At 49.4% G+C, this 52,153-nt stretch overlaps 2 protein-coding genes across 5 annotated transcripts in view; one reads left to right on the top strand and one right to left on the bottom strand.

Annotated features, from left to right (window-relative positions):
- Window positions 1–10,034, top strand: part of FAM167A (family with sequence similarity 167 member A) — a 38,093-nt gene extending 28,059 nt beyond the window's left edge. Inside the window, exon 4 of the mRNA XM_027908957.1 lies at window positions 10,017–10,034. The gene's annotated coding sequence lies outside the window, so the exon portion shown is untranslated. The remainder of the gene's footprint in view (window positions 1–10,016) is intronic.
- A 25,461-nt stretch (window positions 10,035–35,495) lies between these two features.
- On the bottom strand, window positions 35,496–46,407 carry LOC114071205 (L-threonine 3-dehydrogenase, mitochondrial-like). Of its 4 annotated transcripts, XM_027908951.1 has the most exons (10): window positions 46,241–46,407; window positions 43,047–43,158; window positions 40,568–40,769; window positions 40,203–40,245; window positions 39,103–39,173; window positions 38,411–38,560; window positions 37,913–38,085; window positions 36,819–36,909; window positions 36,082–36,351; window positions 35,496–35,859 (listed from the first exon to the last, which is right to left on the bottom strand). In XM_027908951.1, exons 3-10 carry the CDS (start codon window positions 40,749–40,751, stop codon window positions 35,720–35,722), a joined length of 1,122 nt encoding a protein of 373 aa, XP_027764752.1. In that variant the 5' UTR covers window positions 40,752–40,769; window positions 43,047–43,158; window positions 46,241–46,407; the 3' UTR covers window positions 35,496–35,719. The 4 variants fall into 4 exon arrangements, with proteins under 4 accessions (XP_027764752.1, XP_027764751.1, XP_027764753.1 ...); XM_027908950.1 differs by lacking the exon at window positions 46,241–46,407 and having other exon boundaries at window positions 43,047–43,183; XM_027908952.1 differs by lacking the exon at window positions 46,241–46,407 and having other exon boundaries at window positions 40,568–40,766; window positions 43,047–43,183.
- Between the last annotated feature and the right edge of the window lie 5,746 nt (window positions 46,408–52,153).

Raw genomic sequence — 52,153 nt, 5'->3', positions numbered from 1 at the left:
ATTGAGATGGTATTTAAGGTCCCTTCCAACTCAAACTATCCTATAATCCTGTGAAGATGCTCAGGGCTTCACCCCTGCTCCTTCCACAACACCCCCTTTTTCCCCGGTGGCTCTTTCAGCTCCCCCCGACCCACCCAGAGGAGGAGAAAGGGGAGAAGGGGGAGGAGGGGGGTTATTACACAATGTTTTTGTTCCACTGACAAGTTCCCTCTGCCAGCTGGAACAGGCTGCTCATAAATTGCAGCTTTCTGGAGGGGTTTCAGGAGTTTTGCATTCTTAGATCATTGTCTCTCCTTCCTGGGAACAATGAGGGGGTAGGAAGGAGCTGCTCCAAAAATGCCATGTGCTACAAGGGGATTTCTTTGGGGTAGGGATTGCTCAGGGAGGCAGAGGGAGTTGTCCCCAACTGTTTTAGCCCTCAGCCCGGGTAGCCAAGGAGGCAACTCAGTGGGAAGCAGGAATGCTGCTAACAGTGCTCCGTGGAGACCTGCAAAGGTCAGCTCCTTCCTACCACCCCAGAAAGGATAATTAGAATGATTATCCTGTGATTATAAGGTGGAAAATGAGATTTGGGACGCCCATGTTGTGGGTGCTCAGTCTGAGGACCTACTGGGCTCTCAAGCGTGAACACCTTGGCGAGCTCAGCGTGTCCTTCACCACCCTGGAAGCTGCTGGGAGTGGGATTTCAGACAAAATCTTGTCCTGCAGGTGAATTACTATTGAAATCCTGCTGCAAAGCTTCGAACCAGATCAGAAGGATCAAGTTCCTAATGCCCTTAAACGCATCCTGTGGAACCAGCAGCTTGTTTGAGTGCCCTGTCCCAATTCCTGCATTGTCAACTGCAGCTAAGGCGTTGGTGGTTTTGGAATGTGGCTTTGGCCAAGGGTGAGCTCTGCCTATTCCACTGTCCATGTGGTTCCTGGCATGGTGTTGGTCCAGTCCAACCAGAACTGCCTCAAAAAACCCAAGAGCTATGGCTCAGGAGTCGGTGTAAGACACGGGCCACCCCAAATAAGCAATCTGGGTGCTGCTGCTTCTGTTGGAGGATGAGGGATTAACCACATGAGCTGGGCTCGACCAGATGGTCTCCTGGACACAGGAGGGACCCTGGTGCTGTTCAGTTCACCCACAGAGTTGCAACAACTGCTTGAAGAAGCACAGCCAGGCCAGTGTGCAATCAGCCTTTCTTACAAAGCAGCAGCCACTAATGGCTCATAAATCCTGGGAAGGGACAATTCCCCAGAGCACTTTTAAGCCAAGGCTGTAGAGACAAAGTTTTCTTGGCTCGTGACACACAAGCCTCTCACCCAGTGGTAGGATCACTCCTTTGGAGAGGAACGGCCAGAGCTGTTGCCAGAGCAACCAGGGCCCATTCTCTGACCTAAGGCCAAGTGACCAATCTAATCAAGCCCATATTATTAATTGCAAAACACCAATCACACCCAAACTGCGTCTTAGGAATGATTCCTGACCCGTGAACGCTCCCAAACTCTTCCTGGGGGTTTGTTTTCCTGTGCCTAAGCCGTGCCAGGGGCTCTGTGACCATTGAACAGTTGAAATCCATGCCCTGGAAATGCCCCTCAGCCTTTTGGTTTGCTCCTAGGCACAAATATAACCACAGCACAAACACCAGCAACGTCCTGAAGAAGTTGTGCTACATTTCTTGGGCCTCTTCCAACAGGCAGAGGGCCCCAGCCCCCCTCAGACTCCCATGGGGAGGGTTGGCCAGCTTGCTTAGAAAGGTGACTATAAAATTTTAATTATCTTCATTAGCTGCCGGTCTGCTCTGAAGTTACAGTCCCAGGGATGCCAGGATGCTTCCTAACAGCATGTAATCAGGAAAAAAAAAATAGAGGGAATTATTTATCAGACAGTTCTTTGCCATGTGGGAGGAGAGGATGGTGGAGGAAGCTCCAGGGGCTCAACAGGGAGGAGCAGCTGTCTCCATCACCTCTCTGAAGGGGGGCATGTTGTGGTGTTCCTGGAAAACCATCCATCAAAAGTTCTCCCACTGCATCCCCTGGGTGGGATGAATCACGATGCCAAGCTGAACCCCTGCCCTGGGCAAAGGGGAAAGCTCCCAGCAAGGCTATATGGGTCTATATTCCCAGCCCTATTGCCTGGGAAAAGCCCTTCTTTGGGTTTTTACCATTTTCTTTTCCCAGCTTTGGGATGAAGAAGAGCAGGGACTGATCTTGGTGCAGGCAAGCCTGGGGATCTGCCACGTACCAGAGTGTGAGGTGAAATTTGCCCCACTGTTTGTGATTTCTTCCCACTTCTGGCAGAGAAGGAAAGGATTTAGTACCAGGATTTCAGTACTAAGGAGTTTCTTCATACCCCAAAATGCCATCCCTTTTCCTGGCCCAAATTTAAAGTTATTGCCACTGAAGAAGAAAAGCAGATTCCTTTCTGTGCTTTCTCTCGCTCTCTCAAAATTGTTCCTGAAGAGCACCTTGTACGCCAACCTCCACAGAAAGATTTGGAGTCCCTGGCTCCTTGTCTTCTTGCCCTTCATATATCCAGAAATTAATTCCCAGAGGTCATACTCCAGGACCTTTCTAGGGCCCAAGGTGAGGGTGACCTCTGTAGCTCTCCACAACCTCCCTTTCTTAGGACGTGTATAATTCTTGGAGATACCTGATGGGTGGGCAGAGCCCAGACACCCTGAGGTTTCTTTAGATGGCAACCCTATCAGAGCACTGAGGTGGCTCTCATCCAGTCTCATGGATGGAAATACATTTAATTCCACTAAATAGTCCCTTACCTTTTCCTTGCCCCACTGTTCTCCTCCCCAAATGCTGTTCTATGCAGAAGCTTGGAGCGAGTCTGACCTATAGAAACTGAGGCAGGAAAGGCATTCATCCTTTTCCATAATCACCCATTATCAGGCTCTGCCCCCCTCCAACAATTAACCCACACTTTCCCCGAAGTGTGCTGGCAAAACACTTGCAACCCCCCTTTTTTTGTTACCCTCAGCAACCCGGCCAATCTTTGCTCCAGCTGGTCCTCGGCCCTTCAGCTTTCATCCCTAAGTACCCCAGCCATGAATTTGCACTCTTCTTTCATTTCCCCTCCTTATTTCCATTTCTTCTATGCTCCCTTTTAGCAGCTCAGCTCACTAAGAAGTGTCTTAATTAGCCAAGGAGGCTTTGTGCTGAAATTCCTGATTTTCATGTGCAAAGGCAGGGTTTGTTCCCAAGCTCTGAATAAGTTTTCTTTAAAAATAAATCAGCCAGCTGTCTTGGACAACTTCTCCCCTCATAGCAACCTCCCAGTTCCCCCAAAAGAAGCTGAATTCAGCTCTCCTGAGGTCCAGAGTCATTAGTCCGCAGCTTGGCTTCTCAAGCTTCTCTCCAGATGCATCTCAAGACTAGTCATTTCAGACCCCTCTGACACTCCTGATCCCAATTGTCTTCTGCTCTTCCACCTTTGTGAGCAGCAGGTCAAGCCCACTGATGGATGTGGACATGCACTGACAAAGGATTCCTTATGGACTCTGACCTTGTGAGATCCCACCTCGAGTGCTGCATCCAGGTCTGGAGTCCTCAGCATATGGATATGGACCTGTTAGAGCAGGTCCAGAGAAGGACATGAGAATGCTCTGAGGGCTGGAGCTGCTCTGCTCTGGAGGCAGTCTGGGAGAGCTGGGGGTGTTCACTCTGGAGAAGAGAAGGCTCCTGGGAGATGTTAGAGCCCCTTCCAGTGCCTAAAGGGTGCTAGTAAAAAAGAAGGAGAACAACATTTTACATGGGCAGATAGTGATAGGACAAGGGGAACAGTTTTAAACTAAAAGAGGAGAGATTTAGATCAGATATGAGGAAGGAATTCTTGGCTGTGAGGGTGGGGAGGACCTGGCACAGGTTTTCCAGAGAAGCTGTGGCTGCCCCATCCCTGGAAGTGTTCCAGGCCAGGTTGAAGCAACCTGGGACAGTGGAAGGTGTCCCTGCCCATGGCAGGGAGTTATAAGAAGATTTTTAAGGTCCCTTCCAACCCAAACCATTCTAATATTCTATGGTTCTGGATATATCCTTCCCTGGAGATACTCAAAAGCTGTCTGGACACAACCCTTAGTAACATGCTCCACAGGACCCTGCTTGAGCAGGGAAGTTGGACCAGATGACCTCCTGTGGTCCCTTCCAACCTTATCCATTCCATGATTCCACGATTCTGTGGACCTGAATCCAAGGTCTTGCACTTGCCCAAAGTTCAGCTGCAATTCTTCAGCCAGTGCTTGTGGCAAGTGGGATTTGCAGATGCCCCCTGCCCACTCACCAGACCAGCCTGTGTTCCCTCAGCTTGGCCACACATCCAGCCCAGCCTACCCATGGATTTAAGCCCTGTAAGGAGCACAGGGCCATGCTTTCCCCCTGATACAACACTGTCTCCCTCTCCTCTTGCTCTCCCTGGTGGGTTCGGTATCATCCCAAGCCTGGCTCTCGGCCGCACATCCCAGGGGAAACACGGCTTTTGATGAGCTCAAGCCTGGCAGCAGCTTTTGATGAGTTCAAGCCTGGCAGACCCGAGAGGTGCCAGCGTGGCTCAGCCTCCCACCCCTCCGAGCTTAGCTCGCCTTTCTTTCCCATCGGATCCCCGTGGAGTGTTTACTCCGCTTCCCGGCTCCCCCCCTGCGCCTCTTTGTTCCCCTCTCGCTGCTCGGCGGCCGCGGGGGTTTGATCACCTGCGGCTCGTTAATTGCGATGTTCAGCTCCCTCCGTCCCCGGCCAAGAAAGGTCCCCTTTGAGCTTCTCCCCGGGAACCCGTTTTGTCTCCGGGCCTCCAGTATCCTCTGCCCCATCCCCTTGTTCATCCCGCTCGCACAAAGCCCTCTTTGTGCCGGGGTTGGGCTCCGGCCAGCCCGGGCTGCAGGCGCAGCTTATCTTTAGGCAGAGGCGGCGTTGCAGGCTTTAGCAAGACCGCTGGCACGCCCGAGACAACGAGTGGATCGTGCCAGGCAGCTGAGATCCTCCTGCAGCACTCAAAAAAATTCCCACACTGCCAAGGATCGCCCCTTTTCCCGTGTTTTCACGTGAACAGGAAGCCTCCAGGAGAGGCAATGCAAGAAAGAGGGGGTTGATGCTCCCTCTGCCGCGGTTGTTTGCCATCACTTACTGGCACCATCCAGAGGGATGCTGGGATGCCTGGCCAGGATTTGGGAAGCTCTTGCCAGCGCAGGATTCCTCGGGGGCTCACCCCAGTCTCCCAGGGTGATTGCCGAGGGGACCAGGGGGAACGGCAGGAGGCTCTGCCAGCACTCCCGCCCCCGGGATGCAAAGATTCCATTCATCGTGTCCAGGTACCTGGAGGGTTTCATACATTGCAGAGGCTTTTTCCCTGGAAGAAGCTTTCCCTGGGAGATGAGTGGACTCAAGGGCTGCTCTTGAAATGGTTTTCATGTCTGGAGTGGGCTCAGTGAGAGGGATCAGAGTGGGGTTTTGGGAATTCCCTCTGGCCTGTTTTCACTTGGAAAGGAAAATTCCCTTCTTCCTGTTGGTTTGTCCTCAGCAGGATGCATTTGCAGACCTCTACAGGACACAGGCTTCAGGCTGGATTCAGCAGGGATGCTCACAAGAAGGGAGCCAAGTGTGGGCTCACTCTGCTCCCCGCTGTGAGTCCCAGAGGGAAAACACAGTTTACTGCTTTGGGAGTGCCCTTAACCTCAAAGGAGACCACACCCAACTGTTATTGTAGGGTCTTTTTTCCTCTTATTGTAGGGTGTTTTCCTTATTTCAGTGTCTTTTCTAAGGGGAACACCCCTGATTTGTAATTGCCAGGTGGTGGTTGAGAAGACTTTTGCAGTCACAGCCTGTTCGGGTTCTTTTTTCCACTGTGCTGTTTGCAGGTGGAAATCATCTCCTTGCGGGTGGCAGTCCAGGGTATTTCCCACCTCCTGAGCAAGCCTGAATCCCGATGGCATGTCCCTTGCCTGGCTTCTTACACAGAGGTTCCCCAGTAGTGGGAAAAGGAGTCAAGGTGTCCCTGACAGGTAAGAAGGAAACCTGTACCTTCTGCCCTCAGCCAGCACTGCCTGGAGGTGATGAGAAGAGCGAAGCTGCTCCCTCTGAAATCCAGGATGAGGGCAAAAAGTGAGGGACGTGCCACGGCAGACAAAGCATTCCGAGCAGGGGAGGGAGCGAGGAGCCGGCTCCGAGGCTGCTGGCCGGGTTGCCATGGATTTTGTGCTAATCAGCCCCTTCCTTGGCTGGAAGCAGGGGGAAAAGGGAGGGCTTTGAGCACGGAGGAGCTGCCTTCCTACCTGGGCTGTGTCCTGCCACCATCTGTCCGGTGGCTGTGCCAGTTCTAAAGGCCAAAATTCGCTGGTGTAGGATATTTTGGGAAATGAAATGGTGTCCTTGTGCCAGGGACGCCTGTTCCATGGCAAGCTGCTGCAGTTTGGACCTGTCCATGCTCTCCTGCAGGGTTGCCCATGTGCTCTGGATTGTGCCACATTTGGGATGTGGGTGATGGGAAGGGGAAATTTACAGGAGTTGATGGCAGGGACAGGATTTTGAGTGCCTGTGTGAGCTGTGGGACAACTCCAAACCCCAGATAAACCTCCAAAGCCTGCCTGCTACCCTGAAAAGCAGAGATTAACACTTCTCCTTGCGTGAAAACGTCCCTGCTAGGACTTCTCCAAGTCCCAGGACGTATGTCCAGGAGCACATTTCTTGCCTTTGCATTTCCAGGATGCTATTGTTTACCTGGACCAGGGAGGATGGGATAACATCTGTGATAAACCTCCTTTCCTCTGAGCGACTGGGTTTTGTTAAACCCTGAATTTGAGAGCATCAGCATCAGGAAAGCCATCCTGAAAAGCCAAATGTGATCCAGCTGCCATGAGAGCACAACTGCCTTTATCAGCCCAGCTGAGGATGCTCGCAGAGAAGTTCAAGGAATCAGAGCTGACTTCAGGAATTCAGGAAGGCAAAGGCATGTCAAAGAGCCTGGGGGGTTTGAGGGCTCTGTGCACTGCTATGGAGGGAATATAATTTATTAATCTGACTGCCAAAACCCATTAATTGGCCTCAGACATGTAATGAGATCTCTGGCTGGGGATCAGCTTCCAGGAGTGTGCTGAGCATGAGTGTGTGTGTGTGTGTACAGGTTACATGTTCTAAACATGGAATCAAAGAATGGTGAAAATAAAGCTGATCTCATTCCACACCCTCCAACCTTCCACTATCCCAGGTTGCTCCAAGCCCTGTCCAACCTGACCTTGGACACTTCCAGGGATGGGGCAGCCACAGCTTCTCTGGGCAACCTGTGCCAGGGCCTCTCCACCCTCACAGCCAACAATTCCTTCCCAATATCTAACCTAAACCTGCCCTCTGGCAGTGGAAAGCCATTCCCCCTTGTCCTGTCCCTCCAGACCCTTGTCCAAAATCCCTCTCCAGCTTTCCTGGAGCCCCTTTAGGCACTGGAAGGGGCTCCAAGGTCTCCCTGGAGCCTTCTCTTCTCCAGGTGAACACTCTGAGTTCTCCCAGCTTTTCATTCTAAATAAATAAATGGTATAATTGCAGAGCACAGAGAAGCACAGCCACGTTCTGGAGCTGAACATGCACCAGGGGAGGTTTAGATGGGATATTAAGAACAATTTATTCATGGAAAGGGTTGTCCAGCCCTGGCACAGCTGCCCAGGGCAATGATGGAATCACCACCCCCAGAGGGGTTTAAATGATTTGTAGATGTGGCACTTGGAGACGTTGCTTACTCCTGGGCTTGGCAGTGCTGGAGGAATGGTTTAAGCAGATGATTTTAAAGGTCTTTTCCAACCTAAATTATTCTAAGATACTATGATGCTCTACAGTGGGGTTGCAAACCAGCCCTGGGAACATGTCCTGCGTGGGCTGTCAGGTGAGCCAAGCATGTCTGTGACCTCCAGCCACCTTGTCCCTACACCTGTGTGGTGCTTCTGTGACCTCAGCAGGTGCACAGGGGCAGGGTCCTGGTGGTCCTTCCCAGCACAGGCAGGTTGGAGGGTGGAGAAGAGCTGTGCTGGCTGTCCTTGGGGACAGCAGGTGAAGTGCACCTCTTTGACACCAAAGCAACACCCCTGTCAGAAATCAGATCCTCACACATTTCATTGTCAAACCCCTCTTTCCTCCCTTTCACAGCAGTGTTTCAAGCCCACTCCTTGCATTGTTGTTTCCCAGCTCCTCTCCCTTCCAACACCTTTTTAACTCTGAAACACCCTCAGCTGTAGGACTGAGACAAGGGCACGCTCTTGAAAAGGATGCAGATGTCCTTCATCCAGTCTTGCCTTCCAGCTGGCTGCCAGAACCTCCCACTCCAGCCCCTCTGATGGGGGATTGTGTCAGTGCCACAGAAAGCCCTGCTTGAGTCAGGAGCTCTTTGCTGGCTCACGTTTCCATTTCTCTTTTTCCCCGCATCCCAAACAATCAAATATTTGCCTTTCCCTGCAGCACCTCTTTGTACAAATAAGGAGGAGGGGGAGAAGAAAACGCTCTCAGCTCCCCCAGCCCATCTGTCCTCTGTATCAGTGCAGATCTCATTAAAAGAGAGGACATAATGAAAGAAGAAATAAAGAATAGCTGTGCTGGGCCTGCTCTACTGTTTAGTCACGTTCCCAGATATTTCTCTGCTCTGGTTAGTGCTTATCCTGCACTGACTGCATCCCAGGGGATCCCTCCTCTTGGAGCACTGTGTACATGGAAACTTGCAGCCTGCAGCAGGCAGGAGGTGATCTTTGCACTGCAGGGGTGCTGAGGGATGGAGACCCAGCTGCCCAAAGCTTTTCTGGGCACCACATTCTTTTTGCCTGAATTTTTCAAGATGGCTCTTGAGATACTCATCCAACTCCACTACCGAAAAATCCAGAGCTGCTAAGGAGGCAGGCTGAGCTTAAAAACTACAAACCTGGGCTTAAAGGGCCTCTGAGCTTTTTTTTTTTTTTTTAAGCCACAATAAAAGCTCCCAGCACTGTCACTTCTGTGGGCAGCTGTTTTATACTCCAAGGTTGTGCTGCTCAGGTACCAAAGCTCTTAAACCAGAGATGTAGCTGGTTTGGATCAGCAAAATCATCCTGCACAAAGCCATGGCTCCCCATTCGGGTGCTGAAGGATGGGTGTCATCATCCCAAGAGCCTTTGCTGGCCCATGAGTTGGGCCAATCCTTATCCTTCCTTATTGGGAAGGACCAAATGAGCACAGGATTTCAGTGGGAAAGGATGAAACCAACCTGTTCTCTTCAGGCTCTCATTTTGATTGTTCATCTTCACCCTGGACCCCCCTTTTTCAGCTTCTGACATCGGTGTAAGGTTTTCCTGAGTGAGGTTTCGTTCAGTTGCTATGGATAGACCAAGCTGCCTGAATTTCTCTTATCCTCTCCTTGAATTTCCAGAACCCCAGAGGAGGATGCAGTAGTCCAGGAGTCAGGAGGTTGTTAAGGGCTCCCAAAGGTTTAGGCTCAAATCTGGGCTGAAAGCTGTCTCTGGTGCACGTGCTTGGGCCAGTGCTCAGCCACCACGGCCAGGAACAGCCATTCCCCCACTCCACCATCGTGGTTTCATCCCTGGGATGAGGTTCATCTCACTCTCAGTCCTTCCCAAAAGATGTCTGAGTTGGGGGGGATGAGATGGGGAGCAACAGAGCTGCCCTGATTTTTGAAACTGCAGGAACATTTCCAAAGCAAGCAGCTTCCAACTCAAGGGAAAAATAACCCCTGGTGAATCCCCTCCCCTCCTTCTTCTGCCTCCTTTTACCCCAGCAAGGCGATTTTGCTCTGGGGAGTGAAGTGGGGGAGGGAAGGGGGTTGCAGCTCAAGACAAAAGTGGGTTAATTCAGCGTGGAAAGGGTTTTTTGTCTCCCTGTTGTTCCCCTGTCAAGGGAAGAATGTTCTCCTTCCCCTCTCCATTCGTATTCCGAGCTCATTTGCTGCAGTGGGAGCTGTGCCGGGCTGGGAAGCACATCTGCATCATGATGTACTCAGAAACCCGGGTCTCCAAATCAATTACTGACCTTCTGCTGCTCCAGAAATCGCTCAGGATGGATTTGCATGTTGGGTGTGGGGAGGGGAGAGGGGCTCGGCCCGGTTTTCTCCTTCTCTGCTTCTGCTGCTTCCTCAGAGGCAGAGCTGTGATTTATTTGGTGCATCTGATTATTTGCGCCTTGGAAAATTTCCCCACTCGTCCTGATTTTCCTTCTCCCGGTATCAGTTGTGGTTGTTGATGCACAAGCTGCTTCTGGAATGTTTGTTTTATTCCTATGATACTTATAAATGACACTGGTTGTGTATCCCAGTCATCCACCCCCCTTTCTCTCCAAACAACTTTGGAACCCCCTCATGCAGATTGGACAGAGCAGTGAACCTCAGAGATGTCACATTCCCACAAATGTTTCTCAAGTGCTTTTCCATCAGTGTATTTATCCAGAGGAAATTGAGAGGGTTGAGGTTGTTCAGCCTGGAGAAGAGAAGGCTCCAGGGACATCTTAGAGCCCCTTCCAGTGCCTAAAGGGGCTCCAGGAGAGCTGGAGAGGGACTCTGGACAAGGGCTGGAGGGACAGGACAAGGGGGAATGACTTCCCATGGAGAGATGGGATGCTGGGAAGGAATTCCTGGCTGTGTTGGTGGTGAGGTCCTGGCACAGGTTGCCCAGAGAAGCTGTGGCTGCCCCTGAATCCCTGGAAGTGTCCAAGGACAGGTTGGATGGGGCTTGGAACAACTTGGGATAGTGGAAGGTGTCCACAGCAGGGGGTGTGGAAGGGTATGAGGTATAAAGTCCCTTCCAACCCAAATTATTCCATATCTTTAGGATTCTAACTCATGCTGGAGACTGACTACATCCACCCCTGTGAACTAACCAGTGCCTGGATTTGTCTTCTGTCCCAACACACCCCCGGCTTCATCAGGTGGCCCTGAAGGAGGTGGGTATGGTAACTTCAGACTTGTCTTTCCACAAACCCTGGGGAGCAAGGGATGAAACCATCAGGAGATCAGTGTAAAACTGATAACACGAATTAGCTCTTGGCACAAGTGGGCATTAGGAAGTACAGGGATGCTGGGAAAAGAGAGAGGAATAGCAGCAAGGCCAGAAATGGGTGTTGAAGAGTAGGCTGGGGTGTTCTCCCTGACTCCAGGGGTGAGGATGCTGAGGGAGCACTCAAGAGGTGCTGCATTCACAAGTTCTCCCTAAAACACCTCTCTTTGGGCAGGGCGGGTGCAAGGGACCTTGCTGTGACCCCTGGAGAGATTCCCACTCCTCCTTGTGCCACCCGGATCCTTGAAGTTCCTCCAGAGACTGATGCCCCTCCTCCCAAAGAGCTGTGGAAACACATCCCGAGGGAGCCCACTGGACAGCTGGGAAGCGGAGTGGGAGGTGGGGGAAGGCAGAGACGTGCGTCACAGTGCCCAGAAATCCTGCAGGGATAGGGACCTTGGAAAACAGAGGAAGCTGCAGTCTCAGGGGGAGACAGTTCCCCCCTGGGAGCAGCATTCCATCTCCGTCTGCATCACGTGCAGAGCCGGGAGCTCTAGGAGAGGAGAATTGGAGTTTGCTGAGCCGTGAACAGACAGAGCCTGGTGTCGTTTGTCTCAATGAGCTGGTTATTAATTCCTGCAGCCAGAAAGGGATGATTTTGCATTTCCTTGGCAGTATCATCTGCTGACAGGAAGGGAAAAGGCAGAAATGTTGGCTCTTCCCTCATTTACAGAGGACATGGACACCCAGGCAGAGCCAGGATCTGCTCAACCAGCCACAGAGACACCGAGGAAGCACCTGGGGGGTGTGTGGGCACTGCCAACACTCAGATCCACCTAAATCAGAGGGGTGAAGTCTGGTCTTTTCAGGGAAAAAAACAAGCAGCCTGCGAAGAAATCCAAACCTGTGCTCCTTCAGAAATCCCTGGACACACAAACAGACAAGCCCACGCACACAGTGCTGAATAAATAAGTAAATACAGGAAGGATTCTTTAGTCCTCTGAGGGTTTTACCCTCCACTTGCCGCTGGAGATCAGAGATATTCCCTGGATAGGGTCAGTAGTTGGCTCACAGTCCTGACGGGCATTGAGGGCACTTGGGAGCTGCTCCCTTCCTCAGATGAAAGATCAGCTTAGGGAAAGGACTTTGGGCTTTGATAATTTCAGTTTCTGTTAAATCTCCTGGTTTTCCCAGTTGACTGGGGCTTACAGGAGAGGAAGGGTGGTGGGAATTTGCCCTCAGATGAATGCCTGTGGGGGGAAGCTGCAGGGTGGATTTGGAAGAGAAGGGAAAATACTACAGGAACCAAAGCACAAAAGGATCCCTGAAGCTTCATGATGGTCCCATCCTCGTCCCTGTCTGCTTGGGAATCCTGGGTCTCACCAGTATTGCTGCACTCAGAGCTCCACTGGGAATTGGGAGAGCTGAAAAGCTCCACTGAGGTTATTCAGATCCTCCCCTGCATTGAGATATTCCCCCTTCAACTGTTCCTCCAAGGAATTTCGTAGAATCATAGGACGGTTTGGGTTGGAAGGAACCTTAGAGCTCATCTCATTCCAACCCCCTGACATAGGCAGGAACACCTTCCACTATCCCAGGTTGCTCCAAGCCCCGTCCAACCTGACCTTGGACACTTCCAGGGGTGGGGCAGCCACAGCTTCTCTGGCCAACCTGCACCAGGGCCTCACCACCCTCACAGCCAAGAATTCCTTCCCAAAATCCCATCTAACCCTGCTCTCTGACAGTGGGAAGCCATTCCCCCTTTTCCTGTCCCTCCATCCCTTGTCCCAAGTCCCTCTCCAGCTCCCTTGTACCTCTGAGGTACTGGAAGGGTCTCCCCAGAGCCTTCTCCTCTCCAGGCTGAACAACCCCCAGCTTGAGGTACCAGGGCACTCCCGACTGTCTGAACCAGCTCAAGCAACTGCTGAGCCCCAGGGAGACAAGAAAAAAACAGAGAAGGCCAGTGCCAAAAGTAGACTGAGGAGGAGGAACCTTCCTGGCTTTGCACAGAAAATTTTCAAGGATCACAATTTCCACCAGCACCTTTGAAGAAGGGGGCAGGACATCCATTCCCTGGGAAAGATCTGATAAGGCCTCTCTGCCTGCAGAGATGAAGGAGGGCAGGGGATTCACTAAATGGGTTTCTGCCTCCCCAGCAACCTTTGAAACATGGCCTTTGATCAGGAAAAAAAGGCAAAGAAGCTCCGTGCAATGGGTGAACCTTTGCAGAGCTCACATTTGTATCCCAGGGCTCCAAGGCTGCTTTACCCCTTTACACAAGACTCCCACATAATCCCATAATTCCTTTTTTTTTTCTTTTCCTCCTTCTTAAGTCCCTTTTATCTCCCAGGTGTAATTTTTCACTGCCTTCTCTCCTCCATCCCCCTGTCTCCTGTCCATCCTTGCTCTCCTGGCTGTGGAGACACCATGTCTTGGCCTTGTTTGGAGCAATGCAGGGGCTGAGCAAGAGGGCAGAGATGCTGCCCAGCTGGTCTGGCTGAGCTCTGGGGGATATGAACAATCTGAGGCACTGCCACCCCTGCCCTTCCTTCAGTGCCAACAGGGAGGCATCTCCAGCCAGCACCCAGTTTTACTCAAAATCTTCAAAACCCAACTGTCTTTGAGACCTGCACCCCTAAATCACATTTGTCACCTATTTCAAGGTGACTAAACTTGCAGACAAGAAGTGAAACAAGTCTGCAGGTGGTGTAAGCCCCTTTCTTTAGAAACCTCCCCCCAAACCCAGCATTTCAGAGCCCTGAGCTGGCTGTTGGCTCTGGTGTGGTTTCATTTCCTCCCAATGTTTCTATGTAAACACTAATCAGTCCAAATTATTCAAATCACAACTGTCGAGCGTGGAAGTGCCATTAACGAGGGAAAACAGGGAACAGACTGGTGGAGCAGAACGTGTCCTTTGGCTGGGGGTTGGTGGCTCCCATCCAACACATGCAACTCACACCCCTTCCTCTGCCATAGCCCTTGGAAATCTCTCGTGCTAGAAGAGAGTTCTAGGACAGGTTGTCCGTCCCCAGGGTTCCTGGCTGGCTAAACACTAGAGGATGTTTTCCATGAAGGATCTGAGCATCTTGGGGGCTGACTTCAACATGAGACGTCCCAAAGACTAGAAAAGCTCTGGCCTGCTCCGCTGTCAAGTTTCCAGCCAGTGCAGGACCACCTTGGGGGGCTAGTGCAAAACCAGGATGGGTGTGAGCACAAAGCTGGGTTTTATTCTTCCAGGAGCCCTGTTCAGACTCAGGATTCCTTTAACTTAATTCAGTAAAGATTTAAGGCTCTCTTAACAGCTATGGATCCAGCCATGGCCATGATGGTTCCTGGAGGAACCATCAGGTAGGTCATAGAATCACAGAATCATGGAATCACAGTAGGTCACAGAATGACAGAATCATGGAATGGTGTGCAGACCATGGCAAAGACCATTTCCCTACCAAATTCAGGAGTACCGTGGCTGCAGGGCTGCACCATCCATCACTCCCCCTTGCCTGTCTCCACAGAGCTGTGTTAGACCATGGAGACTGTGCCAGACCTTGGAAACAGGCTCTCATCCTTCCCCAAAACCTTACACAGCATGGCCAGGCCCCTCTTGGCCTCCTTCATCCTTGGAGCTGTTTAAGACACAGCTGGACATGGCCCTCAGTGACCTGATTTCATTAGACCTCCTCTGATTAGGACATGAAGTGAGATGAGCTCCATGAGTCCTTTCCAACCCGAATTATTCCATGATTTTAAATTGCTGCTGTGGTTTGTGTTAATAAAGTCACTGCCACCACTCACCAAAGGCCAAGAACAAATTTCATCCCTTGGGGGCTACATCTGGTGGTTATTTTGTTGTTTGGGTTTTTTTTTTTTTTTTAATAAACTTTTCCAGATAGCTTTTGAGAATCAGTGACACCAATCCCTGGAATAGATGGGAACCAGTCATCATCCAGAAAGGTCAGGGCAGAAGTCTTGCAGGAGGCTCTTCAAAGGTCCAGATTCAGCATATTGGAGCCATTTTCAAAAAGCAAAGCAGGTGTTACGTGTGGAAAGAGTAAACCAGACTCTGAGGGGGGAACAAATTCCTGTTGTCCCATGAAAACCTGTTGTTCTGTGGGGAAAACCAGCCCAGAAATCACCTGCATCCATCCCTGCATCCAACTGCAGGGTACCCCACAGCAGGAAACCATCAAGTCAGCCCTTGAAGCCTGGTGTTTAAACTATCTGGAAAATATCCCAGACATGAAACAACTTTGAGCTTTAGAATAAGGTCAGAATAAAAGAAATTACACTCGGGAAAGGAAGCAATGAGGCCATCCATCTTCAGCCTCAGGAAGAGCAATTTTAAAACCTTCAGAGGGAAGAATTTCAAATCTGGCTGGAGCACCATGAAACACTGCACCCAGGGTGTTTGGGTTTCCCTCTTTACTCTGCTGGCAGTCCTGTTTTCCACCTGTCTGGCCCAATACCATGGAAAATCGGGGTGTTTTGCATTGTGGCCCTGCTCCCTTCTCCTCTGAGGTATGAAAGGATCTGTTGTCCCCATCTTTGCTTTGGAGGCAGCAGCGATTTCAAGGGACAGAATCCAAAGCCTGTGCCCAGGACCTGGATGAGGTGTTGGTATTTCCCAGAGACTGACTCTTACCCTGTTTTCCACCCAGTTCAATTGGGAAAGTGCTTAAAAATGGATTAGTTTCACAGAACTGTGGAACTCCTTGGTGCAAGGAGCTGTTCCTGCCAGAAGGTGATAGGAAATCAGTGGGACACCAGATTATTTTGTGACAGTGGAATTCGGTGTTGGTAAAGGAGTAGATGGAAACAACAGACAAATTCAGGAAGGCTTTGAGGCACAGTTCAGGAATACTTTGAGCTGGATTTGAAAGAACACCTTGGGGAAGGATGTTTAAGGTTTGCCTTGTCCTTTTATGATAGAACAAGGGGTGATGGCTTCAAACTGAAAGAGGGTAGATTTAAGTTAGATATTAGGAAGAAATTCTTGACTGTGAGAGTGGTGAGGCCCTGGCACAGGTTTCCCAGAGAGGTGGTGGGTGACCCATCCCTGGAAACGTTCAAGGTCAGGTTGGACAGGGCTTGGAGCAAACCTGGGATAGTTGCCGATGTCCCTGCTCATTGCCGGGGGACAAGATCACCTTTAAATCCCTTCAAATCCAAACTATTCCATGATTCTCTGCAATCCGGACTCCAGTTCTTCGTGCCTTATCTGTTTTGTTCTTATTATTATGGTTTGTCTTTATAGGGATAACTTCTCCCAAACAAGGCATCTGAATGGTCTCAGCCTAGCTTGGCTCCAACTTTCTCCTCAGAGTGGTGAGATCAGTGCAAGCAACTCCAGAGACTCCCACGTCAACTCCTGGTTTTCCACCACAAAGGAAACCAGCCCCATCCTGCCTCCATACACCTGATTCCCATATGTCTGTCTTCTGCTCTAAGTAAGTGTTTGGAGCTTAACTGGGGTTGGGTTACATTTGCAATCCCAAAATGTCCTCTGTTGCTGGCTAAATAAATCCCTGTGGATAATAAGCATGTCCTCTGCACTCAGGCAGGTGCAGGCTCCTCTCCTCCAGTCAGACCCTGCAGCCAAATCAGTGAGGTGGGTCAGGGCTGTCTCTCAGCCTCCAGCACCCAAAATCAACCCCAGGCCCCCCTTTCAGATGCAGACACCCAAAAATCCTTGGATCAAGTGTTTTCTACAGGCTTTCGGGGGTCTTTGGCACTGGAATCATGGGGGGTTAGGTGGAAATTAAACTGTTTGTGCCCGGCTCCTGCATCCTAATTACTACACAGCAAGCTGGCTTTCAGTCCATCACTGATGCTGTGGATGGGAGCAAAGGCAGATTTATTACCTAACCCCCAGTTCACTTTGCCTGGAGACAGTTTTGGGGTGACAGAATTAGCCTGGGTGAGAAGGGGAGAAGGGAAGAAGGAGAAGGAGGAAGGAAAAAGGCCTGTGGGCTTTGCAGCATGAGCCACTCAGGCATTTCACAAGGAGAGGAGGAGCAGCAGGGAGAGCTGAACCCCATCATCACACAGACCTGCAAAACCCTTGGGGCGCACCCTGGCTTGGGGATCTTCCTTTGGTAAATTAGTTGGCAGCACCTTCCCCTCCTCTCAGAGAATGATTTACCCCTAATTTATCCTGCTTTGCTGGGTGTCCACTCAGCTCTTTGTAGGATGCCCCTGCAGATGGGGGATCCTAAAAACTACCCCCATGCCAGCAGCTGTCCTGAACCCTGGGTGAGGGCCCAGGGGCTCTTCACAGCACCCATCACCCAATTCCAGGGGACCTCTGACTGGCCTCAAGGACCTGGAGTCCTCAAGGATGTGCTTGAAAGCTCCCTCTCGGGAGCCATGGGGTGGTGTTGAGGTCAGTAAAGGTCATTAACTTCCAGTGGGACTGATTTTGTGAGGGAGTTTGTCCCATTGTTATCACTCTGATGCGAGTCTGGCACGAAGCAGATCCTTTTCTGCTCAAGGACACACCTTCCCCACACAGCAAAGGTGATCTCAAGCTTGACTTTATCCCAGTTAGATGGTATAGAAAGCAAAGAGCAAATGTTCTCCATCACAAAATGTGTCCTCAGTCAGGTCCTGATTTAGTCAAAGATGTCCCTGCTCATGGAGAGGGGGTTGCACAAGATGATCTTCAAGGTCCCTTCCAACCCAAACCATCCTGTGATTCCATGAGGTCCTCCCTGGTAGAAGGGCCTCCATCTCTCAGACATCACACAGACCAAGAGTGGGGAAGGATTCCTGATTCCCCGTCTCTCCACCATCCTACCACTTTTCCCTTCCAGATCTGAGGTAAAAAAAAACCCTTCATTTCATACAGAATGGGCCAAAACCTTGTGAGAAAATATGACAGCCCAGTGGAGATGTCCATGGTCCAATGAGTGGGTCCCTCTCCCAGCCTTCAGGGACCCTCTTTGCTGGCACAAACACACCTAATGAAACCCACCTCAACCTGCATCCATTTGCACAAAGATTTACATGGGACTTCACCTCATATCCAGCCCATGTTCTTTCAGGAAAGCAAAGCAGGGACCCAGAGCTCCTCAGAGGCCAGGACACAGCTCACTAGTGTGGGAATTACAGGACCAATTGCAACAGGAAAGCTGAAAGAAACCGAAACAGAAAGGCCAGGCCCAGCCCCAAGCTACTCAGTTATATCCAGGCCCTTGCACAGTGCACACGAGATGAGAAGGGAAGTCTGGTGGCTCCAGGCAGGGTAATTAGCTTGCAGTGATGAGTGGGAGACTGGGAACAATATTAGTGCAGCATATATCATCTTCTAAACAAGCCTTGTTTATTTATTATGGGCTCCCATGACCCGTGTCCTGACCTTAAACCTCCCCCCTCTGCTCCCTTATCCACTCAGCTCTGGGTTTTTGCATCACTGGATGAGAGGGAAGGTCAGTCTGTGGGTTAACAGGCTCGCTTGGCACTTCGGAAATGCAGATTAATAGGTCTGGAAAGTGCCTTGAGAGGTTGTTCAGATCGTTTCCCTGCCCTGAGGGAGCAGAAACAACACACAAACCAGTGCTGGCAGCAACTATCTGATGGTCTCTCAAGTACCACACCTACATCATGCACTTCACCTTCTGCCCCATCTGTCCTGGGTTTCCTCTGCCACAGAATGAGTGATGAACTTTGTCCCTGCTTGGTCCCAGGGCTGCACTTATCCCAGTGACCCCCTCCATCCCTCAGCTTTGTGTTGATGCTCATAGTGTAGAGAGGATCAAAGAATGGTTTGGGTCAGAAAGGACCTTAAAGATCAACCATTTCCACCCCTGCTATGGGCAGGGACACCTTCCACTAGCCCAGGTTGCTCCAAGCCCTGTCCAGCTTGGCTTTGGAGACTTCCAGGGGTGGAGCATCCACAGGCTGTAGCAGGGTCCTTCATCTCCATCCAAACCCTTTTGGTGCCTTCAGGGAAATCCTCCTTTTCCCCATTTTTTTAGTCCAACCCCCCTCCACATGCACATGTACGTGTTTGTGCCAGTGGGACTCATCCTGGCCAAACCAGCACAGCTCCAGCCCTGCCTGCAGCCCTTCCCACTCAGCTGGAACTAAGTCAACTCTCTAATTATGCCAGGTTTCTAAAAAAAAAAAAAAAAAAAAAAAAAAAAAGGACAATTTTTAGGGAATGTACTTAAATATATATATTTAATGCACATCCTGAAGCAAGAACTTACACAGTGAGACCTCCCAGCACCGAGTGAGGGGTCTCCAAGGGAATGGGCCCAGGGCATGTTGAGCCCTCGATGGGAGATCTGCCCCTTGATCATCCTGCCCCCAGTGGGATACAAGGGTCAGCCATGGGCCAGCCCTGCCTTAAATGATGCAAATGCTCTGTAAATAGATGCAATTCCCTGCTGGAGGCTGGGGGATGATGGTGTTTGAAGTGTCTGAGGCAGATCTTGATGCAGAGTCCCCATGAAGGCCAGGGGAGTGGAGGATGTGCTGTAGCAAACAGGAGTGGTCCTTGGAATGATGTTGTCCTGGCTGAACCCAGGACCAGCTCTTCTCCATGGGAGAGCCCCTATCACCACACCCAAGACTTTTTGGGATTGAAGACAACTCCTTCTTGTTGATGAGCAAGTTCCTTGCCATTCCTCCCTTCCACCTGCTGCATCTCCCTGGAAGAAGGGTCCTGTTGGAAGGCCAAGTGCCTTGCAGCAGAATTAGAGGTTAGGAAAGGGTTTCTCACCAGAAGTCTCATTCAGGAAGGGAAATTCCTTATTCTCCAGACATTTTTTAAAGTAGCGCAGAGGAATATGTGCCAGGTTTAGTTGGCTTGGACCAACCTGGTGGATTGGAAGGTGTCCCTGCCATGGCAGGGGATTGGAACTCGGTGGTCTTTAAGGTCTTTTCCAACCCAAACTGTTCAATGATTCTATCTTGGAGCAAAGATGTGGGAATGGGAGCTCTCCTGCCAGGCCTTTGATCATCCCCACACCCAAACTGGCAGCAGTGGCCCAAATCTTACTGTGAGTTGTTGTGCCATGCTCAGATGTGGTGGCCAAAGTCTCTGGGGCTTGGAAGGGAGATTATTGTCCTCAGGTTCAATCTCACAATTCATCTTGCAAACAAAAATATCCTGCCCTTGTTTACCTGCCAGTCTTTCCCCCTGGCACTGTGGAGTGGGATTTCCAGCAGCTGAAGAAGGGAGACCTCAGGGTTGAGAGGACTTTTGGTCTCAAACAGTCCCTGGCCAAGCCTCTCTTAGAATCACAGAATGGTTTGTGTTGGAAGGGACCTTAAAGATCATGTCATTCCAACCCCTGCCATGGGCAGGGACACCTTCACCTATCCCAGATTGCTGCAACCCTGTCCAACCTGGCCTTGAATGCTTCAAGAGAAGTGTTGTAAGTATAGAAGCAAAACATCTCCAGCCGAACTACAGAGCCCCTGAATTAGGGTTGTGGGAGCCAGGGCAGCCTGCAGGTACCACTGTTTGCTGCAGCTCAAACTGCTTCTTCTTCAGAAAGGAATTTCTAGAGTTAAACCTGAGGGCTGGTTTTGCCTCTGAGCTCAGGACCCCAGGGAATTTGTGCTCCTGTTTTGATTGGGACTTAGAGTTTCAAGGAATGAGTGCTAATGCACCCAGAGCTTGTAGAAATCACTGAAGCCATTTTTAGGCTCTGAATGGCTCTTAATCCAGAGCTCTAAGGTACTGAACTGCACCTCTGCTGCCCATCTGTGTCTCTAACCCACCATTTTCTACACCCAAACACACACAAACACAGCCCTTCACTCCTTGAGATGAAGTCTGTTTTTCTCTTAGCAGCCAGGGCTCAGGGTTTTTCTCCCCCTGACCTGTAAATCCCCCAGCACTGAGGCTGAGAGTCCCCAGGATGTGACATGAAGACCCTTTGCCTTCTCCTGGCTCCTGGCATGAACTCCACCCTGCACAAGATGGTTTTAAGACCCCTCAGACAGCCCAGGCTCTCCCAGATCCCTTTCTGTGAGGGACTATAATGAAGGTGGCCACTGTTAAACCACCCCCTGCATTCAAAGTCATCCTGGTCCTCCCCTGATGTTCCCCAAGCTCCCTGGCCATGCTCTCCTCCCTCCTCAATCTGCTCAAGTCAGAGCAAAACCACTGAAAGAAAAAGAGTGTTCCCAGCTCCAGCTCACAGGGAAAAGGTCTGGGGAGCTAATTATAGGCTCCTGCATCAGAGCCATCAATAATTCAGGAAGCTCTGAAATGGAGCTGGAGGCAGAGGCAGGGCAGTGCCTGCCTGAAGCACTTGGGGTCAGGATGGCCAAACCCCGGTGAATGTGTGGGATTGCAGCACTTTCACCTCTGCATTTCCAGGGCCAGACACCAAATTCAACCTCGCCATCCTTCCTCCTGCCACAAATAAAGGTGGTGGGATCCTGCTCCTCTCCAGGCTTCAGGCCACCAGGCTCCAGCTTTCCCTCCCAAGGAAGACACGAGTCTGATTTATCACCTCTTCCCACACTCAGCTCCGTGCTTTTCTCTGCCCCGAGTGAGGTTTTGAGCTTTTATTAATGAGGTTAAGGTGTCCACACAGCTAGAAATGATTCTGTCTTCTCATCCTTGACATGCTGAGATGGGGCTCTAACATCTTTCTGAGCATTCCTTTAAACTCGGAGAGAAGGAAAACTGGAAGGTAAAAGCCTGAAGCTGAAGTTAACACAGCAGCAGAGAGGATGTGTTTTGCTAAATCGGGAATTCAACCCACCCTTGGATGCATTTCTTATCAGCTGAGCTTCAGGAAGGACACAGCAAAACAGGGGGATTGTGTTTTCTGAGGCAGATGGAAATGTGTGGCTGGATGCAGCAGGACCAGGAGACATCCCACCCAAAGCACCGACAGCTCTCAGTGCAGTCAAAATTCAAGGGAAAACTCACACTGGGCTTCAAACTGCTGTCCCACCGCTGCTGATGCCCCAGGATGTGTCTCCATCCCGATTTAACCGCCCACACAGCACTTTCCCAGCTCCCAGGAAGAGAATTAACTCTATCCCAGCCAAAACAGTTGAACTCGATGATCTTAGAGGCCTTTTCCAGCCTGAACGATTCCATGATTCTATGAAACTAGCCCAGCCTCTGAAAATTAGCGCCCTGACAGATGTGACTTGGCCTGGGCATCCTCAAAAGGCTGCTGGGACCGACTCCAAAGGGGTGGTTGTGTCATTTGGGGTGCCCCTGTGTCGGTTTTGAGCAGCCCTTCCCGGCGGCTCTCGCTGCTCTCAGCTGAGGCTCTGGCTCCCTCTCCTGACACCTTTTACTGGTCCAACCATCCTCCAAAAAGCTCATGGAGAAGGCACAGGGGTTGCTTTTTTTGCCCCTCAGGTCTGGGCCACGGGCACAAACAAAACCTCTGAGTGGCTCAGGGCGTCCCCAAAATCCAGGCGTGGTGCTGGTTCACCCACGGAAGCCTCTGAAGGAATAATGGGGTGCAGTGTGATTCCAAACTTCTTCCAGGAAACCCTGTGAACCGTGTTGGACCCAATTAAAGCACCACCAGCACCGTGCCAAGCATGGCCTGGCATGTTTGGGACACATCCCCCCAGTGAGGATCCTTCATGTCCGTCTCTTCCCAGCGCATCCCTGTTTGCACGTGGGAGAGGTCCTCTTGTTTCTCTAAGACCTGATGTCCACAGATTTCTCCTGGGATGGGTTTCACAGCCCCTTAACTCCATCAGAACCCATGCCAGGCCACCTGCAGCTCATCCCTGGGATCTCTGTGTTGAGGAAGGTGAAACCAGGAGAGCAGCAGAAGTGACAAACCAGAGAAGGGAACATCCCTGGGGGCCCAAAGGGAAGGTATCCTTGAGGAGTTTAGGAGAGGGATGATCCACCACAAGGATGAACATGCTTAAGCAGGAATTAGAAGGCCCAGGAGCAAGGAAAGCCTTCTGGAAAGCAAGGAATTGCCTTGCAAGGCTGGGCTTGGTCCCCTCCTGACCAGGCTGGTCCCACTTAGGGGGTTCCAGCAGCAGCACAGGGCTCAGTCCTCCCTTTCTCCTTCTCCTGAATGTCCTCTGTCCCTAGTCCTGCTCCTCGGAGACGATCCACCAGTAGAGGGCAAGACGAGCCCACATTTTGGGGTGAAAGTATCCATGAGTCCCAGGGAGAGACCTGGGAGCCACCTGTGCCAGGGTGGGGCTTCTCTTGTGTCTAATGTGGGGTTCAACTCTCCCCATGGCATCTCTCTCTACTCTTTCCAGCTGCTCCTGCCTCAGATTTTCTACAGACTTGGCACTTTTTGTCTCTCCAGCTCTTGGTGCCACACGGCTGAAATCAGTCATGGGATGCTGGGGAAGGGCTGGTGGGCAAAGGGAATACCACTCAGGCATAAAAACACTTCACTTCCTTGGGAAGAAGGCTATGAAATGCCTGTGGCACAGAAGATTGGGGAAGAGCAAGGCTGGAATGGCTGGCTTTCAAAACCTTTAGAAAATAACTGAACATGCAGTGCTGGCCCCCTACCTGAATTTGACCTCCTCAGGAGAGACTTTGTTCCCACGCCCCCATTTCCCATGGGGATTTATTTCAAGGAGCATTTTTCTCTCTCTCCGTAGGCCTACCATCCTGGCCTCTTACTTATTCTATGATTCTGTGATTCTATGATTCTATCAAAGTAGTGATGCAGCTGGGGAGGGAAGAGCTGGTTTTACATAAAAATTTGTATCTCGATTGTGCATGACCATTATTTTCTCTTGAAAATACATAAAAATCCAAAAACTTCCCAAAATCCAATATTTTGGAAGTTGTGAATCATCAGTCCCTGCTGATGTCATCGTGCAAAAAGTCTCATGCACAAGAGGAGGGAGGATGTGCTAAGGCAAAGCAGCCTTGGGGTTCATGTGTGAGAATGGAGAATCCTCCACCTTCCCACTCTTCCAAAATCATTGTTAGAGCCTCTTCTCGGGGTCACAGAAGAAACCTGGGCCAGATGTTCCTCTGACACCAACCTTGGCCATGGAAAAAAACCTTTTATAGAATCCCAGAATGGTTTGGGTTGGAAGGGATCTTTAAGATCATCCAATTCCAGCACTGTGCCATGGGCAGGGACACCTTCCACTATCCCAGGTTGCTCCAAGTCCCATCCAACCTGGCCTTGGTATGAGGCACCCAACCTTCCAGGGATGGGGCAGCCACAGCTTCCCTGGGCAACTGTGCCAGGACCTCACCACCCTCACAGCCAACAATTCCTTCCAATATTCCTAACCCTGCCCTCTGGCAGTGGGAAGCCATTCCCCCTTGTCCTGTCTCTCCATCCCTTGTCCCAAGTCCCTCTCCAGCTCTCCTGGGGCCCCTTTAGGCACTGGAAGAGGTTCCCAAGGTCTCCTTGGATCCTTCTCTTCTCCAGGTGAACATCCACAGCTCTCCCAGCCTGGCTCCAGAGCAGAGGGGCTCCAGCCCTCAGAGCATCTTCTTTCCAAAGCCTTCTTCTGCTTCATCAGTGTTGCTTGCCTCAAGTACACCCCAAATTTGGGCAATTCCTGCACCTCCAAGCATCTTCCAACATTCAGCCCATTCTCTCCAACCCCCCAGCCAAAGACAGCACTAATTAATTTATGGCTTCTGGGGAGAGGACAAGTTAAGCCTTAAATTAAACTTTCCACTTCAACAGGCATCTCAGCAGGAATCAGCCCCCTGTCCTGGACAAGGGACAAGTAAAGCTGTGACTGGCTCTATGTGTCTTGGAAGAGATGGAGACGCTGCTCCTGGTGGCATTGGCAGGTGGCTGTGAGGGGAAGGGATCTGGAAACTGGCAGACAGGCAGCACATGCCTGGAGCTCAGCAAATATGTGATCACCAGCCATGGAAAAAAAAAACATTGTGAAGAAGCATCAGCCAGAGGAATGAGTGGAATCTTCTTGGCAACAATAGCAAGGTGTTGGAAGAGGGAGCTGAAACTAGATCGTGTTTAAGGTCCCTTCCAACCCAATCCATTCCAAGATTCTAGTGTTTTTATGGGGTTTTATTATTTAAATTACAATTTGTTTATTTGCCTCCAGCAAACAGCCCCGGGGCTGTGGACTGGAGTCCCTCTTTGGGTTTCCAGCCCAGCCATACCCTTTTCCTCCTGTGCACAGCAAAGTTGCCCTTCCCCATCACAACCCCTTTCACCACAGTGGCTGGAGCTCTGATGGACTCTCTGGAGAACCAACATCCCTCCAAAGTCTTCAGGAATCTGGCACAGACACACTGTCTGGACAGGGCTATGGTGTGTCCCCAGGGACTGAGGTACCACCATTCCCATGCAACGTAGACCCTGATGTCCCCATTCTCCTTCCAGCTGAAAACCTGGGGTCCCTGGCAGGTGGACGTGCCTGAGGACAGGAGGGAAATGTCCCCTCTCTGCCTCCTAAAGGCTCAGCATTATCTCAGGCAAACGGCCCAGCCACTGCTGCCGGGTGGGGAGGTGGAAAATCTGCTCCTGGCACCAATCCTGGGACACGCTGCCAACAGAACAAACACCCCCGGGCAGTCAAGGGTCATTGGCACTGAAACATCAGCTCTGTCCCCTCCAGAGTGTCTCCAGTGAGACCCTGCTGCTCTTGTGCAATGAATGGGGCAGTTTTTCCACCTGGCAAAGCTGAAGGTCCGATGGATGGAGAAATGAAGGTGTTGCTGCTTTCCTGGCAGATCACCAGCCAGACAGCAGAGAAAACAGCTGAGCAAACGTCTGGGCAGAGCCTGTCCTGTGCTTAGGGCTTTGCAAGGCCTCTGCCTTCGATGGAGGAGGCAGCAACATTCATGGAGAAGTGATGGAAGAGGTGGTGGGATCAAGGTGTGGATCGAGGGCTGAACCTCAGCCATGGAGCACGTGGAGTTGGTGTCCACAAGGCAGCCTGGACATGCAGTTCTGTGGGGTGATGAGGCCGTGCTGCATCCCTAATGAGCTCTAGGGTCCTGTTGCTCGTGGCAAGAGCTCGGATTTCATAGCATTACAGAATCAATGGGTTGTAAAAAACCATCAAGGTCACTGAGTCCAACCTGGTGACCCATACCCACCTTGTCCCCCAGCCCAGAGCACTGAGGGCCACATCCAGTCCTTCCTGGGACACCTACAGGGATGGGGACGCCACCAGCTCCCTGGGCAGCCCCTTCCAATGTTTAACAGCCCTTCCCATGAAGAAATCCTTCCAGATTTCACCAGAGTCCACTTCCACATGCTGGACCCCTCTGGTTGCCATCAGCACACTCGAGCAGCAGCAGCTCCTCCCAGGAAGCTTCTGCAAGGTCGGGGGGAAATCAGAAGGTTCTTCCTGATATGGCCTGGTGGGGATGATGGCATTTAGCCCAAGGTTGGATGTGATGGTCTTGGAGGTCTTTTCCAACATTAATGAGTCTTTAAATCTCTGATCAGCTGTCCTGGGCCTTGGGTGATCAGGATCTGCAGTTCACTGACTCCTCCCTCTCCTCCTCCTGCCCTCAGCACCCTAAAATGGCTCTTACCCCATTGAGGACTGCATTTGTTGGTTCAATTTGCCAGGTTTCACACCACCTTCCAGTGGAGAAAAGACTGCAGGAGGAACTGAGGTTATTTCCAGTTTCCAAAGCACAATTTGCCTTCAACAGGGCCAGCTGGGACACCTATTGGACCCTGGCACAACTTCAGATTCTCTTAACCCACAAAGAAACATGGAAAAAACCCACAGATGTGGAAGGAGAAGAGATGACATGAAAAGGAGGAATATAAAGAAAGGGAAATTGCTCATTTATGGACCTTTCTTCCCTTGGCTTTCCCCAAAAGCAACTTGGAGGGACACTCGTGTCCCCTGTGATGGGGTTGGACTCAGGCAGAGGGAAGGGGCATCTATGTGCAAAAAGAACATATTTTATATCATTATTAGACACCCCCATCAAGCAGCTGCAAGACACAAATCCTCATCAAGCCAAATTTTCCTGGTGCTGGAGCTCAATAAGCCACTTATCCCACGAAACAGCATGTTTGGGATGGTGTTTGTGGGTAACCAAACACACTCAGACACCCTGTGGTGAACTCCCTGTAAAAAACTATCCCTCAAAAAATGTCGTTTTAGCACTTTATCACAGTTTAGTAGATGTTGGTAAACCGTATCTAAGCACTAACAGTGTAATTCCTGTATTTACCAGAGGAATGCAGGAATTTTCTGTGATCATGTAGTGAAAAACTGTGAGCCCACTAAATCGAGCAAGATAATAAAAATATAATAAAAATTATTTAAAATAAAATAGTCACAAAATATTAAAAAGCAATGCTTGTTATAATTAATTGCAGATTTTTGAGCTCATGAGGTTCATATTTATTTCCAGAAGATTAATTTTTTCCTTAACATTATATGGATTGGAAAGGTAGGGATTGTTTCTGAACCTCACTTGGGAGTCTCTGAGAACCACAGAATCACAGAAAATTCCAGGTGAATGAAAGCTGTGATGAAATTATGAAGTTGCTCAAAATAAACTGATTCACATGTGATTATATGAAAAGATTTGATAAAAGATAACTTGATAAATCAAACAGGAACTTCATTCTGAAAGGTGTGAACTTTTAACTGCTTTAACTGCACAAATGTTATTCTCTAACTGTTTTGATAAAATCTGTTTTACTCAGGAAAGAGCTGGAAGTTTCCCTCAAATCCCACTTTATTTAACATGTGCTTTATACAACCAATCCTGTATACAAATTAAACATTTTTAGCTATCTCATTAATGCCATCTCATTAATGCAATAGTTAAGGAGAAGCTGATAAACCAGGCCCTGTTATTCACTATTTGTAAATAATTGTGATATTTCTGAATCTGTATCTCTTATTCTTGAAGCCTCAGATTTTTTTCCTGCATGAAATCACAAGACTCCAGGAGGAAGAGCCTCAAAAACGCCCCAAATCCGATGGATTTTGGGCACTGCTGGTTGAAGGGGCAGGGGATGGTCAGTGGGTGAACCCTGGACTTTACTTTCTCTCCTCTGGCTCATTCCTTTCGCAACTGGTGATGGGTCTTTAACCTGGAATTATGGAAAAGCTGGAGGGATGAAGGACCTGTTGCATCACACGGGCACAGTGACGTCAGCAGCAGTGCTCCTGTCTGGCCAAAAAATGACGGGCTCGCTGGTGTCCTCGGAGCAGAACGTCCCCTGCCAAGAACTTCCTCTGCTGAGGGTTGGCCTAAAGGTCATCCCTCACACCCAGGAACACTCTGTGACCTCCCTGCAGGAGGGAAATTCCTAGGCAGGAGTTTATCCTGCCAGGAACGTGGTTCCAGCCTTTTCCCCTGACGAGGAACAAAGGCAGGGATGGGCTGAGCAACCAGCAGCAAGGTGGAGGACACCCTTGTTGAGCTGGAGAGGGACAGGGGACATATCACTTGATTATGGGACAATATCCAAGAGCCTCCTCATGCTTCTTTCCAAGTGTTCCTGGGTGTCCAAGTCCCAGGAATTTGGTGGAAAGGATGGGTTGGAGATGGCCAAGCCTATTGGTGTCATGATTAGAGTTAACCTGGAGACTGGGCCCTCCCTGGCTGGCACAGTCTTACTGTGGCCATATATTGAATTAATTTTCCATCCCAAATAGTATCTCTGCCTCCCAGTTGCCTGCTGGGTGTGATTCTTGCCCTGGGCTAATCCCTGACCTATTCCCAGGGATGGACTTGGGAGGTAAATAAGGAGAACAAGCAACAGCTGTAATCTGGGTAAAGCTGTGCTGTTCCTCCCCAACCCTAAATCCCTTCCTGCCCCAAACCTCCCTCCCAAACTGACAGGGATTTGGACTCTCAGCTGCTTTCCCCCTCAGGGAAGTGGAAAACAAAGCCATGGATCCAAGGACACCCACAACCAGTGCACAGGCTGGGAGCTCACCCACATGAAGGGTCTTGTTTGCTCCTCTGGGAAATTTTGGCAGAGAAACCTGAGTTTATTTCCATCTGTGCTAAGAAATAACCTCTCCTGTGGCCATTTTCCATTCAGCTTTATACTCATCTTCTGAAGAGCTGAGGAGATGTACAGAGTTGTCTTTATCCAGGTCTGTCTGCTTCCAACCATGACTCCAAGCCCACATTCCTTCCTTCCTCCATGTGTGCATATCCACCTCCTGTCATGACTTTCAAACTCTGTGATAGGAAAGTCTTTCCAGCCTGGATCTGACGTGGGGATCACTGTATTTAAAGACCAAAGTGACCACAAAATACGAAAAATAAGAAAACCTGCAAGCATTGACATCTATAAGGGGTTCCTGCTTTTCCTGGTGCTCAGATGAGATCAAGCAGCCTGGGAAGGCACAGTAGCTAAAAACTGGCATTTCAGTGCTGGGGAAATGCCTTTTGGTTCAGGAAAGGAGTGGAATTTCTCACTGCCTGAAATCCTCTGAGGTGAAGCACACTGCAAGATAAAAGGCTGCCCTGAAAAAAATGAAACTTAAAATTAATGTCTTGTTCTACTTCTGTAGGGGAAGTTTCTGACTTCATTCCAAAAAAGTAATTTACAGGAAAATTATGTATTTTCCATATGAAAAGTCATTGTAACCAGCACTTTTCCACCTTTTTTTTTTTTTTTAAGTTGACACTTTAAGCTGGAAATACATTTAGCAGTGAGTGCCTGCAGCAGCTCCCAGGAGGATTTTGCTGAGCCCCCAGACTGTCTGGAGAATCTCACACCTCCACTGGAAGGATAAGGGATAAACGAGGTGGCACAAGGGTTTACAGGATGGACAAAGGGTGAGGGAAACAGAATGGAAATACAGAATTGTTTGTAGGGCTTGGCTTTGCAAAACGTCATAGGATCATGGAACGGTTTGGGTTGGAAGGGACCTTAGAGCTCATCTCATTCCAAAGCCCTGCCGTGGGCAGGGGCACCTTCCACTATTCCAGGTTGCTCCAACCTGGCCTTGGACACTTCCAGGGATGGGGCAACCTGTGCCTCACCACCCTCCCAGCCAACGATTCCTTCCCAATATCCCATCTAACTCTCTCCTCTGATAGTGAGAAGCCATTCCCTGTGTCCTGTCCCTCCAGGCCCTTGTCCCAAGTCCCTCTCCAGCTCTCCTGGAGCCCCTTTAGGCGCTGGAAGGGGCTCTAAGGTCTCCCAGGAGTCCTCTCTTCTCCAAAATGAAAGACTAGAGCTCTGCTTGATGTCAGAAGAAATGCTACCCTCCACTTAAGACCTTTTCTACTGTAGGTACCCATCTGAGATGGGGAAAAAGAAGACTGGGCAGATGGCACTCAGCTCTTTGGAGCTTTTGTCCAAAGGTTTAAATTCCCTCAAAACTGATCATTAACCTGTGCAATGCACCTTCTCAGGAGCTTCAGGAGGCTGCACAAAGGATTATAGAAAATGCAACCACTGGAAGGTATCGAATGCATAAAAGCAACCCCTGGGTCAGGATGGATGGTGGTTGTAATGGAAAACCACTCCAAACTGGAGGTCAGTTTTACCAAACTGTGGGCTTTAGTCCTCAGAATTGCATGGATAGCCACTGCCAGCTTGCAGGAAAACATTCTAAACTGCTCCCACTTGCAGAATCAGGGGCAGGAAAACATCCTAAATTGCTCCTAATTGCAGTATCAGGAGCAGGAAAACATCCTAAACGGTTCCCAGTTGAAGTATCGGGGTAGAAAAACATCCTAAGCTGCTCCCAGTTGCAGAATCAGGGGCAGGAAGCAACTTTCTTCCCTGGTTGAGCAACTCCCACTCTGGATTTAAGTTCCCTAATGGTGTTGCTGAAGCATAAATGTCTTTTTGATGCTGTCCCTGCAGCTGTGTGTGCCAACTCTCTTACTGCTCTATGGAGTCCCAGTCATCCTTAAATCCCTGGGTTTGTTCCAGAAGCTGCTCCTCCCTCTCCCTGCACAGTCCCTCAGGCATTCAGACCCACAGGGAGTTTAGGATCACATACAATTATGGTATGAAGCCAAAAATAGCCTGCAGAGCATTTGTCTGGCCTGAGCCTCCAGGAGAAGGGCAAATGCCAGCTGATGGTCACCTAAAATAGAAACAGCTGCCTGGAGGGTGTCAGGGAAGACACCAACCCAGTCTGAAATGTGGAGAGTGGTGAGGGGGGGCTGCAAAATGGGCACCCCAGCCCCTGGAGCCACATTCTTGCCCTCTGGCTGACCCTAGGGCTCTCCTCTCTTCACCTTCCTGGGCTCAGCTTTGGTCCCCTGGAGGAATGAGGAGCTACCAGCAACAGTGTGTTAGAGCCTGACTCCATCCTGAGGAGCAAAAGGAGGGGTTTTCCAAAGTCACAGAGGCTCATCACCCACCCTCCTCACAGCTTTTTCACTGAGGGAAGAAGGTTCCACCTCTTCTGCACCTCTCCTATGTCTTAAGCAGCCAAGAGCAGAAAGCAGCTCAAAAAACCATCCAGCATGGTGTTGGACACTTCCAGGGATGGGGCAGCCACAGCTTCTCTGGGCAACCTGTGCCAGGGTCTCACCACCCTCACAGGGAAGGATTTCTTCCTAATATCCAATCTAAACCCAGCCTCCTTCAGTTTAAGCCCATCACCTCTGTTCTGTCAGGATAGTCTTGTCCCCAGTCCCTCTCCAGCTCTCCTGGAGCCCCTTTAGGCACTGGAAGGGGCTCTCAGGTCTCCCTGGAGCCTTCCCCTTTCCAGGCTGAACATCCCCAGCTCTCCCAGCCTGTCTCCAGCCTTAGAATACTTGGATCTTAGGGCCACCTGTGGCGTTTCTGGAAGCCAGACTGGGCATGTGTCAAGCAGGACTGGACAGGAGCCAAATCAAAGGGAAGTAGGTGGGAGGAGGGTGGAGCTGCAGCGCCCTCGGTGTTCTGCAAGCAGCAGGATGGTCACATTAGTCACCAAATGTGGTCAAGAGGAATGTTTTCTCCACGAGAGGTTCCCATCATGAGAAAGTGGAGGTGTAGGAGGAGGGAAAGGCCTTGTTTAACCTGAAGGGAAGGTTTATCCATGGATTAAAGAGGCGGGGTGGATCGACTCATTCTCTCTGCACCAACTTCTGCTGACCAGCGTTGCTGGTTGTGCAACAGCTGGAGACAAGACCTGCAGAAACAAGGACCCAACAATCTTAAATTCTTGGGGTGTGCTTTCAAAGCTCCTCCCTCAGAACACTCTTGCTCTTTTCTTTCTATTTCAAAGCTGTAAAGAGAGACAGACACGCAGCTGAGGAAGGACCAACAGGCTTCTCCCCCTGAGAAATGGAGCAGAGACAGAGAAATAGTTAAAACCCAGCATTTCTTGGATGGTTGCCACCTGCAAGCACAGCATCATGGCTCACTGGAGACTGAGGGGTATCCACGCTGTGTCTCCCTGCAAGTGGCTCTGCTGAGCAACTGGGATAGTCAGCACAAAGTTAGTCACAGAATCCCAGAATGGTTTGAGGTAGAAGAGACCTTAAAAATCATCTCCAGCCCCAGCTATGGGAAGGGATGCCACTCACCAGACCAGGTTGCTCCAAGCCCTGGTCAGTTCAGCCTCGGACACTTCCAGGGATGGGGCAGCCACAGCTTCTCTGGGCAACCTGTGCCAGGGCCAAACCACCCTCATAGCCAACAATTCATTCCCAGTATCCCATCTATCCCTGCCCTCTACCAGTGGGAAGCCATTCCTCCTTGAACTTTCCCTCAATCCCTTTTCCCAAGGCCCTCTCCAGCTCTCTTGGAGCCCCTTTAGGCTCTGGAAGGGGCTCTCAGGTCTCCCTGGATCCTTCTCTTCTCCAGATGAACCCCCCCAGCTCTCCCAGCCTGGCCCCAGAGCAGAGGGGTTCCAGCCCTGGGAGCATCTCCGTGGCCTCCTCTGAACTCTCTCCAGCAGCTCCATGTCCTTGTGCTGTTGTTCCCCAGGGCTGGAGGCAGCTCTGCAGGTGGGGTCTCACCTGAGGGGGCAGAGGGTCAGAATCCCCCCCTCCCCTGCTGCCCAAGCTGTGGGATGAGCCCAGGACACGGGGGGTTTCTGGGCTGGGAGTGCACATGGCCGGGGCATGTCCAGCCTCTCACCCACCAACACTCCCCAGTTCTTCTCCCCAGGGTTCTTCCTCAATCCATGCTCCTCCAAGCCTGTGCTTGTGCTTGGGATTGCCCCAACCGGGCTCATAAAAGGCTTCATCACTGATCATGATCCTTCATTGATCAGGAACCTTCATCACTGCTCTTGCGTGCTCTGAGCAAGGAGAACAAACGAAGGATGCATCTGCATAGGATTTTATTAAAGTAGGCATCATCCACAACTTACAATATTTGAAAAAATATTCTTAACAACTTTTTTTTTTTTTTTTTCTTTTTTTTTTTTTTTCCTGAATAGGTAATTTAACAGCTACAGTGCTCAAGTGTCTTGAGGGAAGTCTCTGCCCAGAAGTGAAACTTCGAACTGGTAGCAAAAAGTAAGACATTTTGTACCACATCAAGTTTGTTTAATACAGAAAAGACTGCAACATGGTTACAACAGAGGTTAATGGGGAAGACATGGGGAAAAAAACCAACATGGATCATTGGTCACAGGCTGAAAAACAGAATTTCAAACAGGACAGACACATTTAATGACATTCCCTGATTATCATCAGTTACCTCCAGACCATTCTCTATTGCAACACGGTTTATTTCAGATTTTAAAAAATTTAAGTTGCTCAAATGGCTGCTCCTAAAAGAAGTCAGAAACTTTGGACAGGGGAAAAAAACCACAACTAACTGTGTTCAAAATGCCATGGGTTTGAATTTCACCTTATCCAAGGTTTTTGTGCAACGCCACCACCAAAGACAGAGTGTTTCAGGGAAAGAACATCCCTGCTCCTCACTCTTGTTAGCTCCAGGTAAACTGGAGCTCGGAAAAAGGCTTTGAGTGAAGGAAGGAAATGGAGTGAGACCCATCACCAGCTCGTTATTTTACACATCTCATGGATCAGAGGCAATGAGGAGCCCCCAGGGTGGGAATGATGAGAGGCTGGAGTGGACAAGACACTTCAGCTCCTTTAAAGCTCCTCATCTGACGGCTCCAGTTCACCGGGAGATCCAGTTTGGATCCAGCCCAGTCTGGGCAGGGCAGAGGATAAACCTGAGCCAGTCTCTCCTTGCAGGGTGTGAATGGACTTCACTGGCCCATTGGGCCAAATATTACACTTGAACAGCAGCCAAAGTTTACAAACTTGTTTTTTTCAGAAACGTAAACAATATAAAAGTGTTTCCGTATCAGGCCATGACCTTTCAGTTTAAATACCTGGGAAATTCATACCTTGCCCAGAGGTGAAACAATAAGTACAAAAGTAAGAGATACAAGTGTAACAATTGTTTAAAATAACTGGGTTTCACCACAGAATCTTCATTTGAAGGTTACTTTTGTGAGGAAACATATTCCTCTCAGCAGAGTCCTTCACAAACAGACAAAAATCTGATTAATCCACCAACTGAGGGACCACCACAGGGTTACAGAGAATGGAACAGACTTGCAACCACCAAAGCACCATCACAGGAAACAGAGCAAAAAGAAAACAACAAATAAAAATACTTGAATGTGTTTACCTACACACACTATTGGAGTATACAAGACAACAACAAAAAAAAAAGGTGGAGAGCTTCCTATAGGGAATTTCCAGTCTTTTTGAAAATGAAAGATATTTTTTTCTTTGAAAAAAAAAATAAAATCCAAAGCTCCCAGAGGCTGCTTTTCAGCTAGAGTCTGACAGCTCAGACTCACGTCCATGGAAACTGGTGTTTTACCTAAAATGGCTCTCTTGTCACTTCCCAAAGTCTCCTAAGTAGCTTTTGAACTGACACCTCTTCCTCGTATGCACCTACAAAAACTCCCTTGTTCATCCCAGAACCTCCTGTTTCAGCTTCTGGATCCCTCTCTGGAGAACAAAAGGGTATGAGTTACACACAGACAGCATCTACAAACGCAGTGCACGTGGAAAACGCGGTGAATGCAAACGATTTCAAAGGCTGACCCGGCTCGACCGTGAGGCTCCATCACCAGCCCACCTTTAAGCCTTGCCCCCGGCAGTGTGTCCTGCAAACAGCTGGGAGAAGCCAAAGTACTGCTAATAAACCCTTTGCCTTCCTGAAGTACCACCCAGACTCGCATCTATGGATTTCAGATCCACCTCTGAGGTTACACTGAAGGCAGCGGCACTTGCAAAGAACAGGATGAAGCTTAGCTTATAAAACCTGATTTTTTTTTTAAAGCATCATAAGAATTCAAGTCCTATTCCACTTCACATTTGTAAGCAGCTTTGTAAGAATAATGCTGCTTTTATGCCCTACATATAGAAAAGTGTATGCTTGGACAGCACTAAATATAAATAGGAACTATCGACCAAAGTTTGATCTCAAACTAGAATTGCAACGGCCCCCTGCAATCTGGAAACATCAAGTAGCTCTTCTGAAGTCTCTTTTGCAAGCAAGGAGTAGAAAGGATCTTATCTTACTACACCCTATCATCCTCCACCAGGAAAACGAAACACCTACCGCTGACTTTGCGGGATAGACCTGAAACACCAGGATGGACAACACTGTCCCACGCTGTTTGCCAAAGAAGAGGCAGGAATGACTGGAGAGCCACCAGCCAGGAGTAAGTGCTCTTTTTGGTGTTTTTGTTTGTTTGTTTGTTTGTTTTCCTAAGTGTGGAAGCTCAATAACTCTGTGTTTGTCATCTGGAGACAGCACCCACTGATGTTCATTTATCTAAAGTACATTCCAGCCTACAGGATGTTTCTGCCCAGCTCTGCTGCTACTTATGAAAATTAATCACTGACATGCTCTAAGACTCAGAAAATTACAACCCTAAACTTAGCCATTTCTTCCTGGTCCTCTGTGGAAATCTGGAAACATCTGAAAGTATTTTCAGTTAGCTTGGGCAATCCTGGAGTCAGACCCAAGGTAGCTAAACATGGTGGTCACCAGCTCAGGGAGATCATAATCGTGTTTCCAACCCCAATCCCTGCGGGCGTTGCTGTCGTCGAAGTTCATGGGCCAGCTGTCAGCTGCAGGGAACAAGAAAAAGAACCAAGAAACGTGAGGTTTAGGAAAAAATTCCTTTAAACTTTCAGGTCTTTCGTCACTGGTTTGAACTGCTGAAGCTGAATTTCAAACCATTAAGACTTGAACTGCACGGGGGGAATTTGCAGGTGCCTAAAAAGAAGAGAAGCTTTATTTCGCCCTTGGTTTGATGTTTCTTCTTACCTGGTGCCTGAAAAGATACTAACCTATGGCCTGCCTGACTTGATCCACGTTGTAGGTCACCTGGAGCTCAGGAACATACTTCTGCACCTCCTGTGCCAGCTCCTCAGGACTGAAGCTCATGGCATTGATGTTGTAGGTCCTCATGGTCAGTGATTCCGCAGGGGCCTCCATGACCTCCAGCGTTGCCTTCAGACAGTCATCGATGTACATCATGGGCAGACGGGTGTCTGGCCTGAGGTAACACTTAAACTTGCCAGTCTTTATGGCATCATGGAAGATCTTGACAGCATAATCTGTGGAGGAGAATGATGGATGAGTCTGTTCATCCGGGTGGATCTCTTGTGTGTGTCACAACAGGCAACGACCCTCAGACCACCCCCAAGGTCTCCTGTCTAAAATCTGGCAGCAGGACTGTGTGTTATTTATCATAGACCATAGAATGGTTTGGGTTGGAAGGGACCCCAAAGATCATCTTGTTTCAACCCCTGCCATCGCAAGGGATGCCACTCACCAGACCAAGCTGATCCAACTTGGCCTTGAACACTTCCCGGGATGGGGCAGCCACAGCTTTTCTGGGCAACCTGTGCCAGTCTCTCCTTGCAGGGTGTGAAGAGAGACAACCTCACAGCCAGCAATTGCTTCCCAATATCCCATCTAACCCTGCCCTTTGGCAGTGAGAAGCCATTTCCCCTTGTCCTGGCACTGCAGCCCCTTTTGAAAAGTCCCTTTCCAGCCTTCTCATAATGCCCAAGCCACTCACCAGTCGTTCCCCCTCCAGGCTGGGAGTCAGCAGATATAATCCCTGGATACCTGAGGCAGCGGAAGTCCAGCCCATACCGGTAATGGTAGTACTGGGGAGAGAGGGAGGGAGGAGAGGAACAAGTTTACACACCAAGAGCAGGCCACACACTCACTGATTCCACGGGAAAAATCTGCCACGGGATGAACCCTCCTGCTGTAACCATTCCATGATGGGGATGAAAGAAAAGGGACGAAACAGCTCCTAGTCCCTGCCAGGCACTGAACTCCCTTCCTGCCCCCCCCCTTTTTTTTTTTTTTTTTTACATCCACATCAGTAAATATGGATTCTTGATATGGATTAGCTGCTAATGCAGGGCCTACATTTGGTGTTCAGAAACTTAAAACTCTAGGAGTGTTTTAAAGCCTGTGAGACTTTTCAGGCTAATCCAGTCTTCAGACCTACGTGAAGAATCTGTATGCAAAAATATTAGCCTTAAAAATGTTATTTATAAGTAGCTACAAAGCCAAAAGAGAAGCTGTGCATGTACAGACCCCCATGGCTTTGACTTTAAAATCTTTTTTTTTTGGAGAGGAGGGGTAAAAGCCATCACTGTCCCTGCTTTCACAAGGCTTTGTACACTGTCCTTTACCCAATGCCAGATGAGACAGAGAGGCCAAAGTTAAAAGAGCCAGGGGAAAGAAATGACACTGGAAGTCAGATGTTTGCCAGCTTCCAATTCTTTGGGCTTTTCCCAACAGAACAAAAAAGATATTTGACCTCAAAAGCTGCCTCAGACTACTGCTGAGCACTAAAGCCTGAAGGAAGGAAAGAACAGGGAAAAGAATGTTGCAGTGAGGAATCTTACAAAAGGAATGAAGTTATAATCATAGAATCATGGAACAGTTTGGGTTGGAAGGGACCTTAAAGATCATGTCATTCCAACCCCTTGCCATGGGCAGGGACACTTTCCACTATCCCAGGTTGCTCCAAGCCCTGTCCAACCTGGCCTTGGACACTTCCAGGGCTGGGGCAGCCACAGCTTCTCTGGGCAACCTGTGCCAGTGAAGTTCTCTCAGAACTTTTAAGAAAAGAATAAACCAAAAAATTCTCACTTCTCCCATGAGCTCAGCATGGACCTTGGAGACTCCATAGATTGTCCTTGGTCTCTGAATGCAGAGATCAGGAGTTGGGTCTCGAGGAGAGGTGGGTCCAAAGGCCCCGATAGTGCTTGGAACGAAGAGCCTCAAATTATGCTCAGCTGCAATATCCAGAACATTGTGTAAACCTGGAAAAAAAACCCAAATCAACAGGACTCATCAGAACATGCTCTCCACTTTTTCCTTGTAGGAATTTTAGAATATCCTGAGTTGGAAGGGACCCACAAGGATCAAATCCAACTCCTGGCCATGCCAGAACACCCCAACAATCCCACCCTGTCCCTGAGAGCGTTGTCCAAACACCTCTTGAGCTCTGGCAGGTTTAAGGTCATGACCATTCCCTGGGGAGCCTGTTCAGTGCCCAACCACCCTCTGGGGGAAGAACCTTTCCCTGAGATCCAACCTAACCCTCCCCTGACACAGTTCCAGGGACTTGGAATCCTTGTCACCTACCGGTAATGTTCACAGCTCTGGCCAAAGGCACATTCGCTTCTCCAACAGCGCTGAGCAAAGCACTGTAGTGGAACAGCCAAGTTATCCTGTTGTTCACCACAATCTCCCGCAAATTCTTGTAGTCCAAGATATCCGCGAAGATAAAGGGACCTGGAGGGAATGGAACCAGCGGGAAACTCACTGCCAGGAATGGATATCAGGGAAAGTTCTGCCAGAAACTCAGACTGCTGCACCTTACCACCTAAAATACATCGCCAAACAGCAACTTATGCAAGTTCCTACTGAAAATCAAAGAATCTAAAATCACGCTCTACACCCGTCTCATCATCAAAAATTCCCCGAGCGTGGAATAACACAGCACAAATTTAATTTCCAGCTTGGTCCCTCCAAAAGAATAAAAGCATCTCTTTTTTACAGCAGGAGCACGGCCTGACTCAAGTTGTTATTCTGCTCAAAGAAGTGGCAAAGCAACAGCGCAAAAAAATGCAAAGGAAATTATTTAGGAAAAGGGAATAATAGAAGAAATCAATCAATTGCAAGATTTCCAAGCAGGAAGGCATTATCCAGGAGTTTAGAACAGCAGCCTGTTAGTGCAATCCATTTATCAGGTTGGTAATTAGTCGATGAACATCAACTGAACATCAGAGGTAAAGTCAAGAGGGTTTTTTCCATGTGTTTCCCCAGTCACTTACCACTATAAAAAACATTATCTGCAGGCTTTCTAATGTCAGACAAGATCACATTGTTCTTTCCAAAGCGTTTCCTGTGTAAAAATACCCACATGGAACAGTGAGTCCACAGCCTTTTGAGATAACCCATCAGTCGCTGCTATTTTGTTTTGCAGGAGCAACAATAATTCCAGTAATTAAATCAGTTATTGCACTTCAAAAAACCCCACTGGACCTTTAAATGTCAATTTAACATCTCAGAAAATGAGTGAACTACTTCTAGTAGCACTGAAGGGCTGTGCAAGCATAGAGGAATCTTTTAGGAAGTGAAAATATGTTGAGAAGAAAGACCCTCCTACCCTTTCCTTACTGAAATTTGTACCCAGAGATAATTTACTCCCCTGCAAACAACAAAAATCCACTGGGTTGCTGTAACTGAAGCTACTTTTGTATCAACAAAGTAAATTATACAGAGAAATTGTGACTTTTTGACAATTAACAGCTGATGGCACTGGAGCACATTCCAGTCTCGGCTCACTTCTGGTCCTAGTCCAGATCCCCTGGAGCTGAGCAGGTGTGGATGTGGACATGGATATGGATCAGGGAGAGCTCTTGGAGCACTTCTTGAAAAGATATCATGGAAAACATGAGGTAACTGTGTGTATGTGGGGTGGGGGAACAGGAAAAGTTAAAACAGAAAAGGACAATTCTGAGGATTCAGCCTCTCAATACTTCCATTTAACTGGAAGCAAACAACCCAGCAGCCAGTCCCTGGGACAAAATTATGTTATTTTGGGAATGGTGACCAGTGTACACACAGGAAGGACGTCAGCAACCCCAAACAAGCACAGGAGTGGAATATAAAATGGTGGGGAAAATTTAATCATAGAATCATTAAGAATCACAGGATCATTAAGGCTGGAAGAGACCTTTAAATCATCAAGTCCGACCATTCATGTTGTTTACAAAGCTGAGAGGCAAAAAAAGAACCTGCAGTCGACGGTGGGATGCTTTTATAAACAACTCTCTAGAAAATTATTGCTTCTAAAAGTGATGGCTAAAGCTTGAAATCCTCACTAACAGCAAGCCAGGGAATCATGATATATCAAGGATTCAGGACATACCTCAGCAGCTTTGCAAGTCCCACCCCGAGCTGGCCAAGACCACCTGGGAGACAAAACAAACATCGGAGGAAATTATTAAAAAACAGAATTTCATTATTATTGTGTCTATGACATCAGAAATCAGTACCATTTCTCCTCAGTGAGTCAGGCAGCTTTTATCAATTTTCCTTAAGGAATACTGAATGAACTGGTTTTGGTGGAGTTACGGAGCTAAAATAGCAGGGAAGTTCAAACGGGACCCCACTGGGAGAGATCATCACAATTCCAGAGTACCTGGGGCATTTTTGCTGCCAGAATTCTGCCCACTGGGGAGGGAGGAGGGGAGGGGAGGAGAGTGGGAATAGTTATGACAAGGAATTAATTACCTGTGATGAGCACCCGAGGATGATCCGACTCGGAAAAGGTGACGGAGTGGAAACTCGTGTCCGAGGCCACTTGGCGCGGGGAGACCCCGATGCACCGAGCGGGCACCACGGAGATCCCACAGCCACACCCCGAGCTCTGCAGCAGCTGGCTGGCAGCCCTGCCCAGGTTCCTGACAATTGGCATCTTCCCCTTTCAAACCTGCCGGGGGGAGGGGGGGCACAGGAGAGGAGATGAGTCAAGCGAGTGAGTCAAAGGCTTTTAACCAAAAAAAAAAATCTCCCTGAGAAAACTCCGCAGGGATTCGGAGGAATTTGATGCAATGCGAGGGCTGGAGGATGGGCCACGTGTCCCAGAAGCTGCCTGGGAGGGAACATGAGTAGAGGTAATGTATTCCCTGGAGGGAGCTCGTGAAAATACCCACAGCCCAGGAAAATCAACAGTGAGAAAAGGGGTCAAGTTTAAGCCTTTAAAAAAATAAAAAATAAAAAAAAAATCAATATAAACTGTGATTTGAAGCACAAACACAGAATTCAACAAAGCTGCTGTGATTCCACTTCGGAGTGAAGGGTTTGCAGGCTGCCATGAGTTAGCAAACTTTCTCAGGATTGCATCAGCAAGAGCTACTGAGCCAGAGGCAGCAGGAAATCTCCTCTAAAAAAAAAAAGAGAGATTTACTCCAGCTTAACGCTGCTGATGGATGGGACCCAGAAAGCAAACAAAGGAGTGGCACTATTCAGCCAGGACTCAGGAAAATATCCTAGTTATTTCACACATTAATAAATTTCTCTGTGCTACATTCAAGTTTGGTTTTTGTCCTCTCCAAATCTTTCTCATTTGGGAAGGAAATGGAAAGTACCCCAAATAAATCACACCTGCAGCCACAAATGGTGGTTCCTGAGGTCCCAGTTTACCTCTTTTAAATACAGTTCTCGGGGCACAATCACTTAAATTCTTCCTTGTCCCCTCTCAACAGCTCTTAACTCATTTCCAAATATCTAGAATAAGCAAATTCCCAGATTAAAGCAAATTTCAGACCAGTCTGATGAAATTACCCTGTAGATTCCTTTCTTTGGGTATTCCTGATATTCTAAAAGGGGGAGTCAGGGAGAAGGAAGATCAGAACCAGAAACTGCAGCAGATAATTTAATTCCAAATTAACTATGCAGAGAAAAGCAAGCAAGTGATGAATGTGGATTTTCCTTTGACTCCTGAGCTCACCAGGCTGAGAATTTTCTGGTACTTGAGGGAGTTTTGCTATTTAAATACAAAAGGATTTGCTAAACTACCTAATGTCTAATAGCACAGACACATAAAAAGGGGCATATTAAAAATATAATTAAACTGATCAAAGAGACTTAGTCTGAGGTGCCCAGAGAGGTGATGGGAGTCTCCATCCTTGGAAATATTCAAAATCCACCTGGACAACTGGATCTCCTGATAATCCCTTGGTGTTTCACAATGGGAAAATAAAATCCCACAGCACTGACAAAGACTCACCGGTCTCTGTCATGGAAAATTCCCACTTAAAGTACCTGCAAAGTCATTTTGAGCTCTATAAACAAAGCACAAACTAAAGCCAGTTTTTACTGAAAATGCCACACTGGGAACAAATTGGTTCCCACCGACTGGACTGGTTTTTTCCAATGCACCTGGAGTGAAACCACAAAGGTTTAAGCTCAGAATTGCAGGTCTAGGCTGACTCAAAAGAACAGTAAATTCATTTTACACCAGACACTGAAACACCCCAGCAGTGAAAAAACCCCACCAATGGCATTTATTTCTATTTCAAACAGGAAGTGGAGGGGAAAAAAAGGTGTGATTATTAAATTCTAAACTTGCCAACAAATGTACAGATATATAAAGAAATTAACATTATGCTTTAAAAATACTTTCCCAAATAGGTAAATTCAGCTGCAGCCCAGTAATTAAACTTGCAAAAGCAACTCAGAGAGAAAAGCCCATTCTGCTAAATCCAAGTTTCCCATTTTAAATGAATGCTAGGAGTAATTCATAGTTCTGAACACAAAAAATATTTTACACTGATGTAAAATAACTTAAATTTTTTGATAGTTTCTCTTTCTTATTATCCCAAGGAGGAAAACTTCTGTTCCATTACAAATTGAAGAGAAAAAAAAAATATATAAAATATATACATAATTTATAGTGGAAGCTGTCCCTGCCCATGGCAGGGGGCTTGGAATGGGATGATCTTTAAGGTCCCTTCCAACCCAAACCATTCCATGATTCCATAAAATATTTCCTCCCCCCACTCCCATATTACCTTCTGAATATTTTTCCTCTCTGATTTTACTCATCCACTCAAACTGATGTCAGAAACTGTCAGTAAAACCAGGACTTTTTCATCCCGAAACATCAAAGTCATTCCCCCCACCCCACTAATTTAAATTAATAACCGACGCCAATACCACGGATTAGGCAATGGAATTGCTGCTGGAATTTTCCCTCCTCTGTACTCACCTGTCCCTCAGCTGGTGATAAGGCAGAAGCAGAGAGGAGAAGGGAATTTATAGGACACTGCCTCTGTGGAAAGCCAATCAAAACCCGGCACAAAGTAGGAGTTGTCCCACACCTTAAAAAAAAAAAAAAAAAAAAAAAAAAAAAAAAAAAAAAAAAAAAAAAAAAAAAAAAAAAAAAGAGCACGTCCTCGTGAGAGCAGCAGCAGCCAGGAATATCACTCCAGTCCCTTCTCCTTGATTTTGAAATGCCTGGAAGTTTGGGGCAGGCAGGGAGAGGGCTCTGAAGCTGGGCAAGCAGCTCTTCTAAATCCCAAAAACCCAACCTGAAGGACAAGGTTTCAGCTAATTAGCAGCGGTGCGAAGGATTTGTTCCTGTGGACAGCAATAATCTGGGATAGCAGGAATTTCGGGGGGTTTGTAAGGAGATTAAAGCACGGGGAAAGGGAAAAGAGGGAATGAAAAAAAAAAAAAAAAGGCAAGCAGCAGCATTCATAAAATGCCATTTAGGGAACAGCCAGCTGCTGTTCCTCTGCGAGGTTTCCAAGGTGTTACATAAGCGGCAGCACCTGTTGCTCACGTAAAAGTCAAAATTATGTTTATAGAAAGCAGTAGTTCCTATAAATTGGTTATTAATAGACTGTCACGGTGATAAGGAAGATAAGAAAGTCNGTTGTCCCACACCTTAAAAAAAAAAAAAAAAAAAAGGGGGAAAAAAAAAAAAAAAAAAAAGAGCACGTCCTCGTGAGAGCAGCAGCAGCCAGGAATATCACTCCAGTCCCTTCTCCTTGATTTTGAAATGCCTGGAAGTTTGGGGCAGGCAGGGAGAGGGCTCTGAAGCTGGGCAAGCAGCTCTTCTAAATCCCAAAAACCCAACCTGAAGGACAAGGTTTCAGCTAATTAGCGGCGGTGCGAAGGATTAGCATAAAGCAAACACGTGTTCCTGTGGACAGCAATAATCTGGGATAGCAGGAATTTCGGGGGGTTTGTAAGGAGATTAAAGCACGGGGAAAGGGAAAAGAGGGAATGAAAAAAAAAAAAAAAAAAGGCAAGCAGCAGCATTCATAAAATGCCATTTAGGGAACAGCCAGCTGCTGTTCCTCTGCGAGGTTTCCAAGGTGTTACATAAGCGGCAGCACCTGTTGCTCACGTAAAAGTCAAAATTATGTTTATAGAAAGCAGTAGTTCCTATAAATTGGTTATTAATAGACCGTCATGGTGATAAGGAAGATAAGAAAGTCACAGGGCTGGTCTGGAAGTTCCCCCAGTGAGCTTCAAGGAACACGGGAGAGAGGGAGGAGACAGAGGCCAGAAGTAAATCCCAGATCTCCCACAGGGTTTCTGCAGGGGGCTGCACAGCTGCTGGAGTGCCATGGGATGCTCCTTCATGGAGCCAAACCAAAGAATCCAGAACTTCCCTCTTTCCAAGAAAATTAAGGTACTCTCTAGGACACGGAATCCTGAAGATTCCCAACCACATCCTCGGGCACGTGGTCCACATCAAGGCTCTAAGCTTCCAAGTTCTCAACTCACATTTGGCTCCAAAGCCCAGAGTTTCTGCTTCAGACTTGGAGAAGGGCTTATGCTTTGGGAAGCTCCTCTACTTTTTCCAACTGTACCAAGAAGAGCTTGAGGGAAAAGCAAGTGCCTTCCTTGGGCGCCCAGAAGGTGAAACCCGTGCCACTTTGCCCTTGGGAAAGCCTTATTCCCTGATGCCCTAGTGCTGCCAAGAGGAAACTCCATTGGATTTGGGAGCGCTCAAGCTGCCACATCTAAGGGGTAACGCTCAGCTCAACCACAATTCCTGCAGCCTGGATTGCTGGACAGCCCAAATCCATCACACATCCCCTGCTGGCAGTTCCTCTGGTTCGGAAAGCCCCAGCTGGGGACGCTGCGTCCCTCCCGGTGTTCCCTGGCAAGGCGGATGTGCCAGGGTGTCCAGGCTGGAGCTGCTCTCCCTGGCAGGCAGCTCTTGGCCAAACTCTGCTAGAATAACCTTGACACACGATAGGCCCCCGTGGATCCTGTCCCAGGGGTGACGCAGGGCCGGGGGATGACGCCGGCCCCCGGGCAGAGCCCGCCAAGAGAAAACGTCAGCCCGAGGCACCGAGGGAGCTGCTGGAAACCTGACCCCAGGCACCAAAAATAAATAAAAAAAAAAAGGGATGTTACGGAGCTACTGAACGGTGTGACGCTCCTGGAGAGGATAAGGGATATTGGTCCTCAAAGGCAAATGCATCCTGGGCTCATCCCAGAGCGTGGGCAGCAGGAGAGGGAGGAATTCTGCCCCTCTATTCCCTTCAGATGAGACGCCATCTGCAGAGCTGCCTCCAGCCCTGGGGAACAACAGCACAAGGACGTGGAACTGCTGGATTAAGCCCAGAGGAGGCCATGGAGATGCTCCAAGGGCTGAAGCCCCTTTGCTCTGGGGCCAGGCTGGGAGAGCTGGGGAGGTTCACCTGGAGAAGGATCCAGGGAGACCTGAGAGCCCCTTCCAGAGCCCATAGGGGCTCCAGGAGAGCTGGAGGGAGAGGGACTTGGGACAAAGGTCTGGAGGGACAGGAAAAGAGGGAATGGCTTTAAACCAAAAGAAAGTTGGTTTAGATGGGATTTTATGAAAAATTTTCCTTGTGAGGGTGGTGAGTCCCCGGCACAGGTTGACCAGAGAAGCTGTGGCTGCCCTTGGATCCCTAGAAGTGTTCAAAGCCAAGATGGATGGGGTTTGGAGCAACCTGGGCTAGTGGAAGGTGTCCCTGCCCATGGCAGGGCGTTGGAACAAGACGATCCTTGATGTCCCTTCCGACCCAAGCCATTCCTGATTCCGTTCCCTGCCCATCGTGCGCAGATGAAGCCAAGGGCCGGGTGCGGGTGATGAGCACCAACACAACCCTCCCGCCCGCGAGAGAGGCACAAAAGAGCCGCGATGGGGCTCGAGCACCAAATCGCCGGCCCCAAAGGGGACCGAGGGGCGCGGGAGGATGCCGGGGGATGCCGGGGGAGCCGCTCCCGGGCAGGGCTCTGATGGCTGCGCGGGCGGGACGCGGCTCCCGTTCCCCCTCCCCCGCCCCATTCATTCCCTCCCGGCTGGGAGCGGGGCGGCCTCGCGCCCACCAATCCCCCCCTAAAAACGGACCCACGGAATTACCCCCATGGACCCACAGCCCCCCTTTCCCCTCCCCGGACCGGCCCCGCGCTCACCCTGGACCCGCCGCGCTCCCGCCGCCGCCCCGTCCGTGTCCCAGAGCCGCTTCCCCGGGGCTGGGTCTGACGTCAGCCGGGGTGGGGACTGAGTGACGTCACGGAACCGTGACGTCATCCGCGGTGAGGGGGCGGGGGCCCCCCAGGCCCAGCCGAGCCGAGGTTGGGGGGGGGCAGTCCCGGGGGATGCGCAGACACAGTGGGAACCCCTGGGCGTGGAATGGTTTGGGTGGGAAGGGACCTTAAAGATCATCTCGTTCCATGGGCAGGGACACCTTCCACTAGCCCAGGTTGCTTCAAGCCCCGTCCAACCTGGCCTTGGACACTTCCAGGGGTGGGGCAGCCACAGCTTCTCTGGGCGACCTGTGCCAGGGCTTCACCACTCCCGCAGCCAGGAATTCCTTCCCAATATCCTCTCTCTCCCTGCCCTCTGGCAGTTGGAAGCCATTCCCCCTTGTCCTGTCCCTCCAAGCCCTTGTGCAAAGTCCCTCTCCAGCTCTCCTGAAACCCCTTTAGACATTGGAAGGGGCTCTCAGGTCTTCCTGGATCCTTCTCTTCTCCAGGTGAACCCCCCCAGCTCTCCCAGCCTGACTCCAGAGCAGAGGGGCTCCAGCCCTTGGAGCATCTCCGTGGCCTCCTGGACTCACTCCAGCAGCTCCATGTCCTTCTGATGTAGGTCACCAATCACCCCTCAGGCTGTGGTACAACGCTGCACTGGTCATGGAATCACAGAATCCCAAAATGGGTCAGGCTGGAAGGGAACACAGTGGGTCTCTTGGTCCAACCTCCCTGCTCAAACAAGGTCATCCCAGAGCACATGGCACAGGATTGTGTCCAGACACTTATGGAATATCTCCAGTGAGGGAGACTTCACACCCTCCCTGGACAATCTGTTCAGTGCTCGGTAACTGCACGGGAAAGAAGTCCTTCCTCATGTTCAGGTGGAACTTCCTGGGCATCATTTTCTGTGCTGGGCACCCATTGCTGGGCCCCCCTGAGCAGAGCCTGGTCCATCCTCTGCCCCCTCACTGACAGACATGGATGAGATCCCCTCTCAGTGTCTCTTCTCGATGCTGAACAGCCCCAGCTCCCTCAGCCTTTCCTCATCTGAGAGATGCTCCAGTCCCCTCATTATCTTTACGTCACAGGTACAATTGTCTCTCCCAGGCTGTATCACCAGCTCCTTAAATGCCCAGACATCAGAGAGGGGCTACAATATCCAAGTGATCTTTCACTTGCTGTAATCTCCTCTGCCTTTCAAACTTCCTCTGCTGTCTTTGCATCCTTCCAGTGGCTGTTCTACGTGAACACCTGCTAAGACTTGGACAGTGGTTTCTGGTGTTCCCACTCTCACTGAGGTCACAGTGGCTGGGCAGGACCTCTTAGGTTCTAATCTGTTTCCTAAAAAATCAACACAAGGAGATGCCTCCCCCTTGCCCCCCAGGGCCACTGTGGAAGGCCACAGTCCTAAATGGCTTCGTTGACTGAGGCTTCAGCCCAGCAGAAAGAGTCACCTGGTTGGTCTCACGTGCAGAAACCAACACAGGGGGGACTTTGTTCAGTCAAGAAGCTCTTTGCTGGAGCGTGGACTGCAGGAATCGTTGTGTTTGTGCTGCCTGAGCTGTGACTCTGCCCCTCAAAACTGGAGATACCCCCTATCAGGACACACACAGCTGCTCACTGAGCTCCTGTGCAGCTTCTGCCATATCACAGGAGGGAGTCTGGTGGCTGATTGTGTGCAGGAGATGGGTGTGGCTACTCCGAGAAAAGAACTCAGCCCATCAATGTCTTTTTAAGTAGGAAGCCACGAAGGGAATGAAGTCAGTGGAGCTGCATGTCCCCAGCAAGGATCTCACTGAGGAGTAGACCCTGGGGTAAGGCTGACACTCAGACATTAGAAGGGAAAGCTCAAACAGTCTTAGAGAGGGAAACCACTTCATATCACGAATATTGAACTGAGATAGGATGGCCCTTTCCGCTGGAGACATTTCTGTTTTGGAAACACCACTGCTGAACTTCCATAGAGGGCAAGAGTGCTTGAATGAGCACATTCTCCTTGAATGGAGAGAAGCTGAAGTGCTTGATGGGTTGTGAACCCAGGTTCAGCATTTCTGGATCTCAGCCACAGGAGTGTGTGTTCTGTGAGGTGACAAGCCTTCCAAAAAAAAAATGCAGTCCTATACCTTCCCATGTCCTCCAAAGCTACTTCTGCTGAGGTTTTGGAGCTGTGCTTCTTTCTTACGGATTCTGCTTCTTTATTTTCCTTTCTGGAAAATTGTCCTCCATTTGAAGGCCCCTTGCAGGTGTTTCACATCAACAAAAGAGAAGGCAACTTCTACAAATCCTTTTTTTTACCCCCAAATGCATCACTGTTAAAGTGGGCTTCTGGGGTGTCAGCTGCCTTCCAGGTCATTCCCACAGAGACATCCATCTGTGTGCAGGGCCTCTGGACTGTCTCCCTGTCTCAGGTTGCAGTTTGCATCAGGAAACGCTGATCTCCTTGGCACCTGGTGTTTCTTCTCCCCACGTGACTGGGAGGTGCACAGGTAGCTGGAGCAAAGAGCTCCCTTGGGTGTGAAATGAGCTCCTGGAACCCCCCTGGGCTGCACAGAGGAGGTGAGTTACCCAAGCACCAGGATCCCTGCTGGTGCAGCCCTGGGTAACCTGACAGCAAAGCTGTGGAGTGAAGCCTGTGGTGAACTCTCCTGGGAAGGCTGCCAAGTCTCCAGGGAGAAGTGACTGCACACAGCAGCTCGTGGAGTCATCTGCATAACAGTTCTTCCTGATTTCTCCAATGCTGCCCTTTGCTCAGAGAACCTCATTCTCTCTGTAGCTTCCCTGCAGTCCTTTTCTTGCCTTGGAGTCATGAATCTCCTTCTCTTCTGCTTCTCAGCCCCTCACATGCTATTCTTACCTGTGAGGGTGGTGAGGCCCTGGCACAGGTTGCCCAGAGAAGTTGTGGATTTCCCATTCCTGGAAGTGTTCCAGGCCAGCTTGGATGGGGTTTGGAGCACCCTGGGACAGTGGAAGGTGTCCCTGATCTTTGCAGGGGGTTGGAACAAGATGAACTTTAAGGTCCCTTCCCACCCTACACTTTCTGGAGGCAGCAAGGACCACACTGCACGCTTCTTGTGGGGTCCTGGCCAAGGATCCTTCTAGAGAGGGGCCAAAACTTCAGAAACACAGAAATACGACATGGGTTTGATGCAGTCCAGGCACTACCCGACTTCTTAGACATCCAGCAAAGCTGTAGGGAGCAGGAAGTTCTTAAGGGAGCTCTTAATGAGTGACCAGGAGGGATTAGAGAGCCCGGAGCAGTTTGTGCAAAGTATTTGGACTTAGATCTGATCCCGTGTCACACTTTCTAAATCTCCCAGCAGCCTCCTGCTGTGATAGGGTTTTGCAGCCTAGGAATCCCACTCCTGAATCATGGTTAGAGTCATAGAATCACTGAATGGCTTGGGTTGGAAGGGACCTTGAAGACCATTTAGGTTCTCCTGCTGTTTCTGGCTGAGGGAGAAGGTGACTTCTGACAACATAAGGTGCTACCAGAAGGGGAAGCTTGAGTGTTGTTCCCCTTCTCAGGGGAGCAAAGTTAGGGATCAGTAGGATGTCCTCTGAAAGGACAAAGGGGACAAGGTGAGGGCAAACAGAACTCTGTGTTTGATGAACTCAGTGCTTTGACGGGCCACAGAAAATCTTCAGATGGAAGTTGATCAAATCCTCCTTTCCCTGAGTTCATCATCATTGCCAACAGCATTTGTGGAAAGACCTTCCAGATCCTTCTCCTCCTTCCTTCTGCTGAGCTGTACTTCCAGCAAACAATGTTTCTACATGTTCTTTTTCCCCCTTATTCCAAACACATCTATCTTTCACAACCCCAAACATTAACTCCCCTGGGAACAAAGGCTTTGAGATAAGATTAGCTTTACCACAGAGGTGTTTGTAAGCTCTTTTTTTTTTTTTTTTTCCACTGCCTCCTGCTTATGAATTCCACCCCTTGGCAGGGATGTTGGGATGGTTATGTAACAGCTTAGCTACTGTAATTAGAGGGCACAAAATTACATGGGAAGGAGGGATATTATCCAGTGTGGATGCTACAAACTCACCCGAGTTTCAAAAGCACACGGGTTGAGTTTGGGGAGGAGAAGAACCCTAATGAGGAATGACTGTGAATATACATAAAGTCCTTCAGCTGGAGATCACAGAGCCGTGCGAGAGTTTTGCGGGGAAAGAGCTGCTGGTAGAGACAAAGAAACTGGACTGGGACAGTCTTTGCTTGATTAGCTGTGGTTGCTTTTATGCTCTTCGTTCGGTTCCCTGAGTGTTGAGCAAAACCTGCCCCAGCACAGCAAGGAGCAGAGGAGGAGCTCACAGAACTCTGCCAACAAACCCCTCTCTATAAAAATGCTGGTTTTCAAGGCCATTTGTTATAAGCAGAACACTGAGGCACAAGGAAGCCCAGTGCAGTAATTATATTTGTGAAGTGTGGGTCATGTCTGTTTGCTGGACCCACTTGATTGTTATTCACACAATGGAGCCTTTTTTTTGTGTGTGTGGTGCTGAGCTTATCAGGCTCTATTTTAAAAATTATTTGTGCTTGAGTCATGTTTACACTCCCTCTCTGCAGTCCTTTGAATCTGAAGGTGCTCCTGGAAAGCAAACCAACCTCCTCCTTTGACATGGAGTTCCCATTTAACCATATTTTTGAAACCTTGCCTATCTTTTCTGAAGTCTGTTGAATTTCACAGTGTTCTGCAGATAATACTCTTTCCATCTTGCTTAGTTCCTACCCATAAACAGGTCTTAAACTGTTCACAGTGTTGAAGAGAGGAGATAAAATACCTTCCAGCTTTTGCTTTTTCATCTTCCTCCACATAGAAAAGCAAATGTCTAATTCTTTATTTATTCCTGAAGTCTTGCCATCATTAATTAGCACAGTAGATTGTGGTCTTAGAGGACTTTCCCCTTCCATCATCTTCATGATGGAGTTCTGGATCTTGATTTTTTTTTGAATACTCAAACACCTTTCTGCCATTATAACTCTCAGAAATGTGCTCTTGGATCCCTTAAAGAATTCCTCTTTGGAGGGAGAAGAATTTTCCATCTGCCTGGGGGAGAAGGAAGGAGAAAGACCCGGAGGTCCTGGTGGACAGCAAGCTGTCCATGATCCAGCAGTGTCACTGACAATTAGGAAGAGCATTGCCAGCAGGTCGTGACACATTCCCTCTCCCAGGTTGCTCCAAGCCCCATCCCACCTGGCCTTGAACACTTCCAGGGATCCAGGGGCAGTCACAGCTTCTCTGGGCAACCTGTGCCAGGGCCTCATCACCCTCACAGGGAAGAATTTCTCCCACAAATACAACTTAAATGTCCCTTCTTTTAATTTGAGCCCATTACTCCTTGTCCTGTCACCACAGTTCCTGACGAAGGCTCCCTCTCTTTGTAGGCCCACTACAAGGGAGTCCCACAAAGGTATCCCAGGCTGTATTCCTGTTTTTTCCACAAGCTTTTGCTACTGCCCAGAGAGAGGTTAATAAGGAAGTGGAGTTTTGCCTGGATTTTGTATGGCCTTATGTCCCTCAGCCCTGATGAGCAAAGTGTCCAAGCTCCTGTCGTGTCCACACGTGCCACAACATCCACAAAGGGTTGCCAGGGAGAGGGACTGAACTTGGCCTTGATGTGACAGCTCAGCCACACGGGATGTGAAAAGAAGAAACATCTTCTCCCTGTGGTGCTGAACTGGTTTGACCCTGATGCTCATCATCCCCAGCAGATGTGACACGGGCTGCGCCCGGGCACAGGGAGGTGTCACATCGAGTTGGCAGCACAGGAGAACCTCCCACTGATCACAGCCAGGTCTCATCTCCCCTCTGTGAGTGACTGGCGTCGCTTCTGCACCCACACACGTGT

This window comes from Empidonax traillii, unplaced genomic scaffold, assembly GCF_003031625.1.
Source record: "Empidonax traillii isolate 1590-97213 ecotype Southwest subspecies unplaced genomic scaffold, ASM303162v1 scaffold1894:size97206, whole genome shotgun sequence".
Classification (NCBI taxonomy): Eukaryota; Metazoa; Chordata; class Aves; order Passeriformes; family Tyrannidae; genus Empidonax; species Empidonax traillii.
This window is presented reverse-complemented; position numbering and strand designations above follow the sequence as displayed.

Excerpts from the sequence above, each read along its gene's own strand:
- LOC114071205 (XM_027908951.1), bottom strand. The coding sequence starts at position 40,751 with ATGCCAATTGTCAGGAACCTGGGCAGGGCTGCCAGCCAGCTGCTGCAG. Across the intron at positions 36,910-37,912 it reads ATGCTGAGCTCATGGGAGAA|TACTACCATTACCGGTATGG; the intron begins GTGAGAATTTTT and ends CTCTCTCCCCAG. Across the intron at positions 36,352-36,818 it reads GCCTGGAGGGGGAACGACTG|ATTATGCTGTCAAGATCTTC; the intron begins GTGAGTGGCTTG and ends TCTCCTCCACAG.